The sequence below is a fragment of the Carettochelys insculpta genome, chromosome 3 (assembly GCF_033958435.1).
Source record: "Carettochelys insculpta isolate YL-2023 chromosome 3, ASM3395843v1, whole genome shotgun sequence".
NCBI lineage: Eukaryota > Metazoa > Chordata > Testudines > Carettochelyidae > Carettochelys > Carettochelys insculpta.
Window position 1 is genome coordinate 21398045 of NC_134139.1, and position 71791 is coordinate 21469835.

At 43.4% G+C, this 71791-nt stretch overlaps 3 protein-coding genes across 3 annotated transcripts in view; 2 read left to right on the top strand and 1 right to left on the bottom strand.

The window, feature by feature from the left end:
- SNRPB2 (small nuclear ribonucleoprotein polypeptide B2) overlaps positions 1 to 3063 on the bottom strand; it is a 15682-nt gene extending 12619 nt beyond the window's left edge. Inside the window, exons 1-3 of the mRNA XM_074989446.1 lie at positions 2997 to 3063; positions 1963 to 2050; positions 228 to 400 (exon numbers count right to left, since the gene is read on the bottom strand). Coding sequence (XP_074845547.1) covers positions 228 to 400; positions 1963 to 2026 — 237 coding nt within the window. The 5' untranslated portion in view covers positions 2027 to 2050; positions 2997 to 3063. The remainder of the gene's footprint in view (positions 1 to 227; positions 401 to 1962; positions 2051 to 2996) is intronic.
- A 3553-nt stretch (positions 3064 to 6616) lies between these two features.
- Positions 6617 to 21103, top strand: CCT4 (chaperonin containing TCP1 subunit 4). The gene is made up of 14 exons (XM_074989448.1): positions 6617 to 6892; positions 8158 to 8210; positions 9697 to 9786; positions 10604 to 10712; positions 11796 to 11938; positions 14457 to 14578; positions 14685 to 14817; positions 15768 to 15907; positions 16263 to 16359; positions 16671 to 16781; positions 17178 to 17308; positions 17452 to 17686; positions 20334 to 20447; positions 20932 to 21103. Exons 1-14 carry the CDS (start codon positions 6772 to 6774, stop codon positions 20944 to 20946), a joined length of 1614 nt encoding a protein of 537 aa, XP_074845549.1. The 5' UTR covers positions 6617 to 6771; the 3' UTR covers positions 20947 to 21103.
- A 2742-nt stretch (positions 21104 to 23845) lies between these two features.
- Positions 23846 to 50821, top strand: FAM161A (FAM161 centrosomal protein A). Its single transcript, XM_074988492.1, has 7 exons — positions 23846 to 23974; positions 32955 to 33190; positions 35228 to 36415; positions 39304 to 39403; positions 40652 to 40806; positions 43161 to 43471; positions 50395 to 50821. Exons 1-7 carry the CDS (start codon positions 23846 to 23848, stop codon positions 50478 to 50480), a joined length of 2205 nt encoding a protein of 734 aa, XP_074844593.1. The 3' UTR covers positions 50481 to 50821.
- Positions 50822 to 71791: the final 20970 nt, after the last annotated feature.

The window sequence follows — 71791 nt, forward strand, 5'->3', positions numbered from 1 at the left end:
TTAATTTAAAGAAATAAAACAGTATGATGTTGGAGTAAGAGTGTTATCTGTAAGCTAAGCCCACTGGCTGCCAAAAATGCATGAATGTTCACTAACAAAAAAAACTAAAAATCATGATTCCAATAAAAACTAACAGACACACCCTAGATAGAGAAAAAACAATTCTGATTCCCAGTTGCAAAATGGCACACTGTCCTAGTGCTATTAATAAATAAAAGACGACTTACCATTGGTTTTCCATAAAAGGGAAAGCCTTGTAATTGTCTCAAAGCATTGGTGGATGATCCAAGTTCTTTAAATATGACAAAGGCCTGTCCTCTCATTTTCATTGTCTTTAAAGCCACAATGTCTACTACATGACCAAACTGTGAGAAGAGTGCATACAAAGATCTTTTCAGCTCTGTTGGGAAGATAGAAAAGCCATTACTGAACAGAGGTTGGAAATCTCACTGTGCTTCCATATCAGTTTTCCTGTCCTCAGATAACAGGAAGCTGTAACACTGAAAAATGTGCAGCATGCCATTTTACTTTGACCAAAAGGTGATACAGGTTGAACCTCTCCAGTCCAGCAACATCCATCATTATTGTAGTTAACCGGATGTTCACTTATCATGGGTGTAGTCTTTTTTTTTTCCCTACAGCCGCCAATCTTGGCTCTCAGTGTTCTGTGCTGCTATTTAGCTCTAATTTACCTTTAAATGTCTTTTTACAGCCCAGTACGGGAAGCGTTAATACTTCTGCTAGACAACACTGACCTCCCATGGTTCAGCAAATTCTCTAGTTTGGCATTGATCAGGTCCTGAAAGTGCCTGACCAGGCAGTTTAACCTGTACATGGGTACATAATGAGTCCAAATACACTAGCACAATTTCCAAAAGATGTGCTCTGTTGAATATCTTATTATCAGAGTCTAGGTTTAAAACAGGAAAAAAATATACTGGAATTTACAGTACCAAACAAACAGAATATTTAGAAATTAAAAGGCACATTCTCGCTCACATAAAGACAGAGCCAAAAAGCTATAAACCAAAGCCACAATACTCAATATTTGGAAAACAAGTGATATGGTTTTGGGTATTTATTTTTAATTATTCATGCTTCAGGAACATTAATTAAAATCAGGCAGGTGATAGTGTTAAGAGATTTTTTTCATGCCTATCTTGCTTAACAGTTTAGTCAAGAATTAGATGTGAATTGGAATAGGCTTTCTAGAGCATCCAACGGAATTAGGGTTACAGTCAGTCATTTTCATTATCTTAAGCTGGTCTTACATGCAGATGCAAAGTCTGGTTTTAAGCATATTCTATTAACCTATGTTCATCCTCCTGCACTTTACCATTCCTCCTATTGCTTCACTTGTTCGGTCACTGCTGAAGTCTGACAATATCAGATCATCAAACTATTTTACACCTTGTTACTCTGAGGACCACATTCACCAAACCATGATGCTCTATCAGAAAAGCAGATCACATCATATAATGAGGCATGTGAACACAAGAGAGTCTGCTTCTATACAGAAAAAAATCCTTTCTGACCACAGACCCCTACTTACCACCTACCACTCAAACCCACACAGGGTATCAAACAACTAAAACCTAAACCTGACAGAGACTGCATCCCGGGGAGAAAAATATTTCTTGAACCCCACTCTTCAAGTTTATCATCAACAGCAAGCTCCCCGCAAACAGGGCACACCAATTTAAAGCTGCATCAGATCCTGCCAGAACAGATGTAAAGCCTGCAGATTTAGCTCCACAGCTAGAGTGCTCAACAGCCCCTCTCCCCAACACCTTTCACTGTAGAGTTCCACAGGGCTAGCCACAGCGCAAACATGCTGATGTTACAAGACTACTGATGACATTTTACAGATAAACATATTTCTAGAAGACACAATATCACACTTTTACTGACCTTTTCCAACACACCAAGGAAAAAAAAAATGAACTTTAAAATTATTCATACCTTCTTTTTTAATTTTCTCATTTATATTATTAATGTAAATTGTGTGGTTTGGTCTAATATCCATCTTCTAACTTGCTTACAGAACAGCCTGGAAAAAAGAAAAACAAGCATAATATGTTTAAACATTTATTTATGAGGATGAATTCACCATTGTGATAATAAGAGTGAGGTTGTGTTTGTTTAGAGCAAATCCGAGTTGCCAAAATCAGAACTGCATCCTTCAACAGTGAAAGGGAAGCACTTTGTATCACAGGGGTTTTAAAACTAGATGGTTTTCATGTTTCCAGAAAGGTCTATCCCCTGTGAAGGTGCAACAAGCTATAACCTACCACAGAGACTCAAATCACTGAGAAAAAACCAAGCCGCCTGTGGACAAGGGTTGTACCACCATCCCTACACTGCTCTTCTCATCAGTTACATTTGGAAGTGTTTAGATCAGTGGCTCCCAAACTTTTCACTAGTGCGGACCCCCAGCCACACCCCCCGACTCCCCGTCAAAGCCAGTTCTAGTCTCTATGTACACTTTGTGGGAACCATGACAGTTTGACAGCAATTAATAACATTACTGAAAAATAATTAATTTAAAAAATAATAATTGATTGTAACTTTGCAATTTATTTAAAACTTACGTTTATGATCATTGTTGGGTTTTTCCCACAGACCCCCTGCAATACCCTCATGGACCCGAGGTGGGGAACCGCCGGTTTAGGTGGTACCTGTCTCCATCACATATGAACGCGGAAAACCTGCACGCCGGCCCGCAGCACCGACCCAGCCCTGCCAACCACAGCCCCTCTCACGCAGCCAGCCCACCCGCAACCGCAGCCTCCTTCCGGCACCTTCCACAAGCACCTCGCCCCCTGCGCCCAAGCGCTCGCACCGCGCTGGAATGGACACTGGTGGGTATTTCGGGCCAGTCCCAACCGAGCTAGGGGACCCCGCCCCGGGCTCCTCCCCGGACACGGGCACCAGGTCCCCCCACGCCGCATCTCCCAGTAAAGGAGCAAATGCGGGACAAGAAACCCACTACTCACCCAGCTCCGCTGACTGCCTTCCCAGCAACGCACCAGGCCGGGCCCTGACGTGACCTCACGTGATCGGGCAGACAAAGAGAATCGAGCTCACGCACAGTGGATATATCGAACACCCAATCGACGATGCGCGCTTCACCTCGCGCCTTCCTGACCCTAGTGCGCGTGCGTCGACGCCTTCCCGTGGCCTGGGACAGGTTCCCGTATACCCCACGTGTCCGGAGAGAATCATTCACTTCGTAGCGTTGGGGAACCCTTGCTGGCCGGGGCGCAGTCAGAGCCCGGAACCGCCGCTGTTGCCCACTCAAGGTCTCGTGTGGTGGGTCGTCTGCCTGTGTTCCTTGCCACACTCTCTAGTGCTTCGCTGATCCCCTGCCCTTCTGCCCCCATCGTCATGCACGTTGGTGGGGCAGTTTCTCAGAGAAGTCTATTTGGACGCACACAGCAACCAGGTGTGAAAGAACAAGCTAGGGTAGCCTTCTTGGAAGAGTCCTGGGTGGAAAGGAGCTAGTCAAGCAGTCCTGCTGTGAAAAAGGTGGATACCAGGCTGCGGTGTTTTATCAGGCAGATAGGATGTAGGACTTGGGAGATCATTGTCATACTCTGTTGCTCTTAGACATGTTTGCCAAGTGGGGAGAGGATGAGGAATGGGGGCAGTTGCCCTCAGCCCAGGGCTTTCAAAGGCACCTGGAACTCCTAGAGCCTTGGAATTTCTGTGGCAGCACAGCTCTGGCTACACTTGGCTTGTGGGGGGAGCCCGGTGTCACAGTCTCCAGGGCACCGAGGGCTGAATGCCCTAGGCTCTGCCCCCGCCACCCACCCACCCACACGTACCTTGCCCTAGTGGCTCTCACTGATGCTGGTCGTAGGTGGCACCTGCTGCAGTATTAATTTTGGGTGGCACAGAGATGTTGATGAATTGGAGAGAGGCCAGAGGAAAGCAACAAAAATAATAGAAGGTTTAGTAAAATCTGATATGTGACAAAAAGTTTAGTCCTTGACTTTGAACAGAGGAGGTTATTGTTTTTCTTATGGAACCACTTTATGTGCTCCAATAGCTTCGGAGTTTCATATAGACCCAGGTTTAGGTCAAATGGCTGCTCCCAGTCGTGCATCCTATTGCTAATTGTACGTATCGCTTCACGGCAACAAACGGTAGAGCCTGAGGATCAGGAAAAACGTGGCTTTAGTTTCCACACTTGTCGTGGAAAAGCCTGAGACATTTGCAGGGACCAGGAGGTGAATGTCATGGAAATCTCAGCTGGGAGAGATGTGATTCCATTGTGGGAAGGTGTTATTGTCACGAGTTACTTTTCTTTGAATCTTTGTTAATAATGGAAGACCCTAGAGGAGCTGTGTTGCTGTAGGGAGGAGGATTTCACCTCTCCTGATGGTGGATTTGCTCCCCAGCATGTAGTGGGTTACTGGGCTCTGTGGACAACTGAGGATACATTTTTAATTAAATGTGTATTTTAATCAGGTCTAGGTTGCCCACAGCCTGGGATTCTGTGATGTAGTCTGTACACGTGCGTCAAAAACAAATCTCACTTGTTGCATTGCAGCTATTGCCTAGTCCTATGGGGATTCAGTGGGGTTACTCCCTTGTCAAAACTTACTGCAGTACCAGTTTAGTGTTTGCAAAACTGGGGCATAAGACTGTAACGTCCCCAAGGGAGAGGTCTGCAGCTCGTCTTTGCTCCTTCCAGCTCATGGCCGCAGCCACAGCAAGCAGCTCCAGCTATGCAGGTCTTTGAGGCTGCTGCCACCATCAGGGACAGGTGCAGGCTGAGAACTCAACAAGTGAGAGCAGCACTCCACTACGTGAGCCCAGGAGATAGGAGGACCCCCCCGAGCTGCTGCTTTTGGGGTGGGGAGGGCAAGAGGGAAGAGGAAGGCAGTGCCAATGGGGTCCTGACAGCATTGGGTCTGGCCCATGCCCTACACCCAGGATGGCCTTAGAGAAGACAAAGCATAACAGACCAGAGAGGGAGCCATGCTCGTCCATATACTATCAAAACAAAAAAGCAGTCAAGTAGCACTTTAAAGACTAACAAAATAATTTATTAGGTGAGCTTTCATGGGACAGACCCACTTTTTCAGACCACTTCTGGTATGGCTATGATCTGAAGAAGTGGGTCTGTCCCACAAAAGCTCACCTAATAAATTATTGTGTTAGTCTTTAAAGTGCTACTTGACTGCTTTTTTGTTCTTATAACAGACCAGTTGACCTACCAGGGAGGAGGAACTCCTGGCCTGCAGGTTGCATCCGGCCTACAGCTTTCCTGGATCGTCCCTCCAACCCCCCACCTCAGACCCCACAGTCCACCCTCTGCCTGCTCTTGCACCCTCCCTCCCACCAGGCCTTGCACCCTGCTCCTGCACCCTCTGACCCAGACCTCCCACACACACCTCTCTCCTGACAAGACTGCATCACCCCACACGCAGCCTGTCCTGCCCCCTGTCTCCTGCCCAGGCCCCACGCCTGCTCCCTGGCAGACACTTCCCACCTCAGACCCCCCCAAAAAACGTTACTCTGGCCTTGGGCAGGGGTTAACAACCAAAATAGCTAGAAGAGCCATTTTTTCCAATGTGGTAAAAACCTCAATAATTCAAGAGCCACCATACACGTGATTTGGAGATGGTCCTTAAATAACATCAGCACATACTTTTTGTAACCCCTAGCTACGTCTACACGAGCCCAAATTGCATGGCCATTTCAAATATTACTAATGAGGCACTGAAATGAATAGGGGAATTTCGAAGTTAGTGGGGTCCTTTTGAAAAGGACCCATCTGGACGAGCCGCACAGCAGCAAAAAGTGGCAATTTTGAAGAGCCGCAGCAGGTGGCATGCTAATGAGGCACTGAATATGCATTTCAGCACCTCAGTAATCTTCAAAATGGCCGTTTGCATGGCCATTTGGAAGATCTGGGCTAGTGTAGACACGGCCCTAGTTTAAAAACACCACACACACAACGATTTGTAACGTGATACATGTTTACTGCAGGACGTTCACAAACTTTTTACATATTCTATTTCCTGGAAGTTTATGGGTGTGCTTGCACCACTCACTGTCGATCCCAATCCATCTCTCTCTCTCTGTCGGGACGACACTGGAGGAGTTATCCATCATCTTGAGACCACCTATTGTTTGCTCTGTAGACGAGTTGTTCATTTGGGTGCTTTCAGACGGTCATTGTTCATTGAAAATGATCAGGAGGGGTTTTCTGACTTTGTCACTAAACCGCCTGGAGGCACAAGTTGCAGACCCCTGTTCTGCGCCTGAGCCCCTTCTTAACCCCCTGCCCCCTGCGGCTGGATGGGGCTTGACGGGAGGAAGGTGTCTCAGTCAGAAGCCGCGTCAGTAAGGGCGGAGCTGGGCTTGTTCTCATTTTGCTATAGCCCCCGACCCGAAAAAGGTTTCCCACCCCTGGCCCAGAGGGATCCTCCCACGCCGACGGCGGCCACCGCAGACCATTCGCTGTAAGGCGGCAAAATAGGTCTACGCCCGCCCAGCCACCCGGCCTTCCAATAGGCCCTCATCTGGCGCAGACTTTGTCTGGTGCCGGGCCCGCGAGTGCGCGCGGCCCGATGACGTCACGCGCCGCTCCGTTGGACTCCTCCCCTTTCTCCTGTCGTGGGCTTTGAGGCGCTGAGTCTGCGGCCGAGGCGGCGCGTTCTGGAAGCTTCGCTCCGGGGATCGTTAGTGCGGGCGGGCCCGGGTTCATCCGGCTCCATCCGGGACTGAGCAGCAGCAGCGGGGCGCGTAGCGGGCGCCATGCCGGAGAACGCAGGGTCCAGAGCCCTCTCGGGCGGTAACGGGGGCCGCAAAAGAGGCGCCTACCAGGACCGGGACAAGCCCTCTCAGATCCGCTTCAGCAACATCTCCGCGGGCAAAGGTGCGGCCTGTCCCAGGGGAGACCGGGCGGAGTTGCGGCCTGACCCGGCCCGGCGGAGGCTGGAGCGGGGCTGAGGAGGCCAGAGTGGAGCTGGGGAGTAAGGAGGAAATCTTTCTTCTCCCCCAGTTCATGGGGGGAGGGGTCTTCGGTGGCGGCCGCCGATTCACGGAGGGACCTTTTCCTCCGCCTGCCCTTGTGCGGGGAAGAGGCGGCTTCTTCGTACAGTACCCTCCGTTCAGCTCCGTAGTCCCGGGGGGCGGGGGTTGGACACGACACCAGGCTTCATCATACGGAGCCGGCCCTTCCCCTGATGGTGGGGCCGGACGCCTTCGGTGTGAGTGAATTTTGGGCAGCCGAGGCTTTCCGCTGTCAGGGTGGCTCGGCTCTCGCTCTCCATCTCTTGGAGCGAAGTTAGCCTTGCTCTCTCATTGTGCACCGTTTTCCTTCTCGCCTGGGACTGACAACTTCAGTCATAGCCCCTGGACCAGTTCTTCCCGTTAGTTAACACACCATGGGCCTTCTCTGTTGGCGAGGGAGTTTTCTCTGTGCCCGGGATACACTCGTTCTTTTCTTTTTCTGTTTTTTAAATATAGTAACTGTTATGGTGCCAGAATGAGAATCTAGTGGGGAAGGGGCTGTAGGTGAGACATAACACAAGTTTTGGTCAGATTACCTTAAAAAAAAAAAAAAGGACATTGAAATCCACTATCCAACCAGTGAAACCATTCAGCCTTTAACAGCAACGAAGGGTCCTGTGGCACTTCACTCACTTCATCAGATGCACAGAGTCTGTGCTCACGAAAGCTCATGCTCTCAACTTTTCTGTTAGTCTGTAAGGTGGCACAGGACCCTTCATTGCTGTTACAGATCCAGACTAACACGGCTACCCCTCCGATACCATTCAGCCTTTGTATGCCCTTAGATTTTAAAATACATCATAGAATGAGCTGTTGGGTTGTCTTTTTTTTTGGTGTTCCAGGTCTTAGAGTCATCCATGAAAGCCTTACGCTGTATTTTTCCTAAGTGCATTTTAGCTATATCAGTAAATTTAATGTTGATGCCAGTAAGACTACTAATACAGCAATGCAGACAATGTTTCTTGTGGAACCATTTAAAGTCGTTGGTCCTTTTCTATACAGAAAAACTGATTATGTTCAGGCAATTACAGTTTTTATAAATTTAATTAGCACCTAAATGAAAACTTGGCAAAGCTGAGTGTCGATGATTAACTGCAAAAAAGAATTTCATTTTCTCTCCCTCTTCAGCGGTTGCCGATGCTATTAGAACAAGCCTTGGACCAAAAGGGATGGATAAGATGGTAAGTTTTGCCATGTTTATTTTTAAAATCTGTTATAAATGCTCAAATTTGGAAGGTCTTTTATTGAAGTAGTTTCCTTTTTGTTTTTTTATATTTGATAATCACCAAGGTAACGTATCAAAACAAAAAAGCAGTCAAGTAGCACCTTAAAGACTAACAAAATAATTTATTAGGTGAGCTTTCGTGGGACAGACCCACTTCTTCAGACCATAGCCATACCAGAACAGACTCAATATTTAAGGCACAGAGAACCAAAAACAGTAATCAGGGTTGATGGTCTGAAGAAGTGGGTCTGTCCCCTGAAAGCTCACCTAATAAGTTATTTTGTTAGTCTTTAAAGTGCTACTCGACTGCTTTTTTGTTTTGATAGTATATAGACTAGCACGGCTCCCCCTCTGTTACTAAGGTAACTTTCAGTTATGCAACCATATATTGATGATGATTGCTGAAAAGCAGTACACTCATCCCTTGTTTAAGGAGTACTTTACTTACGAGTACTCACTAAAACGAGGGACACACATATGCTTACCATTGTTCACTATGCAAGTGAACTTTTCCTGCTTATGTGAGCCAACTGTGGGGTCCCTGTCTGGGGGACAGGGAGAACCGCAGCCCCGTGACTGGAGCGAAGCCAGCTTGTGGGGTCCCTGGCTGGGAGGCAGGGAGACCCACAGCCGGCTCAGCTCCAGTCGTGGGGTCCCTGGCTGGGGGGGCGGGGAGATCTTCACCCTGGCCTGTTCCCAACACTCCCCCTGCGGTAACTCCCTGCACACCCCCACCCTGTCCCGCCCTGTTCTAGATATTCCCCCAGCCTGCAGCTTCCTGTGTAACCACCCTGCCCAGTCCTCTACCAACACCCCCACCAGGCCCCTCCAGAACCCCTGGCCTGCCGCACCCCCCTGCAGGTACGGCTGCTGCAGCCCAGAGGAACAAGCCGCCCCCGTCACCACCAGCCTTTAACCCTCTCTCCTGGCCCCAAACTGCCCGCAGCCTTTAAGACTCTGCAACTGTCTCCTCCCTCCCCCGCCTCCGACAAGGTTCACTTACCTTTCCAAAGCAGTGCTACGTGCTGCCAATCCTTCCCTGAGTTTGGAGCACTAGGAACCAATCAGAGACTTTTACATGTATTTTAATGGTAATTTAATGTCCCTCTTATGAATTTTTGCTTATGATCATAAAGTTGGGAACCAATTGTGGTCATATAGTGAGGGATGAATGTACATGGAAACTTTAATAGTAGTAACAAGCCCTTTGGTTTAAAACAGTGTTTCCCAAATTTAAAACATTTATGTACCAGTTCTGGGAAGTTGGCCTTATTGGCGTACCCCCTCTCCCAGTGCCAGGCTGGTCCTTATCTCCTGATTTTTAGTAACTTATTTTCTTCCATGTACCCCTTGAAATCCTTTTGTGTACCACTGTTTTTAAGGAAACATCAAGTAGTTTGTGGTTCTTAATATTAAAAAAAATCTTCTGTGACTAATGTCAGATTCAAGATGGAAAAGGAGATGTGACAATTACAAATGATGGTGCAACTATTCTGAAACAAATGCAAGTTCTGCATCCTGCAGCCAAAATGGTAAGTTACTTTGAATGTCAGCCTGTAACATTTCCCAACCTGGATTGCAAAAAGCTCTAGGGAGGCACCAGATTAATTCGTGGTCTCCACATAGCTAAGGAGAGCACGTGTTTGGTTTTAGAAAACTGCCAGACACCAGAGTACTCTGGTTTTGCAGCAGAGCAAGTCTGTGATGCACTGAGGTTCTGGTTTTGATGTTCTTCCCATGGATCAGATGGGTAGGTGAATGGTGCCTAAAAACCCGTACTTCAAGTAATGGTTTTGAGTGTAATGCAATACAAGTTTGGTGTATTCTTTGCAACAGTCACTTACGGAGGGTGCTTAGACTCTGAGTAGGCATCCCAACTGTTATCCCTTTCATAACGTCAGGGGCAAAGTGATAATGCCTTGAGATAAATTTTCTTCCCCTAAAAAGAAGAGATTTCAAGTTTACTATACCTTTTCAGTGACTATAGGAAGATGCAGTTTTCCAGATGTTCTGTTACATCTTGAGATAGACACTTGCAGTATTGGAAATGAGCTGTGTTGCTGGTCAGTCAGGAAACTAGGAATTTCCTGCAGTATGGACCTCACAGACACTTAACAGCTATACACGCAATACAGAACAAAAAAGTGATTAATATGTGTTTGCGCTTCTTACAAACATAGGAAAATATGCACACAGAATTGAGGAACCAATCCGTAAACTTAATAAGAGACTTCACTATAAGTAATTCCCCAAATATTAAATATTTTCCTATTCATTAAGAGCCAGTAGTGCATAAATAACTGCTTCAATTCAATCATGTCACAAGTTCTCAAACAGTCTTAATTTTAGTTGGTAGAGCTGTCCAAGGCACAAGATATTGAGGCTGGTGATGGCACCACATCTGTTGTCGTCATTGCGGGTGCTCTCTTGGATGCCTGCTCCAGACTTCTTCAGAAGGGTATGTTTTTGTTTGTGGGGTTTTTTTGTTTTGTTTTGTTTTTTGTTTTCCCCTGGTTGGTTTTAATAACCCAGAAGAGGAAAGATGCCTGAAAGAATTAATTTTATATAATTCATGAACTAAAATAAATTCTTAGTAGAATTGAAGTCCCTTCTAATTGTTTAATGTATTAGTAATAAAACCCTTAATTATTTGAAAGGCAATTGAGTTTTGTTTCCATACTTGATGTTAAGGTCCTGTTTTTGGTGACAGTAGCAAATCATTTAGCTTTCACATTTCTCAGATTGAATCTGAATATCCCTTTGTCCTCTTGGGAAATTCAGAATAAATATATTCTGATATTTCTTCAAAGCTGGGGAGAAATTGTAACAGAACAGTAAAAAAGTATCCCAATCAGAATCTGTTTTCAAGCCCAGTAGCATTGAGTTTACCTGCGAGTCTGTAACTAAAACATCAGTTTACAATCTCATTGTATATGACACCATCCCACTTTGTTCTTGACAGCTGGATTTATACCAGTGTACCCTTGCAGGGTACCCTATAGCTGTAGACTCCCCTTTTTTCCCCACTCTTTTTTTTTTTTTTTAATTTCTGTGTTCCCATTCTAATTTTGCTCATCCTGCTTCTTTCTTTTCACACCTCACAAAGGCTCTACTCTGTTTGCTTCCGCCTTTGCAATTGCCAGCTGCGCACTCTCTCAAACCCTTCCCCAGCTGCTGGTCCTAAATAGCAATGCTGTCCACAGCCCATCAGTTGCTATAGAAGCAAGAAGTATAGCTTTAAAAGCTTGATGAATACAGTTTTGTTGAGATATAAACATTTGGACTTCAAACACTGCAGGGAGATAATGTGTTGTACTGGTTCATGAGAAATAATAAGTAAAACTGAGGCTAGTTCATATTCAAGTACAGTAAATTACAACTTATAAAAATGTTCCTGTTGAAAAGTTTCAAGTTACTTGTTGTGAGCAGTCCAAAAATCTAGAGGGCATTGTAAGTGGAGTTAATTAACTTTTAAATTAAGAAAATCAAATGGCAATGTGAAGTAAACAATTAGTTAAACTTGAATTTAAACTTCTGATAGGAATTCATCCCACCATCATTTCGGAGTCGTTCCAGAAAGCTTTGGATAAGAGTATTGAAATCTTGACCAACATGGGACAGCCAGTTGAACTGAGCGACAGAGAGACCTTGCTGAATAGTGCGACTACTTCACTGAATTCTAAGGTAGTAATTATCCCATTTAGGGGGGGAGGAGAGAGGGTTATTTGACCTAACTTCTGTGTAAATTAAATGTAATATGTGTGTTATGGGTATTGTTATATACATTTTCCCACTTTGTGTGTCATTTGTTCTTTTCTGTATTTCTATAATATTTAGTAAAATGAATACGTGCTACCATAATAAAAAACAATGAATACTGATCTTTAACTCCAGTAATTTATCGGTTTAACTGACTTTGGATCTTCTATGTTGTTGAATGAGACCAGCGAGGGGCAGCCTAACTAGTGAGTGGGCATCATGAGTAGCCCTCCTTCATCTTAGTAGGTCACAGGTTGGTCTCCTGGGGTAAGGTAGTTTTGCTAACTGCACTTGTGTACCTAGAATTTGCAAGGAGTGCCAGTTGGATGCAGTGGGAGTGCTTGGCGCTCGTACTGTTGGATGCAATGAGCATGCACCTCACTTAAGTGCCTTTGCTATAAGTGCATGTCCTGCTTGTAATAACAGAAGGAAAAAGCCTTATGCAGATGAAAACTAGCAGAATCTGACAACCCTGTGCATAGGCAATAAAATGTATTGTAAGCATGCCCAGATTACCCATCACTGCAGTAGACTGTTTTCTCTGCTTGGACTTTTTTTTATTATTCATATTACTGTTTCCACACATGTCAGATTAATTGGGACAATAGGTAATTTCAGTAACAGAACTTCTTGGGTTTTGTGAAGCTACAAACCCCTCTGAGACCATTCCTAATCTGCTAGAACAGCTGACTTTTCATGAAGTTGCCCCTGATAGGTGTTAACTCCAAACATAAAAATGGAGCTGAATTTAATCTTAAGTCACATTTCAGTCTGAATTTTTTACCAGCTATATTTATGTAACACCTAAAATAACTAAAACAAAAGTTGGCGAGTATGTTGGGGAGGAAGATGTCCTCTCTTTCAATTGGCTTACTTTGGGCATTTAACACCACCTTGTTGTATAGTGTATAATACACTATTTCAACTGGTCTTGTTGGTTTTTCATGCTGCATTAAAGGAGAAACTTTTACAGTCATTTTAAACCGAATCTCCACTCCCAACCTCCATCCCATGTTGTCATGGGGTGCTTCCCAAGAAGAGCTTAATCCTAAAAGATGAGATTTCAAGTTTAGTATACCTTTAAATGACAAAATAAGAAGGTGCAATTTTCCAGATGTTCTGTTACATCTTTAATGTTTACTTTAAAAATCTTTCCTTTTATATCTGAGTAATATTGCAATTTATTAAAAGTAAAATCCATACTCTTTTTTTATGTCAAAGTAAATTTTGTGCACGTGTATAATTTTTATTTATATTTTACTTTTTTAATGGGGAGAGGGAAGATCATGTTACCCCTAATCAGCACAGAGAGGGGGCCTGAATGCACAGATCTTATCCTCCTACAAGTTGTACCTCCTAGATCTGGTACCCTCAGTACCTGAACCAGGCAGTTTGCCAGACAATGGGAGGTCAGTGCTGGCCTGTATGCCGTCACCAGTATACTGGCAGCAGCAGAGGGACTTTGTTGTTTTTTTGCTGAAAAAATTAATATGGCTATTTCTATGAAACTTGTCACGTAGTCTTTGTAATTTTATTCTTTCAAAATGTAATCTTATTTTTTGACCAGTCTATGCATTTCACAATTGTATCTCTCGTACGCTTAAATTTTAAGTGACTACGGTGTTCTAAAATGCCTGCCTTAACCTGACAGAAGAAGTTATCCCCATGATAACTTTAAAATGGTATACTGGTGGCACACATTCACACATAACCACAGTGCACAAAACTAAATTTATTCCACAGGCGTATGGACAATAATTAGATGGTGCATGGGTCACTTCTCCCATGGGTTCTGTGGAGTCTATACCAAAACAAAGTAATACAGTCCTGGAGCATGTTTCTTTTTTACAAGTCTGTGCATTGGAGGATTCATTTTAAAGGCATCTCCTGGGGATCCCCGAAGGCAAGGAGGGGTCTTCTTCCAACCAAAGAATGGGGCAGAGCACTGAGGTTTATTCAGTGTTCTTGCCTGTATGTAGGTTGAAACACCACTCACTCACCTGTTGGAGTGGTGGCCAGTCCAAAATCAAGTAGTATTTTGACTCATTAAGTAGGTAGGAAGGCATTCTGTACTCCCCAAAAAGTTTGATGTGCCTCTCCCACCTCCCCCAGGTTAGAACCATTGTGCTAGGCCTGTGCATATTTTTTCCAGAAGTGCACTTGTCCTACCTCTTTTTGGTAACCTATTATGTATGGCTAATACTACAGTAATAGATTACTTACTGGAAGAAAAAAATTACAAAATGCAATTCCATTTTCAAACTACATGGGATAGTAAGCACAAAAGAAAAGCAGTGAAAGTATGAATGCTTTGATAGTGTAATTTTGAAATTGGTATTATCTTAATTTTGAGTATACCACTAAGTTAAATTATTTTTCAGTTGGGTAAAAGTTTGTACATGTTCCTCTTAATGTTAAATTTATCTTAATTCAATCATCTTAGGTTGTATCTCAGTACTCTAGTCTGCTGTCTCCGATAAGTGTGGATGCAGTGATGAAGGTGATTGATCCAGCTACAGCTAGCAGTGTCGATCTTAGAGACATTAAAATTGTCAAAAAGCTTGGGTAAGTAACAAGCCAGACCTAGCAATTCTGTTAAACTAACATGTCCAGCATTTAAAAATTGCTTCTGTAAAATGTTAATTTCATGTTTTACTGTTCTTGTTTCCAGTGGAACAATTGATGATTGTGAACTGGTTGAAGGACTAGTCCTCACTCAGAAGGTGGCGAATACTGGTGTAACTAGAGTGGAAAAAGCCAAGATCGGTCTCATTCAGTTTTGCTTGTCTGCTCCAAAGACTGATGTGAGTTAGTTTGACCCTGTATTTAAATATCATTTTAGTGCATGGGGATTTACATGTAATTCAGACAAGGAAGAAAAAATATACTTAAGGGCTTGTCTACACTGCAAAAACCATCATAGCATTGATAGCTGCATGGGACACACAGTATGAGTCTCCACCCGCTGCCATGGTGACAGCTCAAGATCGGAGCCTGGTGTGGGTTTAGTTTCACAGCATTGAGTTACCAGCAGTGAAATTGGTGCTTGTCAATTTCATGTCCGTCTCTGGCTTAGAGCAACTAGTCAGGGCTACAGCTAGTACTCCATGTTAGGAATTTGAGCACCACGAAGAGATCACAGCTCAGGCTGTGAGCCTGGCACCCAACTGACAGCTGCAAGGGAAGAGCGTAGAGGGCATAAGCAGCTGTGAGCCCAGCAGCCATGAGGCTGACAAGAATGACATCCAATAACCAATGTAAGTTTTGTTTCCTTAATTGCACTGACACAAGTGCCCTGCCTCTTGTGAAGGGGGAGTTATGTAGAAGGTAACTTTGTTGGAAGCAGCATTCTAGCGTAGATACTGATATCATTAGGTCTGACTTAATGCCAATCTAACTCTTTGGCTATTTATTATCTGTAATGCATAACCCTCATGTTTGACAAACGTAACAGGAGTCCACTAGTTTTTAGATACTTTGTAGTAGCAAAAGATTGAAAGTTAAAACCATAAAAAGCCTTTGTATTGGAACACTAAAATATGTGTATATGACAACAGAGCCCAGAACGCAGATGCATCTCACCACATAAAGATAAAGCTTTGCTTAAGAGTTCAGCTTTTTATTGGCATGTGTTCGTACCTGTTTGCCTTGGATCAGAACTGCACTAAACTATAGAAACAGCAAGGTATACCTAGAAACATATTTAAATTTGAGCTCAGCTTAAGTAATTTTTGAAAATTTTCTGTTTTAATAGATGGACAACCAGATTGTTGTTTCTGACTATGCTCAAATGGACAGAGTATTACGTGAGGAGAGAGCCTACATTCTGAACTTAGTTAAACAAATTAAAAAGGCTGGATGCAATGTGCTGCTCATTCAGAAGTCTATTCTACGGTATGGTAACTGCCAAAAAAAACAACATGCCTGTTTACTAAGTACTCTTAGATTGGAGTAAAGCATCTGTACGCTCATAAGATGAAGCTGAATTAAAATACTAACATTGAGGTATAATTTCAAAAACTACGTGCCTTTCAGTGAGCACGGAGGCTCTGCCACACCCTCAGAACAGTTAACCTATCCCCCACTTCATAATTTTTGTGCAATTTTTATAAGCAAATACTGAAATTTTTCAATTGGCTTTTGTTACTTAACTAAGGCACAAATCCTATAATTATACCTGATAATCACATGCTAGCAATAATGGATTTATATTGTTTTGCATTCACTGTTTGCCTTGTCTTTGCTTTAGGGATGCTCTTAGTGATTTAGCTCTACATTTCTTGAACAAAATGAAGATAATGGTGATTAAGGATATTGAAAGAGAAGATATTGAATTTATATGTAAGGTAATGAAGTACTTTTGTTTAAATGGCTGTGCTAAAGGAAATCTATACTCAGAAGATTAATTCTAATGACTGTCTGTCACTGCCAGGTAGCTTAAATGGACTACACCACCTTGTTTTATTAGCCTGCATTTTGTGAAATGCACGTGTGTCTGAGAGGGAGAGAGCTCTCTTATCTCTAAGAAAAATGGCAACTGGTCAAGCTCTTACAAAGATTGTTGTCTAAATTAAAGCAGCTATGAACTATACTGTAGAGAAAAGTATACTGCACTCTGCTATGCCTTTCTAATTTGTGGTTTAACTTGTTTCTTTAGACAATTGGAACCAAGCCAGTTGCTCATATTGATCAGTTTACTGCTGATATGTTAGGATCTGCTGAATTGGCAGAGGAGGTCAACCTAAATGGTTCTGGAAAGCTGATAAAGGTGAGAAACAGAAATGAAAATCTCTCATTGCTAATTATGCAATTAATACTAAGGGGTGATACAGTATAGCTTGCCTGTTCTAGAAATGAGCATGATTCCTGTAACTTCCAGATTTTTTTCAATAGTATACAGCCTTCACTTCTATTTATGTTACTGTGTCACCAGTGAACTCTAGTCATGGACCCTACATGCTGCATAAGTGGGTGGGAGAAAGGGTTCTGCTATGGGGGGCTGACTAGGTTTTATTGACTTTGATATCTTATTGTGGCTTACCAAAATTCAGTGTCAGTTAGGTAACTGAACACATCAAATCTCAGGCCTTCAGCCAGTTTAATTTTTATTCCCTGATAGTGGGTAACAGTTCTTCTTTTCAGTCCAGTTGTTTTTATGTTCCAGATTACAGGCTGCACAAGCCCTGGAAAAACTGTTACAATTGTGGTACGTGGATCCAACAAGCTAGTAATTGAAGAAGCTGAGCGTTCAATTCATGATGCTCTGTGTGTCATACGTTGTTTAGTTAAAAAAAGGTAAGGTCTTGTTTGTCAAGGATGCATATACTAATAACATGGTAAACTGTAACTACTTAAATACTTGTCAAAGACCACATCTTGTATTTTTAATACAATTTTACTCTTTCCTTCTTCTCCATCTCCCCTGCCCCACTCCTAAGAGCTTTGATTGCAGGAGGTGGAGCACCAGAGATAGAGCTAGCTCTACGCTTGAATGAGTATGCGCGCACTTTGAGTGGTATGGACTCATACTGTGTCCGTGCATATGGAGATGCAATGGAAGTCATTCCATCTACACTGGCTGAAAATGCAGGTCTTAACCCTATTTCTACTGTAACAGAGCTGAGAAACAGACATGCACAAGGAGAGAAAACAGCAGGCATTAATGTCAGAAAGGTAATTTACAAAAGAATTCTTTGTCTGAAGGTCAGTGTTTGATCCTTTTGATGGAAAATACTTGCAAATAAAGACAAACATTGTCCAGCTTGTAGCCCATACCCTTCTCAATCAGCCTCCCATATCATTCCAACATAACAATTGAGTATTTTTGTAGCCTGAAATACCAAATAGTCAGTGTTTTTGTTTCTTAAAACTGACTTACAGAAGTGGTTAGGAGTCTATCAGGAATACTTTCATGAAAAACAACCTTTTGCAAAACTTAAATATTTCAGGTGAAAAGTTGAATTTAGTCCAGAAAAACTAAAATGATGATTTTTACAGCTTTGTCTTCACTTACGTTTACCATTGCTCTGCTTCAGCTGTGCAGACTGCATAGTTCAGGTCAACATACCTACCATCATGTCCTGCACATGCTTAGGTCAATGGGGGCTGCTCTCCCATTGCTGCTGGCTGCTCTTCTCAGTTTGCTGTAGTACCGGCATGGACAGGAATGAGCTCAGAGATCAATTTATTGTGTCTTCAACAATGTGATAAATCAAGGCTAGGTCGATCCCCTGCGTAGCATAGATATACCCTATGCAGGCTGTTTGGGATCTGCAAAAAGGCAAAGCAGCTCAGCCCTCCGCTGCCCCTGCCACCTCGGTTGCCTCTGTTTGTCCTCTTCCAGATGAGAAGCCAACAAAGCAAAAACATCTGTTTTTGGTTGTGAAAGACTTCAGAATTTCTGTCCCATGAGAAATTTCAAGTTCATTTTTTTTGTTCTAAAAATGCAACAGAATTTTGGTGCCATATTTCCAAGAATTAGAAATCCTATTTTGGTGCCATCTTACTGGTTAGAAATGTATTTGGCACCTCCAAGTCCCGAGTGCGCTCAGAAAGTTCTGTAGCATTGGGGAGACAGTTATCATATTCCCAGACTCTGATATCACATCTAGTAAGGATGTAAAAGGTTAATTGGCTGTCTGGTAAGCATTAGGCTTGCCAGAATGCTTACTAGACAGGTGGCTAATCAGACTGGTCAGCCGTGCCTGGTTGTGTTGGGACAACTGGCGGGAGCCTGGCTGTGTCATGGCCATGTGTCAGGCAGGTAGGAACCCAGTTGTGCTGAAATGGCCCCAGGAAGCAGGCAGGACCCTGGTCGCAGCCACACCAGGGCATCCCAGCCTGCAGGTGGGAACTTGGCTGCATCATAGTGGCTCCAGCAGGGAGGCCGAACAGCAGCCCTCCCAGAGCAGGCAAACAGGGCCTTGCCCAGCCGGTGAAAGCCCCATCAGACATTCAGTACTCCAGTTGTGGCCACACCAGAGTGCCCCAGGAGAGCACTCGCCACACCTCCCCACAGATCCAGCAGGACCACAGTCCTAGTGAGACCCCTGTCTTGGCTGCTGGGCTCTGTCCAGCCAACAGTTAACAGGATAATATTAATCGTTTTGATCAGTTAACTCTCTTGATCACTATTTACATCCCTAGCACAAGAGAGATTGTCAAGTTGGTCTATAAGCACCATCTAGATCATCCCTGTTAGATATTTATCCAACCTGTTCTTAAATATCTCTAGTGATGGATATTTTACAGCCACCCTAGGCAATTTATTCCAATACTTATCCACACTGACAGGAAATTTTTCTTACTGTCCAACTTAAACCTCACTTGCTGCAATTAAGCCCCTTGCTTCTTGTCCTATCATAGTCTAAGGGGAATTATTTTTCTCCCTCCTCCTTATAACACCCTTTTAGGTACTTGAAAGCTGCTATCATGTCCAATCTCAGCCTTTTCTTTTCCAAATTCAACAAACCCAGTTCTTTCAATCTTCTCTCATAGGTCATATTTTCTAGACCTTTAATCATTTTAGATGCTCTTCTCTGGATTCTCTCCAATTTCTCCACATCTCTCCTAAAGTGTGGTGCCCAGAACTGGACACAGTACTCCAGCTGACTCCTTAAAGTGCAGAACAGAGCTGAAGAATTACTACTTGTGTGTTGCTCACAATACTCCTGTTAGTGTGTCCTGGAATCATATTTGTGTGTGTTTTTTGGTTTTTGCAACTGTCACATTGTTCACTCATACTGTGTTGTCCACTATGACCCTTAGATCCCATTCTTTAGCACCATATCCTAGGCATTTGTGTCCCGTCTTGTAAGTGTGAAACTGATTGTTTCTCCCTAAGTGGAGTACTTTGCATTTGCATGATTTTCCTCAAACCATTTCTCCAGATCATTTTGAATTCTGACCCTGTTCTCCAAAGCACTTGTAATCCCTCCCAGCTTGGTATCATCTACAGTCTTGATAAGCATACTCTTGATGTCGTTATCTAAATTACTGATGGAGATATTGAACAGAATTGGCCCCAACACTGACCCTCAGTTCTCCTTTCAGCCATAAAAACTAGAGGTATTACTTTTTTGAAAATGAAAACCTTTGGATGTCTGAGCATAGGATGTAGCCAGTAGGGGAAGATAGCTGCTCGCTCAGCTGTGTGACCTGAAGTGGTTTCAAATGAACTATGCTAATAATCATTTGCTAATAAAGTATTTTCGTCTTTTAAATTGTGCTATTCAGGAAGCTACTGGGGATAATTTACAAGTACACTTAAATTAGTTGTATAAAGCAAAATGCGATAGAGAATACAATTCTGTTTTTGTAGGGTGGAATTTCCAATATCCTGGAGGAGTTGGTTGTCCAGCCTCTGTTGGTGTCCGTCAGTGCTCTGACACTAGCTACGGAAACTGTACGCAGTATTCTTAAGATTGATGATGTGGTAAGCAATGGTTTTATTAGCAGATTTTGATTAATGTTGTAGTACAGTAACAGCTCGATTTGGCAGAGGGATAATGAGCACATTTGGTTAATTGGCATACTGTGGGCCAGTTGCTTGGCCAGAGCTGGCCCCAAGTCGAATATCTGGCACACTTTATTAGCAGACACTTGCAGTTCTCTGGGGGTACCAGATAATAAAGCTTGTACTGTACTGTGCAATGAACTAGGTATATCCCTTGTGTAAAGGATTCATGTCTTAAGAGTTAAATGCACTTTACATGTAATTCAGCAGTCTTCTGGTAAATTTAAAAAGCAAACAGTTCTTGTGAGCAAACAGTAATCAAACCTAGATATTGGTAAATACAGCAGGCCATCTTAAAGTACAAAATAAAAAAGGATTATACGTGGAGTAGAATCTTTAAAAGGAGCGATGTTGGTCATTGTTTTCTGCCTATATGCCTGATCGTGTTAACTGATCTTTGTAGGTGAACACTCGATAAAGGTGACCCAAGGAAATGGCAGCACAGCCAGGAGTATCAATGGCATTGTTTGGAATATCGTTTCTTCAGAGAATCCCTGTGTCGAGCATTCTGCTAAAATTCACTTATGTACTTTTGTCATCTTAATTTAATAAAATCTCTGGTTTCAAGAGGAAAACTTGGTTTGTAAATGAAGGGCAATGTTCTATAACTGAAAAGCTGCATTTAAAAACTTACCAGAGTGATACTAAAACAAATTAAAATTTTACTAATTTTAATCTGTAATAATCATATACATTTTTCATGCTATCCAAACTTGTTTTGATATCTGAACTCTTCACTGTAAGTAGTTAGCATCTGTGATCTAATTCTCTTAAAATGGAATCTTAGTAATAACTGCAGTACCTCCAGATCTTTTAACTTCCAGAAGTCATCCAAAACAGTAGTCAGGTTGAATCTCTCTGGTCTGGCAACATCCATGGTCCTGCATGATTTCATTTGGCCAGATGTCTGCTTATCGGGGTGTGGCCAAGTTTTGCAGGTTCTCATAGACTTTCTTTACATCCACCAGTCCAGGCTCACAGTGTTCTGTACTGTTATTTAGCTCTCATTTGATCCTAAATGTCTTCTAAGAGTCCATTAAGCGATGGAAGTGTTAGTAATGCTGCTAGATAATATTGACCTCCCATGGTTTGGCAAATTCTCTCATTCAGCACTAATCGAGTCCCAAGCATGCCAAACTGGAGAGGTTAAACCTGTACATCTTTCCTCTCTTACCCAGGGAGTTGTGCAGTTACTACAGCGTATGGAAAGTATGGGATTGTACTGTGGCCTATAACTTTAGATGTACATTTCTTTCTGCAACTATTTCCTCATCTATCAATAATGCTTATGTACATGTGTCTTTCCTCTCAGCCCACACCACAATAAACTTCATTGTACTTCAGCAACCGGGGACAATGGCTTCTAGCTTTTAATTGCTGAAGTTTCCTTCATTAACTAAAAGTAGAAATACTTACTAGATAAGAGTTTAGTTTTAGGGTCACCTTCTAGTAATTGCTCATTAGCGTGACAACTAGCCTAGTAATAAACCTTCCAAGTACCCTAATATTGGAGTAAAGCTGATCTGTTGTAAATGCCATAGTAGGCATTTTCTGTTTACATTTTCCATGTTTGGCTCTAATGTAAATATGCTGCCAAAACATCCCCCACTGACTTTACATGTCTTTAAGTAACCTAAGAATACTTAATATTAAATGGCTCTTGATATAGGTGCTCAACAGTTGATCAATGTCTCAAGCATCCATTCTTGGTTTCTGATATCCCTGTTCAGCAAATGATGTAAATCAATAAGCCACTTCCAAATTTGATAGTTTGTTAAACAATAGCCGTAGTAATTAGTTACACAAGTGGATACTAGTAAGGCTATGATTTTGTCATAGAGGGCATGGAATGTAGAAACATCTATGACTTAAGCCCTTCGCAGCCAGGAGCTGCAGTATACCCCCATGGTTTGTGGGGTGGGGGGCCAGGAGCTGCTAGGCCGTGTGGGGGTACAGAGGTTTTCAGAAAAGGTCAGGGACAGGTCATGAACATCTGTGAAGTTTTCTTTGTTGTCCATGTGCTGCTGTCCGTGACTTTTTCTAAAAATGTTGGCAAAGTCTCTGTAACTATTAGCCACATTATCATAATGCACAGTCAAATAGGAGGATGCTTGACTCCTGTGGACCATCAACAGTGTACTAATAGGTACAGTCTTTTCTAAAAAAAATACAAATAGTGTATCTGGCTTTCAATCCTCAATCATTCAACTGGCCTTCCTATTACAGCAGTTTGTAAGGCCTTCCAGGTCTGTTACTGATCTCTTCTGAGAACTCATTCCAAAAACAAATTACACCTCAGATTTCATTGTTCAGTTTGTCCTGTGTCCTTTCTAAAGAGCTTTCTCTTGTTGCTAAGGCAAAAAATTAAAATTGTCACGAATGGTGTGCAGGCAACTGAAATAGTCTAATTCATTCACTAGTTTTTGTTCTTTTTACTGTATTTTTAATGATGTTTTGCTTTGTAAATGCAATAGCGACTTGAAGGCCAAGGGAGTTTTAGTTTACTACTTCATTCTCCACCTATGAGTTTTTTCTTGCAAGCAGAAAAAGTTTTAAAAAATCATCAAAGTATCACTGCTCCAGAGGTTGCTACTTTTGGCATAAAAATATTCCACGTCAGCAGTAAAATAGGTCCAGCTGTGGTTGGAGCCTGCAACACATTCTTACTCTGTTTTTTTAAGAGCTGTTCATTTGGTCTTTGTCCGATAACTGTCTTGTGGGGGGGGGGGGGGCCGCCAATTGTTTTCTCAGGAGGGACGTTCTCATGAATGCACACTGGCCGTATGATCCCAGAAATAACATTCTTGCTAATGCTCTGGCCACTGGGGTTTTGGGAACGAAGAGTGTAGCACCTTTCTTCTATCTCTTCCCTAACTGATAAAGAGCTTACGTGGCTCCAGTGGCCCAAAGCCATTGGAAGAATGTAAGGGGGCACGCGCTCATTATACCCTGCTTTGGTTGGTAGACTGACAAAGCCAGTCTGCATTCGCTGTGGGACGAGCCCAAATTTCTGCAGGCACCACACCTGGGAACTGCCTTCTTGAGAGGAGAACAGCAGCTTTCAGGAGGGAGCACTAATAGCTATCCCTGAACCCTGGCAACAGCGGGGCAGGATGCTCCGGAGCTCCACGCTCCGCTTACTTGGGAAGTCTGTAGTCTGCCCGTCGTTCCAGGATCCGCAGGAGCTCCGGGGAGCGGGAGGAGTTGTAGTTTAGGGCTGTGACTCGCCGTCCGGACAAGTTTGTCCCAGTGCAGGCGCCGTAGCGTCCCCAGTTACGGCTGTAGCTAGAAGCGACGCCCGGCGCTACCCGGAGAGAATGGACGCGGAACACCGAGCTGCGCTCCTCACCGCTTCCTGCCTCAGGACGCCCGTGAACCCGCGCACCAGGGCGCCCGTGGCTCTGTACGAGCGGGAGAGGCGCCCAGCGGCCGCCGTGGAGCAGCAGGTACCGCGGGGCTGGGTCCCGACCGCCTGGGAGCCCAGAGGCGGACTCGGCAGCGCTGGGGTGGGCCACTCCGAGGGGCAGCCTTCCCCGCCTGCTCCAGCTGAAATGTGGTGGCGGGCTCCTGGCCGTGGCCGTGGCCGCGGCCGCGCTCTCTGCGTAGGCTGGGTTCTGTACAGCGCCGAGCACATCACCGGGGTTCAGCAGCTAACCTCGGGGTGCAAAGCTGCACTTCCTGTCTGTGAGCATCCGGCCACCACTAACTTCGTGATTCAGCTCTGTGCCGTCAGGCTGAGGGGGATTTGAAAACGTGGAGGTGCTGGTGGCTGGCATTCAGACCTAGCCCCTGCTAACCTTCTCATGGCTCTGATGCTGTGCTTTGTGGAGTTCCATCAACCCGAGGTGGTATACACCTGTAGGAGAAGCAGGGTTTACATGGCTTAGCTTTGTCATGGAACTTTAGGCCAGAAAGGCCCTCTGGGTTATCTGACGTCCTATATATCCCAGGCTGCTAACACCAAAATTAGTGCAAGGTATTTCAGCTCTCAGGAGGCTGACTAGTGTGTGCCAGAGGCGGAGGCTAGAAGGCATCTGCAACTTGCGGCTCCAGAGTAGCATGCAGCTCTTTAAGGACTTCTTGTGGCTCCAGCCACTCTAATTGCAAAGTTAAAAAAAAAAACTTGATTATTTTCAATGAATAGTGAACAACTCATCTAAATAGCAAATGATATGTGATTTTGAAATGTTGGATAACTCCTCAGTAGCATCCTCCAGAGAGAAGGTTCAGGAGTGACAGTCAGGAAGACAGTGGCATAAACGCACAAGTAAAGGCCACTCGACACTGGCTCCTCCCTTTCTAAAGGGGCATGTTAATGAGGGAGTTCAGAAGATGCCAATGAGACGCTGACATGAATATGCAGTGCCTCAGCATAATGGCAGCTGCGTGTGACTCGAAAGTGCTGTTTTCGGAACGCACACCACCCGTTTAGACAGGAGCCTTCTTCCTGAAACTAAATAGGAAAAGAAGTCAGAAGGTCCTTTCGAAGGCCCCTATCTACATGGGCAGCCACATTCCAAAAGCAGCACTTTTGCATCGTGCATGAACACCGTTATGCTAATGAGTCTCTGCATATTCATGTTAGTGCCTCATTAGCCTCTTCCAAACATCTTCATTAACATGCTCCTTTCGCAAGGGAGGGGCCAGCATAGACACAGCCCTTGTGTGAGGAAATTGATCATGTAAAAAGTTTGTGAACATCCTGCAGTAAACATGTATTACATTACAAATCATGGGCTACGTCTACACTAGCCAAAAACTTTGAAATGGCCATGCAAATGGCCATTTCAAAGTTTACTAATGAAGCGCTGAAATACATATTCAGCGCCTCATTAGCATGTGGGCGGCCGCAGCACTTCGAAATTGATGTGGCTCGTCCCGACAGGGCTCCTTTTCAAAAGGACCCCGGCTACTTCGAAGTCCTCTTATTCCAGATAGGAATGGCCATTTCAAAGTTTTTGGCTAGTGTAGACACAGCCATCGTGTGTGTGTGCTGTTCTTAAACTAAGGGTTACAAAAAGTATAGGTTGATGTTATTTATTAAGGACTGTCTCTTATTCACATGCATTGCAGCTCTTCAATTACTGAGTTATTTTACTTAATCGGGAAAAGTGGCTCTTGTTATTTTGGTTGCTGACCCATGGGCTAGGAGGAACCAAAGTGCATCAGGGCCTGAGGCTCCTGGAGTGGCAAGAAATTGATTGAGAGCTGCACACAGGTGATCCTGGCAGAAAACTTGCATCCTACGCTGCAGAGGAAGGTGAAAATTCCAGAAGGCCACTAGCAATCTGATCCATTAACCCCGACATGTTACTATTAAATTCTTTTATGGCAACTGTACTAATACAATGGAACAAAACCCTGGATTTACAATTTAAATAGGGCAAGATGATCTTTTGAAGATTAGCCTCTGGATTACTGGTATGTTTTTAATGTTGTCTTCAAGTGAGGTTTTAAGAAGCAAGACTTACATAATTTTTGTTTTTAGGAAAGTACTTTTAAACCTATTTGGCATAAGAAGTATTTTCTGATATAGAAGGATAGTTATTTTCCCAATCTACCTTTTTAAAACAAAATGCTATGAGAACTGTTAGAGATGATAAGGAGATTGTTGATGAACAGAAGGATGCCTGTAAGAAACACGTTTTAAAGATGGGTAGATGGTGGAGTATGTGAAAGCAAGAATGCAAGGAAAGCGTTAAAGCAAGAAGAGGTGCTGAGTTTAGCATACTGAAAGGTAGAAATTGGAGTAAATGGGAAAAGAGAGGTACTTCAGGATAAGATAATGTGGTGCATCGTGAGCTGTCCGAACAAAGAGCTTGAATGTGATGCACGAACACACAAGACATGACTGTTGAGGGGAGCCTGAGGAGGGACACCGGCCACGTCCCTCCCATGCTCCAGTTGCTGGAATAACACCCTCCCCACCCCCCATTGCTCTTCCTACTATTTCCACCCTTCTTCTGCCCCCATCACTAGACCAGGGGACTAGGGAGGCCAGCAAGCCAGTGCCAGCAGCAGGGGTCCCTGCCCCACTCCTCCCACACTAACCAGCACCAGGGAGCAGCACAGCCAGGAAGCCCCAACTCACACTGCTCCCCAGCTGCATCATTCTGCTCCACTTCCAGGGAGCGCTGGGGCAGTCCTGCCGCCTCCGCCTGGAGAGCAGCACAAGCTGGGGCTGCCTGGCTGCGTTTTCCCCACCATAGGCGCTGGGTGCAGGAGGGAGTCTTATTGCCAGTGCTGACCTGCTGGCCCCACTAGTCGTCCCCCTCCCACCGCCCATCTCATCAGCTGCTGGCTGGCCTTTCATGGGTCTGCACCATGCTGTTTCTGCCCCAACCCCTGCACCAGCAGCAGCAGTGGGGAAGGTGCACCAGGGTGGCTCCAGCTCGTGCTGCTCCCTGGCTGTGCTCCTCCGGGGGAGGGGCAGTACCACCCCTGCACTCCTCGGAAGTGGCCTGGTTGCACTTTCCCTCTCCCTGCTGCTAGTGGGTTTCAGGGGTGGGGGGATGGACCCCTGTTGCCAGTGCAGAGCCTCCAGCCTCACTAATTCCCCACTGGCTACTGGCTGACCCCTCCCACTTTGGGGGATGTATGTGATCCATCATGTACCCCTCCATACATCGCCCCTGCCAGACACTAATAGAAGAGTTCAAGAACGTGGACTAAAAAGGAATCGTAGAGAAGTGGCGACAATTTACTAAGAATGAGTATGAAAAAGAACCATACAAACACGGCTACAAAATCAGAAAAGCTAAAGCACAAAATGAGGTATGCCTAGCAAGGGACATAATAGATGTTCTATAAATGGATAATATAAAGGCTGAGGTGTTTATTGTCCCTGCTGCTTCACTCTTCGCTATAAAGCTTAATGAACAAGATATTTAGCATAATTTATTAATATTAACAAGAGGAAAGGAACATAGGCAAAATAGCAAAGTAAAATTAAAGAATATTTAGATAAGTTAAATGTATTCAAGTCAGCAGGCCTGATGAAATTCATCTTAGTGTGCTTAAGGAACTGTCTGAAGCAGACTCGAAAACATTAGCAATTATCTTAATTCATGAAGGTTTGAGAAGTTTCAGATGATTGAAGAGCAGATATGCCCTATATCTTCAAAAAGGAGGAACAAAGAAGAATTATAGACCAGCCAGCCAACTCTGATACCTGGAAAGATACTGGAAGAAATTATTAAACAATCAATTTGTAAGCAGCTAGAGGATACCAGGTAAAAAATAACAACATGGATAAACACAGATTTGGCAAGTCCGTTGTGCCAAATCAACCTGATTTCCTCCTTTGATGGAGTTACTGGAAGGGAGGATGCTGTAGATGTGATATGTATTGATTTTAGTAAGGCTTTTGAAACTGTCCAACATGTGCACTCATTCCTCGTTAAACGAGTACATTTTACTTAAAGGAGGGACACATATCCTTACCTTTTTTCACTAGACGAGTGAAGTCCCCCATTACTACAAGCTTTACTTCACTCCCCACGGCCCCAACCCATCACAGCCTGACCTCCCTGCCAGCCCCGCAGACCAGCACTGCGGCCCCAGCAGCCTGACCCCCTGCCAGCCTGCAAACTGGCCCTGTGGCAGCCTGACCCAACCCGTAGCAGCCTTAAACACCCCCCTCCAGCCCTGCAGACTGTCCTGGCAGGCTGACGCCCGCAGCCCTGGCAGCCTTAACCCCACACCAACCCCCCAGACCAGACCAGCAGCCTGACATCCCTGCCAGCCCACAGACTGGCCCAGCAGCCTCACCACCACCGGCCCCGTGGCCCCAGCAGCCTTAATGCCCCCAGCAGCCTCACAGACCTGCCCAGCAGCTTGACACCTCCTCCCCCTCCCACCAGCTCACAGACTGGCCAGCGGCAGCCTGACTCCCTGTTGGCCCTGCAGACCTAACCCACCGCAGCCAGAAACCCCCGCCAACCGCACACCCAAACTGCAGTGGCCACATGCCCAACCTGTAGCAGCCTTAACCCCACCCACCCCCCCACCCACCCCATGGACCCTACTCGCCACAAGGTTTTAACCCTCCCTCCCACCCACTCATGACCCCAAACTGCCGCCAACCTTTAAACTCCCTTCCCCTCCCCAAACCCAAGGTTCTCTTACCTTTCAAAAGCAGAGCCACATGCTGTCACTCCTTCGCCAGTCAGAGACTTTAACGTGTATTTTAATGGGAATTTAGCGTCCCTCTTACGAGTTTTCGCCTATGAACAGAAAGGTGGGAACTAACTGTGCTTGTATAGTGAGGGATGAGTGTATTTTTGTAGGCAGATTAGGGAAATATGACTGAATTACCTTTAGAGTGAGTGTGTCATTGGCTGAAAGACCACACTTCAAGAGTAGTTATCAGTGGTTCACTGTCAAACTGGGACAGAGTATGTAGGGGATGTCTGTACTACACACCTTTATTGAAAAAGCTCTGCTGACACAGCCCTGTCACTAAGTCAGTGTGCATGAATGATGCTTGGTAGCACTTTTGTCAACAAAATACTTGAACCTCCAACAAGGATGGTTCACTTTGTCGGTAACAAAGCACTCCTGCCAAAAAAGCACACGCGCTTACTGCAGCAAATCTTTGTCATTCGTTGGGAAAGGAGAGTTTAAGCATCTATGAACAGCAAAAATTATGTTGATCAAGGTGAAGTGTAGACATAAGAACAGCCACACTGGGTCAGCCCAAAGGTCCAGCTAGCCCAGTGTCCTGTCTTCCAACAGTGGCCAATGCCAGATGCCCCAAAGAGAGTGTATAATCATCAGGGCTACGTCTACACTACCCCCTTTCTTTTGGAAAGGGCATGGTTAATGACTGAGTTGGAAATATGCTAATGAGGTGCTACCATGAATATGCAGCAGCTCATTAGCATAATGGCAACCACCCATGATTCGAAAGTGGTGCTTTTGAATCGTGCTGGCCCATGTAGATGTGGGCCTTTTGAAAGCCCCTTCCTATTTGGTTTTAGGAAGAGGGGGGCTTTCGAAGTCTGGGGGCGTCTTTTTCGAAAGGCCACCATCTACACAGGTGGCATGTGATTCAAAAGCAGCACTTTCAAATCATGTGCGGCTGCCATTAGGCTAGTGAGGTGCTGCATATTCATGGCAGTGTCTCATTAGCATCTTTACAACTCGCTCATTACCATGCCTCTTCCGAAAGGAAGGGGCTAGCGTAGACGTAACCCAGGTAACCACTCTTCTGTCATTCATTTCTAGTCTCTAACAGAGACTAGGGACACTACTGACATCCATCCTGGCTGATAGCCATTGATGGACTTAATCTGCATGAATTTATCTAGTTCTTTTTTGAACCTTATTAAAGTCCTGGTCTTCACAACATCCTCTGGCAAGGAGTTCTTAGTCTAGGAGTTTGTCCTATGTCCCATATGGTTCAGTATTTTTACTAATGACTTGCAGAATAGAGTGGAGAGTACGTTTATAAAATCTAAGAATGATACCAAGCTGGGATGGCTTGCAAGCACTTGAGAGAACAGGATTAGACTTCAAAATGACTTTAATAATTAAAGACTTGGTGTAAAATCAATACAGTAAAGTTCACTAAAGGCAAATGCAAAGCAGTCAATTTAGAAAGGAAAAATCAAATGCCCAAAATATCTAAAATGGAGAGTAACTAGAAAGTCAGTAGTAGTATTGAAAATGATCTGGAGTTAGAGTGGATCACAAATTGCATATGAGTCAACAATGTGATGCAGTTGCAAAGAAAGCTACTATAATTCTGAAATGTATTGAGAGGAATGTCATATGTAAGACCCATGAGATCAGATGAGGCCTCCCCAGTGCTAAGTACAGCTGGAAAATGGAGTATTATGTCCAGTTCTGGTTCCTACCCTTCAGAGAGTCTAGGGGAGATGATAAAAATGTTTAGAGAACCTACCCAGTGAGGAAAGATTAAAATCCACTGGGTAAGAAGACTAAGGGAGGGAACCTGATAAATTTTCAGATATATTAAGCACTGTTATAAATAGGACTGTGTTCAACTGTTTTCCATGTGCACTCTGAGACACAAGAATGAAGAGGCTTAATCTGCTGCAAGGGAATTTTAGGTTAGATATTAGGAAAACTTTCTAACTACAAAGATAGGTAGTGACTAAAATAGGTTTCCAAGGGAGGTTGTAGAGCCCTTGTCATTTCAGGTTTTTAAGAATAGGTTGGACAAACATTCGTGAGGGTTTGTCTAGGTTTACTTTGTCCTGCCTCAGCACAGGGAGCTGGACTAGCTGGCCTCTAGATATCCCTTCCAGCCCTATATTTCCATGGTTCTGTCACTAATGAACTGGGAGACTTCAGCTATAGAGAAATTACAAGGAGTATGCATGTTCTCAGGTAGAGAAGAATGCAGAAGAAGGAAAACAGGAAGTAAATTAAAGAACAGAATATAGAAAGGAATAGTCCTGGTTTGACAGTGCCAGAGTGGACCATAGAACATAGACAGATTTCTAGGACAAGCTGTTGTTGATTCATGGGACACGTTAAGAGAGCACAGCTAAGCTGTTTCTAAACGAAGTGATTTGACTGTCCATTCTATGAAAAACATTTGTCCTTTTTTATTGATGTAAATTATGAAATCTTGCAATTTGTATTTGGCTGCTTTCTCAAAAGAAATCCTTAGAGCTCACTCTTCTAGTCAAGCAGTGTATTGTCCCTGTGACCTTTCCCTAGCAACACACATTCCCTGAATCATATACAAAGGCAACCATGTGAATTGTGAAGAGGGGAGAAATGAAGTAAAAAATAAATAAATAGACCTAGTTCAGCAGGAAACCTTGGACAAACATTCTGTGCCACTCACAGTGCCCCACCCCACTGCCACAAAAAATGCCTCAGCTGTTTCCATAGTGGGCAGCTTAGCAAACCTTGACTACTGTACCCAGCTGTCTTGGACAAACAAAACACCTCAGCGGTAGGCCCATCAAGTGGCAGCCTTATACCAGAAGCTCCAAAAGATGCTCTGTTGCACTAGCAATGTTGTACAATGGTTTGTTCAGTACTGATGGCAATCAGGCAAGCTAAATGCCAGAAATCACCCAGAATTTCCTTGCAACGGTATCGGCTCCTGCAGAGTTAATCTTAATGGCCAAGTTGTCTGCATTATCATAGTGGCTGATTAATTTGTCCTTTCTATTTAGAATAAATACAGACTTTGAAGCAAATGTTTCTAAAAATCTGTTACTGACAGAGTAGTAAGCACACAGTGTGGTATCTCCTAATTTAGAACAACAGTTGCCAGATGGCAGTACTGCATCACTTGTGCCCACACAAATCTCTTAATGAGCTTTTTTACATAGACTCTGAAGAGAGGATTTAAGGAGTTGATGTGCGACACAGTGGAAAAAAATATATCATCTTTCCATGGATCCCAAGTCCAAATCACCATCATCTGTGCAAAGAATGTCAAAAGAAAGATACCAGCAAGTAGTAGAATATTAAACATGTTTTATGATTGGTCTTTCATGGACAATCTCAGTTTGCTCATCTTACAATTTCCCTCCCTCGTGCCTGTATAATTAGCTTGTGTCAGGTCTTCTGTACTGTATGAAACTTAAGTAGCATTTTGGGATGAAAACTTAACTAAAGATATAATCAAACCAGAATTTTCAGTTAGAATTAAGATTCTATCAAAACCAAAAAGACCTTTAAAAACAAAAAAACACCTGTCCAAAACTTAGGTCTTGTGTTTAAAGCTCCAAAGTGTTTTATAAATCAGAGTAAATATCCCCATTTCATAGATGAAGAAATAAATGGGTCCTGTAACTTTAAAATGGATCACTAAAATAGTTTCCAGAAACATTTTAAAATATATACACTGATCTATTTTTACTGTACATCTTTCTCTAACTTCCTGTAACCTCAAAGGTTATGAAAAATGCGCACATCTGGATGTAGTAGTTGTTGGTAAAAGAATATGTAAAAGAAGTCTACTGTAGGCACTGCCTTTCCCAAATTTGATCTCTGTAATACCTTGTTAATAGGGAAGTTTAAACCTTTTTGTGTCAGGTATCAGATGACTACTTATTTTCAAAATTCTTGTGATAATAGAAAGTTTAGTCTTTGCATGTATTTTTGTACCAGAGGAATTCTTTTTAAAACAAAACCCTAGTGTTTATACAGTGGTATCCAATATGTGAGATAATTAAGTGTAATTTTGTCTTTTCTGAAATATATATACACAAAGCTTAAAATCTAACTGTGATTGATTTTGCTGGGGGAGGATCTGGAATTAGCCCAGTAAAGTATATGTTGTTATTCTGCAGTTAGACTATTGCAAGTACAGAACCTGGGGGAAAGAAAAGTGTGTCTGCTGAGCGATGCAGCACCTATTATCTAAGCAAACCACTGGCTGATCACTTTTTTTTTCTTATGGTTAGAAGGAAAATAACACAGTCCTTTTTTTAGGGTGATTTTGACTTGGACTATAACACTGAGACAGAGCAAAGCAAGGATTGTGAGAATTGGATAGACATTCCCAAAATGTGTCACTCAAACCAGGAATATTTCTTGAAGCTGGAAGAGCTGAAGAATGCCCACCTGGAGACAATGGCCAAACTGGAAAATATGTATCAGAATAAGCTGCATCTGAAAGGAGTACAGCCCCTGGGCAGTAAGGATGCTGCTCCTAGTGTGCGTTATAGGTAAGTTTAATAAATATCTCTACTTCTGTAGTGCCTTTCATCTGGGTCACAGTCATGGCCCGAAGGCACTACCAGCTCATTTAGTCGGATCTCCTGTACCTCCCAGGCCTCTAATACCATCCAGATACCTTCACACCACAATTAGCAACTAAATTAGACTAAACTATTGAGAGCCACAGGCAAAGAATAGGAGGGACTGAGGTGCACTAGTTCCCAAGGCCCCTGTAATGCCAAAAGAGCAGGCACCTGCTGACGTGAGATACGTTCAGATGATCTCAAAACACTTTGCAAATATTAATGAACACAACACTCTTTTGAAACACATAAGGATCTCACACATGTGGACTCTCAGGCATAGAAAATAGAATGAGCTAATTTTCAAAGGTGCTGAATACCCTGAGCTTCCATTGAACTTGCATCTGAAAATCAAAGTATAAGAGATTCCCCTCAAGGTCAGACTGTAAAAATGGCAGATGATCATTCATCCAAAGATCTTAAAATACTCTGCAAGCGTTAAATAAGCCTCACAACTTCCTTTGGAGGAGTTGTCATGATTCCTATCCTGTATATAAGGAACTGCAACAAGTGACTTGTCCACGGGCACACAGTGGATACTCACTCCCGTTCTGCTGTCTAACCATCATGTTTTTCTTGCAAATCTGTCTCTTGAGAAAATAAGAACCAAAACCTTTTCAAATATTATTTTTGCCTTTCCAGTGATCTCCCTTCTCTAGTTGCCAGCACAGCCATACGCTATATTAATTTTGGATTTTTAAACCACATGCAGACTCTGGATGGAGGACTTGTTTGTTTTACAGCAGCTGGGGCCACAGCAGGTATGGAGCCAGGAACTGAGGCTAGAGGTGGTCATGGAACCAGAGCAGAGTTGGGGGCAAGGCAAGGCTGGAGGCATTCCCTCCCTGCCTTCCCTGGGAGCCGATCTGTGTCTGCTGTGGTCTCCCTGACATTCTTCCATCCCTCTGCCTGCCTTAGGGAGCCATGCCTCACAATTTGGGGACTTCTGTTTTACAGCTGAGATGTAAAAGGTTAACCAGTTACCCAGTAAGCATTAGGCTTTTTAGACTGCTTACTGGTTAACCAGACCTTGTCCAAACCTCAGTGGATAGCCAGCCAGGCCAGACCAGAGCAGCCCCAGCTATGTCAGGCTGGTGAAACCCTGGGTGTGTAGGGGTGGTAGATGAGGTTGCATCTGCATCATGCAGGTGGGGTCCCAGCCACACACTGGGAAGGCATGACCATGACCATGGCTGTAGTAGGTTTGACAGCAGGATCTCAGCCATGATGGCATTGGGTTGGCAGGTGGGGCCATGGCCATAAAGTGCAGGTCCTGGCTGCATTGCAGGTGGGGCCACAGCCATACCAGAGCATCCCCAGCAGGCAGGTGGGGACAGGCCATGCCTGATCACCCTAGCCCGATCCACAGTGGGCAGGCTGGCCTGGAGCTGCCACCACCACACCTGGCACAGACAGAACACCAGTCCTTGCTGCCCTGCACCATCCTGCTAATGGTGTAATTTTAATTGGTGCATCAGTTAACTATTTTGACTGATATTTACATCCCTATTTTACAGCAATGCTCTTTACCATTAAAAGTACTATTTACAGCGTCTCTTTGATAATAAATTTTTCAACAAAATATTGTCTGTGGCTTGATATGGAAATGTACTTGCTCCTTTGCTAAAAAAAAGTTTAATATATTACGATGCATCTGGTTATTATAGTTGATCTTAAAACTGACTTCTGCTTTTTAAACACATATTGCAGTATTGTCTTAATGCCTCTACTAGGTCAGCCCCCTGTTGTGGTAGGTGCTGTACACACACATAGTAAATATGAGCTTCTGCCCACCCCATGCGGCCCATCCTCTGCACTCTTGCAAAAAGTGGGGTAATGATGCCTGCCATCCTTGGTAAAGTGCCTTGAGGTTTACAGATGGGAAAAAGAGTGGAATGATTTATTGTTGGCTTTTGTCTCAAGATTAACTCTTTCATCCCAAACTATTTTTACCTTTTTTAGATCAACGTGGGATAAGAGCTCATTTCGGCCTCTGAATTTGCATAAATCTTTTTCTGAGTCTGACTTAAATAATCTGTCCCATTCAAGTGTATCCAGTGGGTCTGATCTAGAATTAGAGTTGGAAGAAGCGAATGGTAGTGAAACTGGGTCACTGACATTTGCTAAGGAGCAGATCGAAAAAATGTGGGATGGGTTTTCCGTGGAAGACTATGTGCATCGCACTAAATGTAGCTTACCAAATTCACCAAAGTGCAAAATGATGGGGAAGAAGCAGAAAGTGTGGTCACCAAAGGTCACTGTGCCTAAGCCTTTCCAGATGACTGTTCGAGAAGCTAAGAAAAAACAACAGAATGTCAAATCAAAGTCACAGATAGAAATGGAAAATAACTTATTGAAGAAACAACTAGAGGAAGAAGCAGAGTGTCAAAAACAATTCCGAGCCAATCCTGTACCTGCTTCTGTCTTCCTTCCACTCTACCATGAAATAATGGAAAGAAATGAAGAACGCAGGAAGTTTGTGAAAGAGAGGAGCAAAGATATTCTTTTGGCCTCTCAGAAACCATTCCAGTTTATCAAGAGGGAGGAGCAGAGGAAAGAAATTAGGAAAATGCAATTGAAAGACATTTCATTGTCTGAAAAGAAAACCAAATTATTCCATGCAAAACCTGTCCCTAAATCTGTTTACAGTTCAGCCATTAATGATAAATTAAAAGAAGAAGAGCTCTATAGAGAAATAAGGATCCATATGAGAGCTGAAGAGCTGCTACGTAATTCCACTCTTCCCAAGAGTAGACTGGCTAGTAGAATTATCACTAAGCAGAGGAAACAAAAGTGCAATCCACAGAAAGTAGTAGAATATAAACCAAGGATCAAATCTAGGGTTCCAGACTTTGAAACACTACACCAAAAATTCCAGGATCAGCTCCTGAAACAGAAACGTGTAAAACACACCACAGTTTGTGAACCCTTCAATCTTCGTACTCCACGTATCCCATCCAACAAAGGGAAGATTCTGCAGGACATTCAAGCAGATGAAGAAAAATTAAAAGAAACGCGCTGGCCATATGCCTCTCCAAGATGCAAACCTCAAATGAGGTATTCAAGTGCAAATTCATCTCCCTTGGGACATGAGGAATCTAAATCTCTAAGAATCACAAATTCCACCAAAAGACGAATACAAGCTATAAGGTGAATGGTTCATTGGTATATTACAGATAGTATAAACTACTTTATAAATCTTTGAGAAAACAGACTTGTAGTTTATGCCACCAAATATTTAATTCCTTATTTTTTCATTATTGTTGCAGTGGTTATTTTCATCTTTTGACAATGTTTTCTAGCTGCTGTAATATACTTTCTTTTCCCCCACCCACATTTGAGGAAAAGGACTGTAACAGCCTCTTGGTTCCCAATGTATACCTGAAACCCCACTTCTCAAATGAAATATAAATATTCCTTGTCTTATCCCATCCTTGTTTCCTCCCTGCTCTTCTCCATTAACTTACCTTTCACAGATCCTTCCCTTTGTTTCTCTCCAAATTAAAACTAATTCAGCCTTAGTTTATTTTTCCACTCAGGAATTCACTTGAGGAAAAGAGAAAGCTGGAAGAAGAGCAAAAAAGAAGCAGAGCAAAGCAGAAACAACGAGCGAAAAAAATGCAAAAACTTATAACAAGCCGGGCTGAGGCAAATGACCCACATCAGAGCCTAGCTCAGATGTCTAAATCCAAATTAAAAATCATCAGGTATTCTGCTGTATCCCCAAAACCTGAACCTCTAGATGCTAGTTGTGTGTTTGACAAAATCCAGTAACAATATAAACCATGTTAATATAACTATTCAGCAATGTCACAAATCAGACATTGTCTAAAATTCTTGACAGAAAAGAATATGAGCAAATACAGATTAAACCTTTCTAGTCTGACACTCTCTCGTCTGGCTACATCTGTGGTTTGGCATGATTTTAGTTAGCTGGATGTCCACTTATGGGTGTGGTCCTGTAATATTTGCTTACAGCCACCAGTCCTGGCTGTCAGTATTTTGTACCATTATTTAGCTGTAATTTACCCCTAAATGCCTTCTAAGAGTCCAGTAAGCAGTAGATATGTTGGTAAAGTTGCTAGACAATATTGACCTCCCGTGGTTCAGGAAATTCTCTCATTCAGCATCAGTCAGGTCCCAAAGGTGCTGGATTAGAGCAGTTAAACGTGCACAATATTTTGATCAGTCAGGAATTGGGAACAGTTGCTCAACATAATGAATTCAGGTTTTTATGGTGTTTCTTAAATTATTATACCACAAATAAAAAGGTAGGCTTATTTTTAAACTTGCATATATAGTCTGAAGAGGGAAATAGGAGCTCTCACTAAGACACATTATTAAATTAACATGTAGGTAGTACCGTTCCATGTAGCTAGTACAATAACTCCAGTCTTAAAACTTTCAGATTGCCAAGTAAAAATAACCATGTTTTTCTCTTATTTTTTTAAAAATTTAAATTCATATTTATTTTTATGTTATGTATCTTCTGCTTCCTAGTTGCTGAGCCAACAACTTTTTTTATTCTAATTTGGGAGTCAAATCTAAGGAGAGCAGGAAGTGGGGCAGAGGTCTTTACAGTAAACTCTTTCATATCAGGCAGCCTCAGGACTGGGAGGTTGCCTGATATTTGAATATTCTGGATAACGGAGAGGTATGCTTAGCAATGCATAACACTAAAGAAAAACAAGATCAGATATTAAACAAACAAAAATGTGTGCAGAGTACTTTATTTACCAACAACAGTAATACTGTACACTGTAAACTTATACTGCGTTTGCTGCATTTATTTATATTTACTTTCACTATACTGTACTTATGGAAAACGTAACTAAAATTTACTTAGAGTTAAAATGCCGGTTATTTGAGAGTTCCAGATGATAGAATGCCAGATATGAAAGCGTTCACTGTATATGACTCTGATATCTGTACCCATAGCTTAACAGGGGGTGGACGGGACTCAGGAAACAGACATGGGAGAGTAGGCAGCAACAAGGCCAGAGATCTTTTTCTAATAGATTGTGAGTCGAAGTACTACTGGGAAGAAAGTGCTTATGAAAGGAGCTATAACTTACTGGGTACAGGATAGGATTGAGACTCAGGAGAGGTGAATTCTAGCCCAAAGCTTCAAGAACTTGGGCTTGTGACTTTTAATTCTAGGTTTTGGTTTCTCCTTCTGTGAAATAACAAACATTTTTTTTCTCACAGGATGAATGAATGTTTATTGATATTTGTAATGTGCTTTGAGGTTGTGTCACATCTATAGTCATCTATATAAAATATTCTTATTACTATTACATGGAAAAGATTATAGTAACATTAACAGGTAATTATTTATATATGTATGTAGATATGCAGGATGCTTTAAAATGACATGAATTCTAAAGAGTCTGCCCTGCAACTAAAAATGGAAGACACTCTGATTTTTTTCTGTTTTTAAAAGATAAATTAAATGTTTAAAAAGAAAAAGTGGGAGTCTCACTAGTTTAAACATTTGGTAAGACATATTAACACTTCTTAAAGAACCAGTTTTCCAAGATATATACTTTATTTTCACCTGCTCTTCCAAAAGCCTCTAGTCTCTTAGCTTTTCTTAGAAAAACAATCATATGGAATTGCTATCAAACTGAGAAGGCAGTCATTAAAGGAAGTTCACTATACGCTGAAAATCCTAAAATGTGCAATGTGCACATGAGTTAGAGCCTTGGAGTTATGCATTTGAATTCTTAATTTTAAGGCCATATGTTTTTCCACATTGATCCAATCAAAAATTAAATGTTCTGTAATTTTCTCACTGTCAAAGGTACATTGTTGCTGTGGTAAAAGAACTCGAGCCTATTTACATGGAACATAACTAATGTAAAATACATACATTTTGACTTTATAAACAACATGATGATCTGTCTGTCACAAACAAGGTAATCTGTAGTTACTTTAAGAAGTTGCATCTTATAGCATAGCCTGGTCTTTCTGCTACCACTTCTGTAAATACTAACTAAAGACAATGTGATTTCTGTATCATGCTATATTTATAATAGGAAACATGAGAAGCAGAGAATGCAAGAATACTGGCAAGAGCGGAAAGAAATGGAAGAAAGAATAAACCAGAGGCCATTGCTTTTAGAAAGAGCCACTCAGGTTGTCTTCCTACCTTGCTCTCACTCCTTAATTAAACTCATCTCTGAATATCGCCTAAATCAAAGCCAGCGTCAGTGATTAATGTTTTTAGAGGATGTCTGAAAACCTACTTTGTAGGCAGTCGTGTCAGTTTCTGACCGACTATAAAAACACCCTTAGAACCTGTCCCCTTGAAAATGAAATTACACTGTCATAGATTGTAGCCCAGCACTCGTTGCCTGCTTGCTTAGAGGGCTGTGGACCATCCTCCAAACATGCAGTTTTTAACTTTTTCTCTTGCTTTTGAGGTGAAGAAGGGGTACTATGTCATTAAATTATAATTACATCTTTATTATTTTCCCCACAAACAAGTAACATGCCCTGCCCAGGAATGCTGCATATTTGATAATGGGAGTAAGCTTGTAATTAATGTGGTATGTATAGTGATTTCCTTATCCTGGAGGCAGTAGGAAGTTCTCTGAGGCTGTACAGAGTTTGCCAGTGTCAGTGAAGATGGGATCAATTTTCAGTCAGGCCAGTCTGGGTCATTACCTTGGCCGATACCTATGCATGTGGGTTTGGAAGAGAAGACTCTATCCCATTCAACCCCTGTGCCCTTCCCCAGGCAAAACAGGCTTTGCTTGCAGGATTGCAGATCTGCATTCCTTTCAATAGTGTGATAAAAGAAATTCTGCCATTTCAAATTCATGCTTGAGTATCACACTGAATTTGAAGGGATTACAATGCCATGGTTCTCTCCCAGGAATATGCATTGGTCTCAGGATACATCACCTCCTCTAGATACTTGACTAGTTTTACAACAGACTACATAAAAGTACTAGTGAAGTCAGTACAAACTGAAATTGCATACAATCGCTTGTTTTTACTGCACTATATACTATACACTGAAATGTAAGTACAATATTCATTTTCAAATTCTTATTGTGGTAAAAATGAGCAAGTAACCAGTATTTCAGAAATAGTGTGCTGTGATACTTTTGTATTTTTATGTCTGATTTTGGAAGTAAATCATTCTTAAGTTTAATTGTTAAATAAGCTAAAAATTGTGTGTTCAAAAGACAAATCAAACTCCTGAAAGGAATACAGTCATATGGAAAGGTGGAGAGCCACTGGCATAAGGTACTATATAAACTAGTCTATAAGGTGCCACAGGACCCTTCGTTGCTGTATATAAACTAAGGGAGGGTATTAGAATCAGGACCTTAATACTACATTAATTTTTATAATGCTATAATTGTTTTTATATAGAAAAATGCCAGAATAGCAGCAGAAAAGCATTACTCTGACATACTGAGAGAACTGGGGATTTGTGAGGACTTCCTTCCAAAGAAAAGTCAAACTGCTAAATTGCTGAACCACTCCAACACTAAAGGCTTTGGAAGCTGTACTGAAGACAAAGAAAGGTAATAATTAGCAGTGATCTGTTTGTGTTGGTTGCAAACCTAGGTTACGTCTACACTACAGTGATCTTTCGAAAGAAGTTCTTCCAGAAGATCTCTTCTGAAAGATCTTATTTGGAAAGAGTGCGTCCACACACATAAAAGCAGATCAAAAGAGCGATCTGTTCTTTTGAAAGAGAATGCCCGTACAGCCCCCTGCTCTTGTGAAGAACAGGCCAGGGATCAAAAAATCAAGCCCCATGAGGACTGCTCTTTTGGGAAAAAAGGGCCTGTGGAGCATCTACACGTTTTCTTTCTAAAACTTCTTTCAAAAGGGGGCACTCTTCCTGAAACAGGAAAGGAACAGCAATTTCAAATGGGGAGCCACACTCTTGATTGTTTTCGAAAGAACACTTTTTGTGTGTAGACACTCCACAGGATCTTTCGAAATAGCCCCCTTTCTTTTGAAAAATCTTTCAAAAGAACTCGCTAATGTAGACACAGCCCTAGTGAATAGCAAGTTTTGTTTTCATTTTAGTAGGAAAATATTGTTTGTATTTTAGAGGTAAGTATTTGGATGCATATTGTCATTTTAACAGTGTCCGTGTTTCTCTAAAATGTTTAATTCACAAAAGACAATGAAAATCATGTGCTCATGCAGTAAATTTGTATTCCAGTGTCCTCTTAAGTATCTTAGCACAGAGTGTATAACTTAAGATGTTTTTTAAAAACACACATCACTTTTTCTCCCTTTTTTAAGTTTTATTTCTGATCCTTTCCCAGAACTTCTGATAGGTTGCTAAGAAGAGATGTGTTTTTGTAGATGGTTGTTCTTGTTTTTTAAAGATTTTTAAAAAGTTAACTTTTGAAATGTTTATTAAATGCTTGGGTACCATATATTTTTGCCAGGTCATAGCTGTTGCTGGGATTCAGGAGGCTGTGCATGAGGTCCAGGGCTGTAATATGTCCTACATTGCCACTGCTGAGATCCGTAGACCATTGCTTCCCACAGAAGGGGGACACAGGCAACTCTGGGCTGCTATAGGTGCTCTGCAGTTTAGTGAGAGGAGGCCTTGTTCCTCATAGTTAATTCCCCATGAAATACTTGTCACCTATATATTTGAGAGTTTATCTGTATGATCATGAACTCTTCCTAAATGGTAAAAGTTAGGACCACCAAATTTGGTATACAGCTTCCTCTTATCATCTCTTAAAGCAGTCTAAGTGTTTGGTTGTTCCAGAAAAATGGGATGTGCCTGGAATAGAAATGCTTCTCATAAAACCAAACAAAAAAGAAACAGAATCAGCAAATCAAGTACTGTCCTCAAAATTGACATAACTGAGAGAATGTTGAAAAAGACTGAACCAAGATCAGCCAGAGAAATAGGATGAACCTGGAACAGGATTGCTTCTCAGTAAACCTTACATAACAGAAATAAAATGGAGCAATTCAGCACAGCTATATCAATGCTAAGGTTTGAAAACTAAAAGAAAATTTTATTGGAAACCAAATTGACTATAGCCCATTTTTGTTAAAACACAACAAATGAAGAGAATTTATAGGGATGAAGAAAAAAAGATACACTTGATGGAATTCCCATTTTTAAACATGTACTAAAAATACAAATGGACAAATTTTAATAATTATTTTTGTAAGAAATCCAAAATAAAAACTAACTTCATAAAAATAACACTGTATTATTGAAAAATATAATAATTTAAATAGCACATGTACATTTTCCTTTTATTTTCCAGAAAAAAAAATCTTAATTGCATTAAGGACCTGAGCTATGCTGGGTAAATCAGCTAGTTTTTTAAATAATTTTTCTTTTTCAAGAGTTTCATGTTTCTTTTCATCCATGCCAGGACAGCAGGGACAGAAGGGCTGGATGACCCTACGGGAGTTGGATTCTACCTCTAGGAAGGGGGCAGCAGAATGTGAGCCTATTCCACAGTGGTGGCTCCTGTCCTGTGGGACTGAGCCCAGATCCCCCTTCAAGCACTGTGACCTAGTGCACAAGATCAAAGCACTGCTCTGATTTGACCCAGCTGCCTGTTTGTCAGGAGAGGCAGCCAGGCCAAATTTGTATTAGTGTTGTTGCAACCCCATGCAGTTGATCACAACTACCAGAGCAAGCAACTAGGCTCCACTTCATGGGACAAGAGTTGCTGCTGCACAGTTAATTCGTTTTTATTCTATGCTGCCTTGCATTTGTGAAAAATAGGAGCACTACCCATATTAAGTCACCACCTCGTACCCTATAGAGGTTATGACTCTGATTGGCAGGATGAGTCAGAGTATTTGAGCTTTATTCCTTTAAAACAGATTTTAAAACCTCCACAAAAGATCAATATATGCACATCTTTGTTTTCATTAGTCTTAATGAAGATAAAGTTCAAGAGAGCGAATCCTGTGATGGGGATAAGACAGACCCTCAGTGTGACCCATCCTGGGAGGAAGGGGAGGAAGAAGCGAAAGCACGCTCACAATCTGACCAGTCCTGTGAGGAGGAAGAAGAGGCAGATGAGGAGAGGGCAAGCCCTCAATCTGACCAATCCTGTGAGGAGGAGGAAGAGGCAGAAGAGCAGAAGGCAAGCCCTCAGTCTGACCTATCCTGGCAGGAGGAAGAGGAGAAGGCAAGTTCTCAGTCTGATTGTGATGAAGACGATGTTGTGGAACACGAGGATTGTAAGTATGAAGATGGCTTAGAAGGAAAATCTAGTAATGCTGAAGCTCACTGAAAGGAAGACAGACTTACTTCTCTTGTCTTAACATTTGAAACACATTTCATTGCTGGATATGGGTATCTGCTAAAGAAAATCCTGACTCTTGGTGCTATGGGCATTGTGACCTGCATATGTACAGTCTTATATGAATTTCCATTTGCTAGCACAATATCACTGCTAATGCTAAATTTGCTTTTTCCAGTAAGAAGAAAAAAATCATTACTCATGTCCATTAGCAATTACACCTGTCAGTGTATGCTTTATTCTAAACTTTCACTGCATATTTCTGTATTGAAGTGCTAAATACCATTCACCACAGTTTAAAACTCATTTTTTGCATTTCTGTTGGCTAATACTTATGTTTTTACATGTTGGCAAAACTGGGTTTGATGCAGTCATCAGGAGGAGACACAGTGGCGTTGCTGCATAAGTAAAGGTCACAGAGCAACGTTAGCTCTTGCTTCAGCGCTTCTGGGATCTGCTCAGTTTTAATCAGCCCTGAGTATACTCGCCCATTATGCCAATGGAAATTTGTGTGCAGCTCCCATTAAGAATCATGATGGGTGTTTCCTGTGTATATCCCCTGGCCATCATTGGCAGAGTGATAGCCAGGGACACCAAAATACCAACTTACTGTGCATCTGAACTACCCTGGCAACTGCTTAATGAATGCGCCTTTCAATATAAATAGTAACAGAGAGATAGCCATAGTCTATCAAACAAAAAAGCAGTCCAGTAGCACTTTAAAGACTAACAAAATAATTTATTAGGTGGTGAGCTTTCGTGGGACAGACCCACTTCTTCAGCCGACTTCTTTTTTCCTTTTAATATAACTTATTGATAGCACCACACATACTAGGGCTCGTGGAACACAGAACAGGGATAGCATAATAATGACTAAATATACAATAACTTCATTCAACTTCTATAGGGCTTTGTAATGTTAAAATAAGGAAGGTGGAAAAAACTTGCAGTATGACCTTCTGAAGCACAAGTTATTTGTATTGTTGTTATACTATGAATTAAGTATCAGAAAAATTTTCTAATCAAAGCTCTAGCAATGTGTTCTCTAGCTTTAACCTAGTTTGTTTGAAGAACCATTCCAAGATCATGTGAAGCAATTCATTATAATGAATATTAGTTTTACTCTGCAAGTTAGTTTTTTTTTATTGCAGTAGTTAGCAGATACTGTAAATATAGAAATTATGTGTGAAAAATGCACGTCTTGCAACTGCACTATATTTTTTGAATGAGTAGAAGAAGAGGGATTTAATAAACTTAAGTAGGCCTTCTCCTAATTTTAGCTACTCAGCCCATCCGCTTTCCCCTGAAATAAGACCCCAAATGAAGACATGAATGCTTCATATGGAGAGTACCTTCTGGTTCTCTCCCCTATTGTGTGTCTGGCCTTAGTACTGTTCTCAGGCATTGCCAACATACAAACAGAAAAGAGAAATATATTTCCATAATAACTAGCTGCTGAATAACTTCAAATAATTGTTTACAAGCTACACAGAGGATATATGTGCTATATAGATGTTCTGCTTCACTCAAAACATGTTGTGTATCCAGCAAATATTCTAAATTGCATTTTTGTTTGAATGCTGAATTACTGAGTTTACAGTAGTTTCAGATGTCTTCATAATGAAGTATTAGAGTTTTATCCCCCTTTTTATTCCCCTATTATATATTTTGCAATACTGTTAGATCATTTCTTACTTGGTTAGATCTTCATCAGGAGACCTTCACAAACATTTGAATTTAGATCAACTACAGTAAACCCTCGAAATGCACAATTTTGAGTTGTGCTTAATTCACATTAATTCAAAATCCCACTCCCCCTGGCCCTGGCTCAACCCACATCCACCCCACGTGGCCCTGGTTCAAACCCCCGCATGCAGCTCCGGCTCAACTCCATACACCCCCATCCCACTGCAGCCCTAACCCACTGCCAGACTTAACCCTCCCCAACTGCCCCCCTGCATCCCGAGGACTTATTTTTCAAAAGAAGTTCCAGGTGCTCCTGTGCTTTCTCGGCTGCAGAATATGCATTCCGCCGGGGAAGAGTCGCCCTGCCCCCCAACTTATGCTAAATTTGAATTATGTGAGGTTGTGTGGGAACATAGCCCTCGCATAACGCAAGGGATTACTCTAATTATAGTTCTCTTGTTTATAGCTACTGCACAATTTTTAATACAAATGTGTTAAACTTTGAAAAGTTAATTTTAAGGCTTGAAGAACTTGGATTTTTTTTAAATAAAATATTCCCTTGGGGAAGAGTGTATATGTGTAATAAATATAGTAATACAAAATAAGCATTAATACTTGACAATGGCCAGGGGCCTGGGGCAGGGAACAGCAGCAGTCAGGCTCCCTACAGTGGCAGGAGCCACAGGGAAGTGGAGCCATGCGTGCACATGTAAAAGACTCCTAGGCCTTCCTCATTCCCTCCTTGTAACCAGGAAACAGGTACTCCACTCTCTGTTGAAAGGATGCTTGTTTCTACACCTCACTCATCCATGATCACAAGAAGTTACTCAGATTTGTAGCAGGTCAATGTCACTACCAAGTCACCATTCTCCATTTTGGCCTATCAACAGCCCCAAGAACCTTCATGAACTGTTTGGTGGTAGTAGTATCCTTCCTCAGGTGCCAAGGCATGCAAGAACCTATACCTCAGTGAGGGGGCTGACCAAAAGTCAATCACCAGCTCAGGAATGGCACAGCATCAGTACAGTCTGGGCAACCTACCAGGTGCTGAGCCCGCTGATAAACAAGAAAAAGTCAACTCTGGTCCCAGTTCAGAGAACAGCGTTCATGGGGGGCAGTGCTTAATTTGACCCAAGCCAGAGCATGCCTACCAGAGGCCAATCCAAATTATGTTGGACCTGATATCTGAGGTCCCAGTCCACCCAGTAACAACTCCTTAGGTCTGCCTCAAACTACTCAAACACATGACTTAATATACTTAAATGGTGCAGTAGGCAAGGCTGCTCCTTAGGTCTTTCCAGATGTTGCTGGCATCAGTCAGCAGACGCCACTTAGACTCAGTGCTTGTGATCCTAACTTAGATCCTCACTTCCCTGGCCTTGTGGAAAGACACAAGATTGGTACTGAAGGGCGGGGGGGTAGCTTTTGTTACCCTTCAGCTATCAGTAGGCTTAGTCTCAGACATGTGAGAACTAACCATCTCAACAACCTTAGGCTCCAGGGCCTCTGGTCCCAAGAAGCACTCTCCCAACATATAGGATGCGTCTACACTAGCCGGCTACTTAGAAGTAGCTGGCACAACGTCAAAATAGTACGCGGTGCGTCTACACGTGCCATGAGCTACTTTGATGTTGAAATCAACATTAGGCAGCGAGCTGTCGAAACTGCTTTTCCTATCCAGAGATGGGAATAGCGCTCTACTTTGATGTTCAACGCCGAAGTAGGGCGTGTGTAGGCAATCCACGTCCCGCTATGTCAAAATAGAGGTGTCCTCCATGGCGACCATCAGCTGAGGGGTTGAGAGATGCTCTGTCCAGCCCCTGCGGGGCTCTATGGTCGCTGCGTGCAGCAGCCCTTAGCCCAGGGCTTCTGGCGGCTGCTGCTGCTGCAGCTGGGGGTCCATGCTGCGTGCATGGGGTCTGCAACCGGTTGTCGGCTCTGTGGATCTCGTGCTGTGCAGGCCGAGTGTGTTTGGGAGGAGCCCTTTAAGGGAGCAGCTTGGGGCTTTGCTGGCCCCTTATTTCAACGGGGAGCACTTGTGTGTGTGTGTGTGTGTGTGTGCGTGCGTGCGCGCACGCTCCACATTTCCTTCTGGGGCAGCTCCTTTCGATGTTCTCCATTGCTACTTCGACGTTGAACGTCGAGGGCACCAGCCCTGGAGGAGATGTAGACAATATGCATCAAAGTAGCCTATTTCAATGTTCTTACGTCGAAATAGGCTACTTCAACATAGTGTGCTAGTGTAAACATAGCCATAGTGATAGAGGGATAGCCATGTTAGTCTGTATTCTATCAAAACAAAAAAGCAGTCACGTAGCACTTTTTGGACCACTTGGCTTTATATGTTGAGTCTGTTCTGGTGTGGCAATGACCTGAAGAAGTGGGTTTGTCCCACAAAAAACTCATCACCTAATGAATTATTTTGTTAGTCTTTAAAGTGCTGTATGACTGCTTTTTCGTTCTCCCAACATATAAATGTCAGGGAACTCAAGATGGTACACTTAGCTTTCTAATTATTCCCTCCCCCCATCTTAAGCACAGTGGTTCATTTCCTTAAAAAAAAAAAAAAAAACATCAAATCCATGTTTTATGGTTGTAAGCACCCACTAAAACACCCATTTCAGGTACCTCAGTGCTTAAACGTAAGCATACGCATCCCACAAGTTGTTTCAACAGTTTAGCATTCACCAAAATGAATCCATAAAACAAAGGAGAGACTCTACAGTGCTACAACTGAAGAGAGGAAAGGTGTGTTAACTCCACATTAATGGGTTAATTAATACAGAAAGTATTTTCATGTTCTGTTTATCCCATATACACAGTCATTTCAGTTGCTACAGCAGTACCTTCCAGAACTGTACAACAAAAAGGAAGAACCATTTTAGGTGAAATACTGAAACATTCATTTCTGACAGAAGTCAGAAGCAGGTAATTTGTTTAAATAACTATCTTTTATTGGTGTGCAGGGTGATCTTAATAGACGTGTTTTTCACCTGCAAACTCCACAGAAAAAGTTTTACAATATAAACAACTAGGGTGCAGGGTTCACAGAAGTATAAATGAAGATAATTTCACCTGCTAAGAACCTTATGCTGGTGTCAGGTATGCCCATGTCCAGTGACATCAGAGACATCAGTAGTCTTTTTGTGAACCTATTTACCTTAATAAAAAGAACATTGGCAGGTCATACTGAAGAGGTTAACTGTGTAACTTGATGCCTAAAATTACACAATGAGATTGAAATTTAGGCTCCTTATGCCCTCCTGCCAAATTTTGGCCACTGCTCTGGATACTTCAATGTTTAAATACTAATTTGACACCTTGAGCATGATTTTTCAGAGAGGTTATAAATGTGAACTGTAAGGCTATGGCTACACTTGGGAAAAACTTCGAAATGGCCACGCTAATGGACAAATTGGAGAACACTAATGAGGCGCTGAAATGAATGTTCAGTGCCTCATTAGCATGCCGCCAGCCGCAGCACTTTGAAAGCGCCATGGCTGGTGGCATGCTAATAAGGCACTGAATATTCATTTCAGCACCTCATTGATATTCTCTGATTTGGCCATTAGCATGGCTATTTTGAAGTTTTTCCCAAGTGTAGATGTAGCCTAAGTGTTATGAATATAAGCGCCACTAAAACACCCATTTCAGGCACCTCAGTGCTTGACGTTAGGCATACAAGTTTACAAATCAGGCTCCCCTACCAATGGCTTTAATCATGCTCCCATTGATCGTAATGGATATGTTTATACTGTAATTGGACACATGCAACTGGACTCTGCCAGTTCGCTTGGACTAAGAGGCTGCTTACTTCTGGCACAGATCCTCAGCTGGGACCAGACTATAGGACCCTGTGAGGTAAGAGGACTCCAGAGCTTGGGTTGTACTTAGAGCCTGAATGTCTACACCACAAATAGCCTCTTGTGCCTGAACCCCAGGAGCCCAAGCCAGCAGGCATGGACCAGCCAGGTTTGTTTAACTTCAGGGTAGACACACCTTTTTAAGCAAGAGCAAACCCTGTTGAGGGCTATTACATTAAATCCTGTATTTTCGCTGGATAACAGATCTGAGTTTCATCTTCTGTCTATCTTCTGAATTTACTCCACATTTCCTAAGCATTCTTCTTACATACAGTATTACTTCTTCCAGAAACCATCATCTTGGGTACATAAGTAGCACAACATCAAGTAAGGTTACATTCTCTCTTCCTTTAAAAACAAGGCGATTATGTCCCCACCATTTTGTATAGCTGAATTAAGTAAGACTAATCATTGCTACTTACGCAGAGAAAAGAAAACCTGACTTTTTAAAGTAATGTGTGTAAAGAGCTGTCCACAGTGGAGTAATTTAATTTTTGTGTCTCACTCATATTTAAGGTGTAGGATAGTGGGAAATTAAAACCAATGCCCAAACGTGAATCTTGCTGAAATGTCAGAATATGAAAAATCATCTCTCAGGTTGTACCTACAGTTCTATTCACACACATAATTGAGACAACAGAGTTTTGTGTGCACAAAAAGAATATTCTGAGCGTACTGACCATTACATGACCTTAATGTGTAAAATCAGCAAGGGATCTGAAGTTACTGTGGAAATTTTGGTTCTAAATACTTGTGGAAATCACTGTAACTACAGTTAGGATTTAGGTAAAGCTGTGCCTGCAGACAGCCCTATTCTGAATTCCACAAGATCTCAAAATTGCCATTATTTACAGTGGAGTTTCAGATGCTTAAGGAATGTGGGATCAGACCTATGATTTGCCATAGCAGTAGAAAATACCACTTGTCCTGTAATCCCACCTGTGTTCAGCGGAGAAAGCAGGGACAAGATGGGTGAAACAAGTTCTGTCACTGTCGTAGAAATAGTGCTTCAGAATGGTGTGATTTGTAAACTTTGGTTTTGTATTATATTACAAAAGCACCAACAGACCCCAGGAAAACACTTTCAGTAATTTTAGGGTGCATTCCTGCAAATCTCAAAGCATGTGGGTCACTTCTATGAACAGATCCATTAGTAGTGGTTGTCGGAGAAAAATTACACCCATGCTTAACTGGCTGCAGAAATAGGAACTTGTGTTATTTAATACCGTGTACCCTCTTTGTAAAGAGAGAATCTTTCTTTATAGATTTTGTAATTTTTTGACTGACCACAACTGCATTCCCTCCATTGTAGGGTCCAGTCCTGCAAATGTGAACTTGCTTAACTGTATAACATGTGAGAAACACCATGAACAACAACAGAACCACTCAAGTGTATAAAGCTAATCATGTTCATAAGTACTTGCCTGATCCACTACATGCTGCTAATGTTCAAGATCACCTGACAAAGCGGTTACATGAAATACAACAAAGTTGGGAAATCTGTGCCAGGATAGTGGGTTTGTTACAAAACCATCCTGGCACTCCATTTAGTTTACTTACTTTGTTTTTCTGTATCTCCCTACATTTGTAAAAGTGCAGTTGGTTGTGCCAAGTTGCCACTCTACTTATGTGCTTTTTGAATTCCTTACAATATGTTTCACACCCACTATAAATCTTCCAAAAGGGACAATTTTATCCAACCTCATTCATTTACATTTGTAATTAATAAAAAAAAACAAAAATCAGTTCTTACAACTATTTATGCATTTCTTTCATTCCAGTTCTGTCGTCCTCCACAGACCTTGTCCCAGCAACATATTTGTCCGTTGTGTACCAAAACTGCAAATTGCACCACCACAGCTATCGCAGCACTGAAGGCTTTCTAAAAGAGACAAACAGATTCTCCAGTTCAGCGTTGCCCAACTTTATTTGGTCATGGAACCCTTTTAACTTGAAAGAATTTTGCAGAACCCCTAATAATAGTCTTATATTAGGTAGCTGAAAAAGTAGACCACAAACAAGTAAGGATAATAATAAACAAATGCTAAACAAGGTCATGAGATCAACATTTCATTTAATTTCATATATTTAAAAACAAAAATCACATGTGATGCATAGAAAAAATAAAGCTCAAAAACTAATATACATTATACTAGCTGTTTTCGATGCAAAGGGTGATTTTTCCTTTATTGGCAAAATTTTTTTATATTTGGTTTAATACTGGAAAGTTGGATTCGCGTATCTGGTGCGGCATTCAGTCAATTTCTGTATTTCGTTTTTGTTGCATAATTCAAGAACCCAGTTTTGCACAAGTACGCGCTGATGAGGGTAATAACTGATGAATTGCATGTCTTGATAAAGCAGAATATTTTTGACATAAGCCACTGCAAAATGATCCACACTCTCAGAGAGTGAGTATGAGCATTTTGGTGATATGTAACAGGTGATCGCACTACAGAGCTGAGTAGTGACATCATCATTCCCACTCTAGCTAAGCTGGCATTACACAGCGACGCTTATCGTGGAAATATATACAAAAAAGTTTTAATAAAATTCATAAATGCTTCAGTATTAAGTTTTTTTAAATCATAAGGGCTATGTCTACACTTGCCCCCAGCTTCGAAGGGAGCATGGTAATCAGGGTGAGGGATGAATATGCAGCTCTTCATTAGGCAAATTCTCCCCCACAGCAACTTCGAAGCATCAAACTTACAAGTGCTGGCATGCTGTGTAGCCGTGGGCGCTTTGCAGTGCCTGCACTACTTCAAAGTGCTTTTACTCCTCAAAATTTTGAAGAGTAAAGGCACTTCGAAGTATGCATGCTGGTACATGGCATGCTGGCACTTCAAAGTTTGACAGTTTGAAGTTGCCGTGGGGGAGAATTTGCCTAATGAAGTGCTGCACATTCATTGCAGCACTTCATTAGTAATCTCCCATCACTCTGATTACCATGTCCCCTTCGAAGTTAGGGAGACAAGTGTAAACATAGCCAAAATGTTACTGTAATGGAATTTTCTCACAAAATCCTTATTTTCACTTTGTGTAACCCCAGGGTTCTGCAGAACACCATTTGGGAAACACAGCCCTACTTGTTAGTCTGGCAAGTTTAATTGAATGATAGTGTTCACTTCCCTTTATTCTTAAAGAAAATATCATCTTTGCAATAATTAAGTAACATCCAGTAAGGCTAAAAATAGTCTAAATGTCCTGTTTTAACATGAAATTTTTTGGTTTTGACTAAAACAAATCTCCAACTTCTTTCTGTACCACTAAGTTATCACCTCTTGCAGTGTATGTAGGAAGCAATCACCAAGTATAACAACTAAGTGCTAGACCGGTGGTTCCCAAACTTTTCAGCATCATGCCCCCGCTTTTAATTTTTGAGAAACCCTCACAGCCACCCACCTCTTCTTTACCACCATCCAACCGCCCTTTTAAAAAAAATCCAATTCATAACTTAAAATAAACACAAACACTTGATATAAAAATGTTATTTAAAATTAAAAAAGCACAAATAATTTTTTCATGGCCCTTTGTGGGTGCCTGGTGCAGCCCCAGCTGGCCAGCTGCCTGAGCCCCATGCCAGCAACCGCACCAGCCACCTGCTTGCCTGAGACCTGCGCTGCCAGAGCCACAGCCAGCCACCTGAACCCTGCGCTACTTGGGCCAGCCGGCCGCTCCAGCTGTCCAAGCCACCCGCCCAAGCTCCATGCTACCAGAGCCAGCTGCTCTCCTGCCAGCCCAAGCTGCCCGAGCCTATTGCTGCTGGGGCCAGCTGCCTGCCTGCCAGACACCTGAGCCCCGTGCTGCCAGGGCCAGTTGCCCACCCAAGCTACAGGCCAGCTGCCTGAGCCACCCACCAAAGCCCCATGCTGCCAGAGCCAGCTGCCCATCCAGCCCGAGCCACCCGAACCCCACGCTGCTGAGGCCAGCCACCTGCCTGCCAGCCCAAGCCCCGCACTGCTGGGGCCAGCCACCCAGCTGCCCAAGCTATATGTTGCAGGGACCAGCTAACAGCCCAAGCCGCCTGAGCCCCACGATGCTGGAGCCAGTCACCCAAACCCCACAAGTCACACAAGCCAGCCGGATGCTCGAGCCCCTCTCCTCCCACAAAGCCAGGCAGCCCCAGCCCCCCCATTTAACTCCTCCTCTTCCTCATCCCCCTCGCCGCAACCCACACTGTCTCATCTTTGCAGGAGGCAGCTGGTTCCACATGGGTCTTTGCCGGCTGCCTGCTTTTTATACCAGCTGTGCCGGGTCACCCACGTTAAATGGCAGGGTCTGAAAGCCAGAAGCAACAGCCAGCTCTTTCTTTGGGTGGGGGGGAATTATGGGGGGAGGGCTAGGTGGCCTTGTGCCCCCCTCCCGCAATTTCTTCAAGCGCCCCCAGGGGGGCATACCCCCCAGTTTGGGAAACCATGTGGTAGATCGTGTGAATATACTTTAATAAGAAAAAATGTTTTACTAAAGCAGGTTAGCTTCAATTTTCCAAGCTTTGCAATTCCAGAATTTGTTCCGAGTTATGAAAACATTTTTCTCCACTGTGCAAAACAAACAAACAAAAACCACAAAAATACACTCAGTTCTAGCCTCAAAGAACAAAGACATAATTCCACTAAACACCTGAAAACCTGGGACACTGAACTACAAATTTTTAATGGGCAGTTTTGGTGCTGGAGTCATTGCAATGCATATTATAGCTTACCTGGGTTCTATCAAAATTCTGTTGGTCAAAGAGACAAGCTTTTGAGCCACACACAGCTGCCTTCTGTACACGCAGACCTCCCACTCTTTGTTTACACTTTCTTTGTGTCTATTGGAGTGTAATCACTGAAGGGAGAGGCAACTTCTTAGCTAAATAAATCCAATTTAGGCTGAAAAATCATGACACTAAATACTTAAAATATCTCACCTTGAAGAATTCTGTGTGCCTTGAAAGCTTGTCTCTCTCAGCAACAGAAAATGATCCAATAAAAGATATTACTTCACCCACCCTGTCAGCCTTAGATCCTAGGACAAACATGGCTAAAACAACACAGCATATAATGTAACCAAGGCCTTTAATACACATTATATTTTAGACATCCGTCTGTACCAGTTCATCTTGAGTGGCTTAGTCAGTATACAAGAAAACACACTGCCTAATCTCCACTACATTTTTCAGACATGTTAGAACATGTTAGCGGCTATATTCTGTCATTAGACCCTTAATCTTGCTGAGGTCATTATTTTAGGTGCAAGGGTTGTGACTTTACAGTTAAAACTGAACTTAGACTTTTGCACGAGTATTATTTTCTGTCTCCTCTAACCTGTGAGTGGAATAACCTATTGGTTTGCATATTTGGGGGGGTCACATTGTGGTCTGAAATTAACCTGTTTTCTGTGAAGGTGGAAATTGCAGAACAAGAGATACATATATGCTAATTAGTACAATGTGGGTGATGGGTGCCATGCAGAACTGGGTTACCACCGAGCCTTCTGACCCTGCAACCTGGGCTCCCTCTAACATTTTACTGGAGACTGAAAACTAAGATTTCCACCACATCTATCATGGAACTTCAGTGTGCCGGTGATAAAGCAGTTTTTCGCCCACTCTGAGAAAGATCTTCAAACTACCCTGTGTGTGCTGATGCTTACATGCATCTTGGTCTCACGCTCAACCTGTAAGATGCCAGCCATCCAATCTGCACAGTCCCCCTTTACCCTGGAATGTGGCTCTCTGTTTCACAACACAAAACCTTTCAGCTTCCTGCGGGTCCTGTGGCCAAGAGTTCAGCTCCAGTATGTTCTGCCTTTTTTTGCTATGGAAACCGAAGGATTTCTTAGGTTACTTGGACTTTCTTAATAGGACTTAACTAACAGCTAAGCTTTTATCTCATGCACATATTTAACACAATCAAGCTCTTACGATATGATCCAGCCTCCACTCAGATGCATCGAAAGACTCCCATTAACTTCAATGAAGGTGGGTCAGACTCTTACTGGCTCAAAGCTACTTCTAATTCTCTTTCAGATCAGCAGTAGCAATGACTGTAAGTAGTCTGTAACCCTACTCTTTATTTATATCATATTCATCTTACTTTAACCAAATGTGAAAATAACAATAAGCTTTTTAGCACATAATTCAGTAAACTGAGTTCATGCTCCTTGTTTGAGATGCTGAAAATTTTTGAGTCAAGCAAACAGAGCAGCTTTGGCTTTGCACCTGTACATCCATCTGAAAACAGGATGTTTTTAAAGATTTGACATATCTCCATCAATACCAAATGTGCCATGCTGAGAAATTGCCGGCATTTCTGCATGGCCGTGAACCACTGAAGCCAAATAACAAGAAGACATATTCTCTCAGGCTTTCATTTTCTCCCTAAGTGACCCGTTCTCCATGCTCATCTGCACAAACAGAGGTGTTACTGTATTAATACAAGACAGAAAAAAAAGCCATCAGAAACAACAATCTAATGAGCTCAATTATCTCTGAAGACAGCGGGGTTCTGTACACTGAGTTTCACAAACCATATGAAGAATAATGTGAAAATGAAACATCAAAAATCCCATTAGATGTTGTATTATATGTTACCTTGCCTGCAAACACCATTATCCACCAACAGTGCCAGGGCTAGTTGTGAAATGTGTGTAGTCAGAAACATATGGTAGAACTGGTAGGGCAATAAACAATGTGTACAGTACAGCCCTGTGTGAAATACAGCTGCCAAAATTGTGCCTGCTCCCACATCAGATCTGCTCTCCACTTGTATTCTACTGATTTCTCGATGCAAATGTCAACTCTCCTTTTTACTCCTGTTCCCACGGTAGAGTTAGCACAGCACTAGCAGCATGAGCTGGACTCTTCTGTCATCTCATTCAAATTCCCCTCAAAGGCTGACTTGAGACAAATAAAATTAATGAAAAACCCTGTCCCGAAGCAGTGTAAAGCACAGTCCGTCCCTTGGATCGCACTTCTGCTGACGGTCGTGTTCTCTTTGATAAAGGGATGTGTGTTTTCTGAGGCTCTTGGTGCACCTTTGGACACGGTGCAAGTAAGGATGAATGATGAAAAGCAGAACTGGTAACGAAGTTTGACTGCAGATTCTTCACTGGTAAGGAATGGGCCAGAATGATCTGATCCCACTTGGAGTTTGATGGCCTAACAGTAAAAACATGTTCAGATGTAAACTAAGCAAAAGTAATACTGCACACTGAGCAATGATAACCTGGATCCCCACAAGGCCATTTTCACAGTCACTCTTTTCAAAGTCAAAATATGCCCTAAAGCAGGGGTGGGCAATACATTTTCGATGGGAGGGGGCCACTTCAAGATTTTGGAAAGTGGTCAAGGGGCACACTTTTCTATAGAAGGGGTGCAGAGTTTGGGTGCAGAATGGAACTCAGGGCGGGAGGATGAGATGCAGAAAGGGGGGAGCTGAGAGGGAGTTTGGGTGAAGGAAAGGGCCATGACCTGGGGAAGGGACTTGTCTGGGAGTGGGTAGGCATGCAGGAGAGGATCCTGGTCTGTGGGGAGGGATGCAGAAGGGAGTTGTGACTTGAGGCCAGGGGTTGCAGAGGGTTTGGGTGGTGACCTAGGGCAGGGAGTTTGGGGGAAGGAGGGGCTGGGGTGTCAGAGGCAGGCTCTGGCTGGGAGATACTTACCTAGGTGGCTCCCAGCCCGCAGTCCTGCAGAACCCTGTGGTAGGCTTTCTGCCTGCTCCAGCCCCAAAGAGGTCAAAACTGCTGCCTACTCCATGTGGCTCTCTGCTCCAGATGCTGGTGGAGGGGGAGGCTTCACACACTGCTCCTATGTCCCCCCATCTCCACAAAATGTCTCAGTTCCTATTGGCTGGAAACTAGCCAATGGGATTTGAGAGATTTTACTGGGAAGCAGTGGTAGCCTGCAAAGCCTCGCCCTCCCTCTGTGGACTGCGGCTTTACCAGCTGGCTGCTTTGTACTTGAAGATCCCAGTGTGATGGTCCACAGGCCAGATTCAGCAGCCTGGTGGCCTGAATGCAGCCCGCAGGCCGTATCTTGCCCACCCCTGCTCTAAAGAAACAGCAAGTAGTCCTGCTAAGCAGGATAATATCCAATCATATTAATTCACCTTCCCTCCCGTGGTTCTGACTGTGCCTCCTTCCCCCTCAACAGAAATCCCAGCTGTAATACTTTAGAGTAATAAGCCTGTTTGTCTCTCAGCAGCAAGTTCTTCGGGTTGGTGATACTGTTTTACAGATATTTTATTACTATTGTAAAGGACAGTATTCATCAACAGCAATATGCAAGTAATGTAAACAGCAGCCTTCGAATGACAGCAGCTAGTCCCTGAGGCCCATGCTAGCTGGTAAGTACCAGCCTGTTCAAGTGCTCTGGAGTGGTTTTAGAGGCATCGTATAAACTTCTGACGACTTGTTGACAGCACGTAGGTACAATGAAACCTGAAACTTTTTTCTCATGTCCTTGCACGACTGAGCAATAAGCTATTTCACTGTAAATATTATTTGCCATCCATTATACTGTCCATAGCAGTATTAATTATTGTTTTCTTGATATTTCACAGACTTTTCATTCTTGCACTTCATTCTGTGATGTGATCTGCTTGCCCTGATTTTATTGTTTTTCACTGATACCTAGGCAACCAACATTTGAGAGGAAAACAATCTAGGTTAGCCAATCCTGCTATACCAACAAATACAGGAAGGAGAAGAAATTGATTTTACATCCACACATACAAGCAAAAGTGAAGGCAGCATTCATTAGAGATGGATTAAAAAAAAAAAAGATGCTAGCTGTAGTGTGTGCCATGCCCATACCTAAGCAAAAGGAACAAGCTGAAAAGTTTGAGTGCACTGAATTCTCTTCTGTGAACTTTGTGAACCAATAAAAGTAAAACAAACAAGCAATCATGTAGCACCTTAAAGAATAACAAAACAGTTAATTAGGTGATGGGCTTTCATGGGGCTGAACCCCTTCTTCAGATCTGGCATATCTCCAGATCTGAAGAAGTGGGTCTGTCCCACGAAACCTCATCACCTAATAAAGTATTTTGTTAGTCTTTAAGGAGCTACATGACTGCTTGTTTGTTTTATTAGAATACAGACTAACACGGCTACCTCTCTGTTACTACTCAGAATGAAAGCAAGATAGCCAAATTGTGATTAACAGGACCTCCATCTGGAGGAACCCCATTAAAAAAAATGAGATTATTCTGGACTGACAGTAGTTTACTGACAGCAAAGCTTAACCCTGGCTTCTTTGGGCAAGAAAATGGAACCAAAGAATCCTTAAAAAGAACTTCATTTACAATGCAGTCCCCTTTTTTTCTAGTTCCATTTCTGAAGGGCAATCTCTTCCCGCCCTTCCGCACACACATTACTAGCTTTTCTGTAACAGTCATCCATGTTAGGTCTGCAGTAACAGGGAGAACGCTGTGCTAGTCTATGTAACATCAAAACAAAAAAAAGCAGTAAAGAAGCACTGTAAAGACTAACAAAATAATTTACTTTGACCATTTTTTTTCTGGTTTGTCAACCTTGATTACTGTTTTGGTTCTCTGTGCCTTAAATATTGAGTCTGTTCTGGTCTAGCTATGGTCTGAAGAAGTGGGTCTGTCCCACGAAAGCTCATCACCTAATAAACTATTTCGTTAGTCGTTAAAGTGCTACTTTACTGCTTTTTTGTTTTGATGTTAGGTGTGTGAGTGCCACATGCAAAGCCACCAGAGATTTCTTCTTTCAGTGGTATCCATCAGGCCATCTCTGGTGCCACACGATTAGGAGCTGGTAGAAAGGGTGGCACTGGCCCCACACACTTTCAGTTCTTTCTTGCTGGCCAATGCTAACAGATAAGTAGGAAGATGGGTCATGGAATGTACATGCAGACTACAACACAACTCTCCTGAACCTGACAATATCTCCAGCCTGTGGGGTGATGACACAGTGGTATGAGAAGGTATACACCGACAACCAGGTTGTGATCTTGCAGAAGTCTCAGATTTGGAAGCTCTGTGAGGAATGCTGCTGAAAAGATCTGAGCTTGTCAAGTGAGCAGTCAAGATGGCCAGAGATGAGGCATGTGCCTGCTTTTAGGTTATGCAGGATGAGATTCTCTGGGCTCACAAAAAAACTACACCATCTGCACAAGACACTCCATACAAAAGCACAGGAACAAATCTACACAGACACATACCTACAGCCTTAACCAGGTTTATTGTATCTACTACCCAAGACCCATAAATCTGAAAATCATGGATGCCCCATCATCTCAGGCATTGGCACTTTCACTACAGGACTGTCTGGATATGTGGACTCTCTACTCAGACCGTATACCACCAGCACTCCCAGCTATCTTCAAGATACCACCAACTTCCTGAGGAAACTACAATACATTGGTGACCTTCCTGAAAACCCTAACCTAACCACCATGGATGTAGAGGCACTTTACACCAATATCCCACATGAAGGTGGACTTCTAGCTATTTGGAACAGTATCCCTGATGATACCAAGGCAAAACTGTTGGTAGAGCTTTGTGACTTTGTCCTCACCCGCAACTATTTCAGATTTGAGGACAATTTATGTCTTAAAATCAGTGGCACCACTATTGGCACCCTCATGACCCCACAATATGCCAACATTTTTATGGCTGACCTGGAATAACGCTTCCTCAGCTCTCGTTCCCCAGCACCCCTCCTCTACTTGCGCTACATTGATGATACCTTCATTATCTGGACCCATGGGAAGGATGTTCTTAAAGAGTTTCACCGTGATCTCAACACCCCACCCTACCATCAACCTCAGCCTGGACCAGCACACACAGAGATCCATTTCCTAGACACTACAATGCAAATAAGTGATAGTCACACAAATACCACTCTATACCGGAAACCTACGGACTGCTATGCTTAACTATATGTGTTCAGCTTCCATACAGGGCACACCACACGATCCATTGTACACAGCCAAGCACTAAGGTACAACCGCATTTGCGCCAATCCCTCAGACAAAGACAAAAACCTACAAGACCTTTACTAAGCTTTCCTAAAGCCACAATACCCACCCAAGGAAGTGACAAAACAGATTGACAGAGCCAGATGTGTACCCAGAAGCCACCTGCTACAAGCCAGGCCCAACAAGGAAAATAACAGAACACAACTGACCATCACCTATAGCCTCCAACTAAAACCTCTCCAGTGCATCATCAGTGATCTAAAACCCATCCAGCACAATGATCCCTCATTCTCACAGACCTGGGGAGGCAGGCCTGTCGTCGCCTACAGACAGCCCACCAGCCTGAAGCAGATTCTCACTAGCAACTACAGGCCACACCACAGTAACATTAACTCCAGTAACTAATCCCTGCAACAAACCTGGGTGCCAACTCTGCCCACATACCTACACCACTGACACTATCACAGGACCTAAACACATCAACCACACCATCAGGGGCTCATTCACCTGCACATCTACTAATGTAACATATGCCATCATGTGCCAGCAATGCTCCTCTGTCATAGACACTGGTCAAACTGGACAGTCTCGACGTAAAAGAATAAATGGACACAAATAAGGTATCAGAAACAGTAACATACAAAAACCTGTAGGAGAAAACTTCAATCTCCCTGAACATTCAGTAGCAGACTTTAAAGTAGCCATTCTGCAACAAAATAACTTCAAAAACGGACTCCAAAGAGAAACTGCAGAGCTACAATTCATTTACAAGTTTGACGCCATCAATCAAGGATTGAACAAAGACTGGGAGTGGCTGGACAACTACAAAAGCAGTTTCTCCTCTCTTGATGTTCACACCTCCACATCAGCTGCTGGAAGTGGGCAACATCATCCCTGAGTGAATTGACCTGGTCACCTCTGGACTTCCTCTTGATTGGTACTCCCTTCTTTTCATCAGCCTGTATATTTAGATCTGCATCTGGAATCTCCACTACGTGCATTTGACAAAGCGGGTCTTTGCACATGAAAGCTCATGCTCCAAAATATCTAACACAATGATTTATTCGGTGATGAGCTTTCATGGGACAGACCCACTTACTTCTTCAGATCAATTTCATTTCCAATACAAACTGACATGTATGTAGAGAGGACCAAAAAGAAAAAAGGGTTTGACGAGGGAGTCTACATAGCTGGAGAGTCGGACACAGAGCAAACATCAAGACACTCAATACACATAAGCCTGTCAGTGAACACTTCAATGGAGTGGGGCATTCTGTTAAAAACCTGAGAATCTCTGTCCTGCATCACAGAGAATTTAACAACAGATTAGAGCATGAGACTTCTGAGTTAGAATACATATTCAAATTCGACACACTAACAGGTGGTATGAACAGAGACATCAACTACCTCATGCATTACAGAGACTGTTACCCTTTCTTTGATGCTCGTAATTATCTCAGACAGGACAATTAACATCCCCCCACCTCTCACTCCCCTCCTTCTATCCCATTTGATTTGACGGTTTTTATTGCAATTTTTTTTCTTTTTCATCCTCTCTACTCATATAAGTCAGTCTTTATTGAAAATTAAATTGATCTGAAGAAGTGGGTCTGTGCCATGAAAGCTCATCACCAAGTAAATCATTTTGTTAGTCTTTAAAGTGCTACATTTCTGCTGGATTGTTTTGCTAGCGTACAGACTAACAGGCTACCTCTCTGTTACTACACAAAATATCTGTTCCTCTATAGGGTTCCACAAGACTTCTCATTGTTTTTGTGCATACAGACTAACACGGCTACCCCTCTGACACTTGTCATTCTCTGGGCTAACACTGAGAAGTCTTTCATCCATTCTGCTCCTGACACAAAAAGGTGCATGGCTCTTTTAAATTGCTCTAGACACAGAAGGTGAGGGCCTGTCTAACATCCAACAAGTGAAGCTGTAGCTCTTCTGAATTTTTGTGAGGCTTTGGGAAGAAGACCTGCAGGAAAATAGCCTGGTTGCTATGGAACCGAAACTACCTTTGTCAGGAAAGTCAAGTGGGGACACAGTTCGATGATGTCCTTGAAGAACACGGTGTACAGTGTCTCCGATGTAAGGACCTTTATTTCAGACTCCCTGCTGGCAGAGGTGCTACTAGGAAGGTACCCCTCCAAGACAGAAATAGTAGAGCGTACAAAACAAGAAGCTCCAAGGGAGGTCCTCTGAGACACAACAGAACAAGACCTAAGTCCCATAGAGGACTCATGAAACTGGGGATAAAGTCTCTCCAAGCTTTAAGGAAAAAGAAACTGTCATTTTGTGGGAGAACACTGACCTGCTATCTACTGGGGGGGGTGGAATGCTGAAAATGCACTTGGGTAGATACCAGGGACAGATGTTTGGCTTAAGATGGAGCAGTAGTCCAGGACAGAATGAAGGGAATTGGAAAGAGGTCTTGGCATGCCCGTATCAAAAAACCTTTCCATTTAGTAAGGTAGGTAGCCCTAGCAAACTGCTTCTCACTGCCCACCAAGACCTGCCAAACGTGTTCCAAACAGGTCTAATCCTGTGTTCAGCCATGTAACATCCATGAAGTGAGGTGAAAGGAACCAAGGTTCATGTGGAGTTCATGCACAGAATAAGGATTTTGTTCAAAGAAGCAGGAAGGCATTGGAGAGGGGATATGCCCTCTTAGTGAGCAAAACGGCTGGCATCTCCTGTTCTGCTTGGTCACAAACAGGTCTATCAGCGGAAATACCCACCTTCGAAAAATGAACCTGGTGACCTCTGGATGACCTGGTGACCACTTATGAGGAGAAGATCTTGCAGAAATCCCATAGACCTGTGACCTCATGCTATGGGGTAGAGGAACAAGCTCCTCCCTGCTAGTTGATGTAGAAAATGGCTGCAGTGTTGTCCTTTAGAACTTGCATGATTTTGTCTGTGATCCAGGAAAGGAATACTTGGCAAGCTAAGCAGACTGTTCTGAGCTCCCTGACATTTACAGGTTTTCCTGGGATCATAGGCCTTGAATTCCGAGGCTACTGAGGAGGGCTCACCTAACAGCTTGAAATGAAAACAGGGACTTCCATCATCACTGCCTCTCGGTCCTTCCACTAGCTGAGGGAAGTGAAGGTTGTAATAGTAAGCACTGAGTCCAAGAGGCATATGTTCAGAGTGTAAACAGAAGCTAGCCAGGTCTTCAGGGCTCTAAGACATAGTTCTGGGTGCTAGACCACAAACATACACGAGGCAGGTAGCTGGAAGCAAACCCATGTTTAGGTGAATCATGATGTTAGATATCAGGTCCAATATAGTCTTTAAATGGGCCGCTGGAAGAAAGGCTTTGGCTCAAGTCAAGCACTGCCCCAATAAACTTATTCTCTGAACTGGAATCACCACGGACTTCTACACGTTTATCAAAAGGCACAGCACTCAGAACGTGGCTTGGACAAAGCTGATGCTGTTACTATCTTGAACTTCTGAGCAACCTGTGATCAGCCAGTCATCACAGTAGGGGTACAGCTGAACACTTTGCCATCTGAAGATGGCTACCAACACCATACACTTTGCCTATGCCTACACTAGAACACATCGACAGAAATTACTGTTGGAAGGTACCGCCCTACAAACCTCCTGTCAACAGATTGCAGCCATCCACAAAAGCGAAATGAAAGAGTGATCTGCTCTGTCGACAGGGAGCAGCCATACAGTCCCAGCCACTCTCTCACCTGCCGGGGGCAACCCTCAGGGCATGGGGTAGGGGTAGGGTGAGGGAGGACCCCCATCCCCTGGAGACCATGCCATCCCACCCTCACACAGTCCCACTGTGAGAAAGGGGCCTTCAAGGGGCAGGACAGAGGGCTCTGGGGGGGGATGGTGGCGAAGGATCCACCCAGGGCCCAGGGCCTACCTCCCTCAGTCCCTCACATGTGTGTTCAGTCTCCTCCTCTTGCAGATCATGATTGCCATCAAAGACACACTGCTTCACAGAGTCATCTGCCTTGGAGATGCAGACATGGCTAGCTCTGCTATTCTGGGCTTCCCCAACTGCTTCAGGGTCACTCACAAAACCCACCTCCCCATCCAGGCTCCAGACCACAGTGCAGCTCAGTACGTAAACAAAAGGGATATCACTTGATTGTGATGCACGCCCTGGTCAACCACCAGTTCATGGATGTGTATGACGCATGGGTCTTCTGCAACTCCAGCCTCTGCTGGAGGATAGAGGCGGAGACCTGCATCCCCCACTGGGAGCTTGCAGTCGGGGACATGACCATACCATTGTGAACCATGGTGGATGCAGCCTACCGCTTCCTTCCTTGGCTCATCTGGCCATACACCAGCCTCCTGGACCCCACCCAGACCCTCTTCAATAGCCACTTCAACTGGGAATGCAACCAGATCAAATGCACCTTTGGCTGTCTGAAGGCATATTTTTGCTGTCTGCTGACCTTCCCGGACATGGAGGAGCAGAATGTCCCACAGGTTATGTGGGCATGCTGAGCCCTCCACAACATTGTGTACAGCCAGGAGAAAGCCTTCCTCCTGGGGCGGACAGCTGATGCCAGCCCAGGCTACAAACAGCCTGACACAACCCCAAGCCCACAAGGAATGGGGTGCAGATCTGGGAAGCCCTGTGGAACAGCTTCACCCACAGCCCCTGATGACCCATTTTGGGAATAAGAGAATTTTGAAGTCTGGGGTTTATTTTGAAGAGCCTGTGTCTACATGGCCAGTTTGCATTTCAAAAGTAGCACTTTCAAAGCACTACTGGTGCCATTGTGCTAATGAGGCACTAAATATTCATATCAGTGCCTCATTAACCAGTTCCAATCTGTGTCATTTAAATACCCCTTGCGAAAGGGAGAGGTAGTATAGACACAGCCAATGGGAGTAAAACCCCTTCTCTCTCAAGTTTCAATGTTCCCACTCTGTGTCCCACATCCATAGGAGAGTCTGCACCTCCTGAGCACGGACTGGTGTGTGAGAAGCAGGATAGATATAGTGGGTGGTAGGGAAGACTGGATGAAAACCATGGCATATAACTGATTGCCACAGAATTTAGCACCAAGCAATCTGATGTTTTTTGAGACCATGCTGGGCTGAAATGGAACAAAAAATAAAGGGAAGGCAGGATCTCATAAGTGGGAACTGGTATACAGCCCTGAGGCACACCTTCAAAAGACATGTTTGAACTCACCAGAGTACCCATCTGACCCAGGCAAGGAGGCTGAGGTGGACTGAAGTGGCTGGCGACACTTGTAATCTCTCCCTTTTCCTTTATAGGGGTCTTGTATCAGAGGCAGAGCTGAGAAGCATTGTAGGTCTTGAGGCCTGAAATGCTTCCTAGAAGTAGACAGAGCATAGAAGGACTAGAGGGCAGCCTATGCGTTCTTCAGATCATGTAGTCTCACAGCCATCTGCCCCAAAGACAGTGAGGAGTCTCTGAAAGGGAGGTCCTGGATAGACTGCAGGACCTCCTGAGGGACTTCGGAGGACTGCAGCCAAGAGCATGACCTCTTGGTGACAGAGGAACCATTGTCTTGGCAACCCACATCCATAGTGGCCAGCGCCACCTGAAGAAAGAATCTGGCTGCATTATTTCTATCTTCTAAGAGTCCTGAGAATTCCTAAGTCTTAAGGATGGGAGTCCTTAAATTTGGACAAGGAGTCCCACAAAGTGCAGTTGTATCTTCCTAGTAAGACTTGCCGCTTTGAGATACAGTAAGGTCTCAGCGTACATGAGGGTTCCGGTCCAAGCACCCACGTGTAACCTGGATTTCGTACAAGTTGGGGTCTGGCTTTTTCCCCAGCAGAACACATGTTCTGCAGTCGGGGAAGCTGTGGAAAGGTAGGTCCTGGAGTGTGGGGGGGGCAGTTGGGGAGGGTTAAGCCTGGCGGTGGCTTGGGGCCATGGGAGGTGGGTGGGGGGGTATAAGGCTGGGGTGGGTTAGGGCTGCAGGAGGGTGAGGGGGAGAGTTAAGCTGAAGCTGTGTGGGGGGTGGTGAGTCAGAGCCCTTCTCAGGTGGTGAGCCAGGACGTGGTGGGAGGTTGAACTGGAGCCAGAGCCAGGCGCGGGTGGTGAGACGGTGGGGGGGGTGAACTGGGGGGGGGTCTGAATTGGAGCCGTGCATGGGGGGCTGAGGGGGGCTGAACAAGAGCTGAGCACAGGGGATTTAAACCGGGGCAGGAGTATGGACACAGGGCCACATGCGAGGGGTTTGAATTGGAGCCGCACATGGGGGATTTAAACCAGGGAAGGAGGTGGAGGGTAAACCGGAGCCATGCGTGGGGGGTGGTGAGCCAGAGCCAGGGGTGGGGGTGGCAGGTGAGCCAGAGCCACACGCGGGCAGTGAGCTGGCAGGGGGTGTTGAACGGGGACCAGGGAGGTTGAGTCGGAGTCACGCCTGAGGGGTGGTGAGCTAGAGCCAGAGGCAGTGGTGGGGGGTGAGCAGGAGCTATGTGTGGGTGGTGAGCAGAGCTGGGGGTGAGGGGGGCTGAGTCAGGGCTGCACAGAGCCAGTGGGTTGAGCCAGGATGGGGGAGTGAGTTAAGAGCAACTGGAAAGCACGCTACAGGGTTTACAATAGGAATCAGGGTCAGTCACGTAAGAGCAGGGTCGCATACTCTGAGACCTTACTGTACATAAGTGTAGACCACTCGTTAAATAAACTTTCCTCCCGGACAGACCCAGTTTCTTTGCATTCTTCTGTTTGAGGGTAGAACTCAACTGGCCCTGTCTATCCCTTTTGTTAGCTGCCATTCAGTGAGAGGTCCAGTGTGGGGAGGGTGAGAATGCAGATACTCACATCCACTGGCTGGCACATGATATTTCTCCACTGCCTTTTTTGAAGTGGAGGCTAGAGAAGATGGAGACTGATACAGGACTCTGTCCAGATCCACTGCTGACTCACTAATGAGTAAGGGCACTTTAGATGGATCTGCGGCAGCCAGAATGTCAATGAGGCGGTGAAGTAATTCCTCGAGCTCCTCGACCTCAAGCCCCAGGTTAGCTGCTATTTGCTTTAGAAGATCCTGTTAGGACCCTGACCTAAAGTCATTTTGGAAAAGTGGGCTCCTCGGCCCTGAGATGGCCTCACTGGGGAGGAAGAGGAAGAGGCCTGTACTGGAACAGCAGCTTTTACATCTTCTTTAGCCTGAATAACCTCCATAAGGACCATATCCTGTAAATCAGTACCGGGTCATTACTGGAGTCAGGGTACAGAGTGGGAACCCACAAGTACAAATGATAGGAGGGTGGCCTGGTACTGGGGGAAACCCCAAGGGTTCCAGACTAGTGCACAGCATGAGAGGACATTAGTGCAGGCCCGACAGATCCCATAAAGGAAAATCTCTGGCAACAGGGCACACAGCTAGCACAGATCTACTGCAGAATGGACACAAGGAAGCACTCAAAAATGAATTTCTCTTCTACCAGTGTCAGTTCAGAAACACTTGCCTCTCTCATCATTTCAAAAATGACAGGGTAGCACAGTTTTGGACCCAGCATTTTTTCTCCAAAGCTGACTTGAATGGCGAGAGAATGGGTGGTTGATCCTTTGCTGTTAAACGCAAGAAACAGAAAGGGCTGTCAAGCTACACTGTGTGGATAAGTTAGCAGAAGTGTCACCGCCATGAGCACAGGACAAATTAGACTAAGCAGGAGCCTAATGTACTGTACAGAGCTTTCAGTGCAATCTATTCATACCAGGCTTCTTAATATTCTGCACAATATTCCACAACAGGCCCTGTGTACAACAAGTCTCACAGAAGGAGAGAACACTATCACAAGCAAACAATAACCCTAAAGACATTTTAAGGGTCAAAGAAGAAAAACATGAGGGGAACTTACATGATGATTAATATAACAGCAATAAATCAATAGCTAATCTTAACACACACCAATTCCAGAGAAATAGAGCTGCATCTGACAAAGGGGATTTTTGTCCACAAAAGTTTACACCCAAACAAATCTGTTAGCCCTTAATGTGCCACAGGACTCTTCATTTTTTTAAACTACAGCTAATTCTCTTCCAAGGGGAAAGAGAGAGAAATATTTGAGAAAAATCCATTAACTCATCTATTAACTTTGATCATGAGGAGGTCCAACATCCATGATTAAAGAATCATCAGGGGATATGACAAGACAATGTGTTTCACACAGAGTCATTTCACTATACAAGATTTTCATCTGGTTCTTACATGCCCACAGAGAAATGAGAACTGCATTATAATCCTGCAAAAATTGCTTTAGTCACACATTTCAGTAGAGGATTTTTGCAACGAGTTGTTAATCTGATGAAGTTAGACCAGCTCATCCTGTGCGCAGACATGCATAAAATACAAAGAGCTTTCCTATTTCTTTAGTAGAACAAAAGATGTATTAAACTTTTTTGGAAACTGGAACTAGATGTCTGAAGAAAATAGTGCTCTGCCTACTCTATACCAAGCACTCAAGGAGCTTGTCTACACTTACCCCGAACTTTGAAGGGGGCATGGTAATCAGGGCAATGGGAGATTGCTAACGAGCACTTCATTAGGCTAATTGTCCCCCGCAGCAACTTTAAAGCATCAAACTTTGAAGTGCCACCATGTGTGTAGGACTAAAGGCACTTCCAAGTGCCTGTGGCTACACGCATGCCGGCACTTTGAAGTCTGACGGTTCAGCATTGCTGCGGGGGAGAATTAGCCTAATGAAGTGCTGCATATTGACTGCAGCACTTCATAAGCAATCTCCCATCGCCCTGATTAACATGCCCCCTTAGAAGCTGAGGGCACGTGTAGACCCAGCCAAGCTGTTTTGCTGTTGAAACCAACAATGATTGCACCACTCTTTCACACTGAAAAGAAAGTAGGAACATGGGCCTCATTGGGGCTGTACATTCTCTCTAGGTATTTATACCGCATGCATCAGCACAGTGTCTGTGTGAGGACTACTCATTGCTATTTAGAACGGGTCCATGGCTGCTTCAAGCCTGTTGCCAGTGTTCCCCGTAAGCTGTGTGTATGTGCAGCCACTCAGGAGAAATTCAGGTGCTGCCCAGCTTATTAGCAGACTGCCCACAGTGAGTTCTTTTGTTTCTACTGGTGGTACACACTTGCACATGCCTCAGTGCATCTCAAAATTTATTCTACAAATGGATGGAAAAAATCTGTTCCTAGATGGAAAAGATTAGCATGACCATTGCCTGTCTCCCCGTGCTTGAGTGCTTACAGAGGCTTTGTGCTCAGGCCTTTTGTGGTTTAGAAAGTGACTGGTGTCCAGTGTTCTCTGTAAGCTGTGTGCTCGGGCTGCTGCCCAAGACAGATTCAGGTGCTGCCCAGCTGATTACCAGAGCACCTACAGCACCCACATCTGGCAGCGTGATTCTACTGGTGGTGCACATCCCCATATACCTTGGTGCATATAAGTAATTTTTTTTCTGCCCATGGATGTGAAAAATGAGAGCGAACCCTGTTGGTGTGTCTTGCATTACTCAGTGACGCCTCTGCCCAATTAAGAAACACAAGTGATAAGCTCTAAAGGAAGCTTACAGGCTGGGGACCAACTGGCTCAGCAGCAGTACGATAGAAAGGAACCTAGGGGTTATGGTGGATGAAAGGCTGGATATGAGTAAACAGTGTGCCCTTGTAGCCAAGAAGGCTAACGGCATACTAGGGTGCATTAGGAGGAGCATTTCGAGCAGATCTAGAGAAGTAGTTATTCCTCTTTATTTGGCACTGGTGAGGCCACATCTGGAATATTGGCTACGTCTACACGTGCCCCAAACTTCGAAATGGCCATGAAAATGGCCATTTCGAAGTTTACTAATGAAGTGCTGAAATGCATATTCCGCGCTTCATTAGCATGCGGGCTGCCGCGGCGCTTCAAAATTGACGCGCCTTGCCGCCACGCGGCGCGTCCAGACGGGGCTCCTTTTCAAAAGGACGCTGCCTACTTCGAAGTCCCCTTATTCCCCTACCCCCACTAAGTCATCCCATGGGAATAAGGGGACTTCGAAGTAGGCAGCGTCCTTTTGAAAAGGAGCCCTGTCTGGACGCGCCGCGCGGCGGCAAGGCGCATCAATTTCGAAGCGCCGCGGCAGCCCGCATGCTAATGAAGCGCTGAATATGCATTTCAGCGCTTCATTAGTAAACTTTGAAATGGCCATTTCGAAGTTTGGGGCACGTGTAGACACGGCCATTGTGTCCAGTTTTGGGCCCCCCAGTATAAAAAGGATGTGGATTTGCTGGAGCAGGTTCAGCGAAGGGCAACAAAAATGATTAAGGGTCTGGAGCACAAGACCTATGAGGATAGGCTGAGGGATTTGAGCTTGTTTAGTTTACAGACGAGAAGACTTAGTGATTTAATAGCAGCCTTCAACTTCCTGAAGGGGAGCTCTAAAAAGGAGAGTGAGAAACTGTCCTCAGTGGTGTCAGATGGCAGAACAAGGAGTAATGGTCTGAAGTTGAAGAGGGAAAGGTGTAGGTTAGATATTAGGAAAAACTACTTCACCAGGCGAGTGATGAAGCATTGGAATGTGTTGCCTAGTGAGGTGGTGGATTCTCCATCCCTTGAGGTTTTTAAGTCCCGGCTGGACAAGGTCCTGGCTGGGATGACTTAGTGGGGGTAGATGACCTCCTGAGGTCCCTTCCAGCCCTGTGATTCTGTAAATTCCTCTCATCCAGTCCTTCTCACCTAGAAAGATTAAGAAGATGCAGTAAAGGTAAGCTAAAGTGCCTGTGTATAAAGCCCCAACCAGCAAGGTGCTGAGAACCTTCCATTCACAATGGGTAAGAGTGTAGAGTTCTCAAGATAAAAGGGGTTCTGTCCCACTCAGGACTGTGCCATACAAAGAAAAATGAGAGTACCCTTCAGGACCTCATAAGGAGGCCACAAAAATCCCCTCCCACAAAAGTGAACTGAGTTTTAGCTAACACTTCCATTTTACAGTGAGACAGTGTGGGCCCACCTGGGTACAGGGCTGAAAGCCAGGAACTCCAAAGTTCTAATTTCAGCTCTGACCCCCCGTCCCCCCCACAAAGTAATTTAGTGCAACTGTACAGTTTACAAAACTGATCAGGGAGATTAATACCTGGGCTTTGTCTACACTGGCAATTGAACAACAAAGCATTTGTCATTCACAGGCACTGAAAAGAAAAACCTGAACAACAAAAGCTTTCTCATGGCTATTGCTAGTAATGGTGCTTTGTCCACAGCAGCAAATGCCACTTGTGGGGCAGAGCCACTCCATCCCCAACTCAGGGCCATGCAACAAGCACAAGAAAAGTTTCAAGTGTCTACAAAGTGCTTTGAGTAATTCAGATGAAAGGCACCTTAGAAATGAAGAGTATCCTCACAAACTATTGCTACACAGTAACTAATCTGACATGGAGAATCCCTGTTGCATTCAGTAGCATGTTTTGGAAAACTGAGTCCAATAAGAGCCCAGTCTCACTATTCTTTAAGTCAGTGAAAAGATTTTCCATGTCTTTTGGAAAATGCTGGATTAGGTCCAAAAGTAGATTTCATTTTGTAAGTATTTTAGCCTGAATTCTTAACTTCCCCTTGAAGAAGTAAGTGATTTTCAACTCCCCTGATTCAAGGTTTTTTGTTTTACAACAAATACATAAAACAATTCAATAAATATACAGTCCAAGGAATATTTAGGAATATTAAGAGGCATACACAGATTACACAGAAAAAAGAATGAACTTCCTTTACACTTCCACTGGTAATGTTATATTTATAATCTTCTCATTTAGAACCATAAGACTTGTTTTCCTACTTTACCTTCTCAGTGCAAGTTTTC

Excerpts from the sequence above, each read along its gene's own strand:
- CCT4 (XM_074989448.1), top strand. The coding sequence starts at position 6,772 with ATGCCGGAGAACGCAGGGTCCAGAGCCCTCTCGGGCGGTAACGGGGGC. Across the intron at positions 6,893-8,157 it reads CAACATCTCCGCGGGCAAAG|CGGTTGCCGATGCTATTAGA; the intron begins GTGCGGCCTGTC and ends CTCCCTCTTCAG. Across the intron at positions 11,939-14,456 it reads CTACTTCACTGAATTCTAAG|GTTGTATCTCAGTACTCTAG; the intron begins GTAGTAATTATC and ends CAATCATCTTAG.
- FAM161A (XM_074988492.1), top strand. The coding sequence starts at position 23,846 with ATGGACGCGGAACACCGAGCTGCGCTCCTCACCGCTTCCTGCCTCAGG. Across the intron at positions 23,975-32,954 it reads CGGCCGCCGTGGAGCAGCAG|GGTGATTTTGACTTGGACTA; the intron begins GTACCGCGGGGC and ends TCCTTTTTTTAG. Across the intron at positions 39,404-40,651 it reads TTTTAGAAAGAGCCACTCAG|AAAAATGCCAGAATAGCAGC; the intron begins GTTGTCTTCCTA and ends GTTTTTATATAG.